This window comes from Crinia signifera, chromosome 4 (genome assembly GCF_055691185.1).
Source record: "Crinia signifera chromosome 4, ASM5569118v1, whole genome shotgun sequence".
Classification (NCBI taxonomy): Eukaryota; Metazoa; Chordata; class Amphibia; order Anura; family Myobatrachidae; genus Crinia; species Crinia signifera.
In genome coordinates, this window is record NC_139220.1 from 100,425,863 (window position 1) to 100,497,951 (window position 72,089).

The 72,089-nt window shown below is 43.5% G+C and overlaps 1 protein-coding gene across 3 annotated transcripts; it reads left to right on the plus strand.

Moving 5' to 3' along the window:
* The first annotated feature begins 17,091 nt into the window (after positions 1 to 17,091).
* On the plus strand, positions 17,092 to 47,792 carry LOC146074198 (uncharacterized). Of its 3 annotated transcripts, XM_083182047.1 has the most exons (11): positions 22,277 to 23,007; positions 23,794 to 23,840; positions 26,623 to 26,663; positions 26,846 to 26,914; positions 28,178 to 28,252; positions 28,375 to 28,428; positions 31,952 to 31,993; positions 35,261 to 35,344; positions 35,971 to 36,036; positions 40,310 to 40,585; positions 47,650 to 47,792. In XM_083182047.1, exons 3-10 carry the CDS (start codon positions 26,658 to 26,660, stop codon positions 40,577 to 40,579), a joined length of 666 nt encoding a protein of 221 aa, XP_083038173.1. In that variant the 5' UTR covers positions 22,277 to 23,007; positions 23,794 to 23,840; positions 26,623 to 26,657; the 3' UTR covers positions 40,580 to 40,585; positions 47,650 to 47,792. The 3 variants fall into 3 exon arrangements, with proteins under 3 accessions (XP_083038172.1, XP_083038173.1, XP_083038174.1); XM_083182046.1 differs by lacking the exons at positions 22,277 to 23,007; positions 23,794 to 23,840 and adding an exon at positions 17,092 to 17,184; XM_083182048.1 differs by lacking the exon at positions 23,794 to 23,840.
* The last annotated feature ends 24,297 nt before the right edge of the window (positions 47,793 to 72,089 follow it).

Genomic DNA, 72,089 nt, shown 5'->3' on the forward strand with positions numbered 1-72,089 from the left:
ATAATAACCACACTGTCAAGCTATGGTGGAATGTGTAGTTTCACAACAGGTGGAGGTGCATAATTTGGCCATGGATGATGTCATTTCTGCATAGTGATCTATGTATGTGCATTTAGTGGCCTAATGAATGAGATGAGACACTGAAATGACTCCTAATGGAGACATTAATGTGTGTGGGACACATATGGCTAAAAAACATAAGATCACCCACACTAGGAAATGTAACGTAGTCATGATGTTCACTAGCACAGTGGTGCACATATCTCATGGTGATATTTGTATTTTTAAACTTGTAGGTGGACAGACTTCAAAACGACACTGAAGAGGAAGATGACTGACCGGTACAACCACAGCATGTCCACCGGGAGGGGGCCTATGCCAGACACCTTGGAATATACCCCCCTGGAGCAGGAGGCCTTGGATGTAATTGATGTGGCCGAGGTCAGGGGGATATCCAATATGGATAGTGAGCTCCCGGTGGAGGTCTTTGCTGCTGCTTTTGATGGTAAGTCACAGTAATGCATTTTATTTTGAAAGATATTTTTTAGTGCGTATGTGATGGTGACATTGTTTTCAATTATTATCCTAGAAGAAGCAGAAACACAGGATGAACCAGCAGCATCTTCCTCTGCAGAGCCACAGGTGGAGCAAGTGGTCCAGCCTCCACCAACACGACACCCCCAGCCACAGGACACATGGGATGCCAGGTGAAAGGTGATACTGGAGAGGATGGACCAGCGAGCGGAGGAGTCTGCGGTCTGTCAGCAGAAGGTGTTGGACATTCTCGGAGATTGGAGGTCCACAAAGAGCCAGCAGTGTGAGGCCAGAATGTCATTCTTGCGGAGCTGCTGACCACCGCCAGGTCCCTAAGGGACAATCCCCCATCTGCTGGCCCACCCCAAGCTGCTCCCCAACCTTCCACCTCTGCTGACCCTCCTGTGTCCACTAGGGGAAGACGCTGCAAGCCATCTGAGCCAAAGGCCCCTGTCCCCAAGGCCCCATCTAAAAAGGGGAAAAAAGGGCCCAAATAATGAGACCTGGTTCACTTCCTCTGTGGTTGGACCCCAAATGTTTAAATTGCACTGGACATCCACTTCCTGAGTTGGCCATCGATCCATTTTCGTGCCATGGGCATTAAAGTTCTTATTTTGACCTCTACAAATGCAGGATAAATTTTTGGTGGTGTGTATCTTGCTTAATATTCACCCTGGTTGTTGCAGTACGTATTCTGGTGTCCCCATTTCTTTCACCATTGCATTTGCAGGGTAACACATGTTTGGAGATATGCATTTTATTTGTTTATTTGATTTATGACATTAAAGTGTCAAATAAGCTGTGATGCTGAACAGCAAATAAATGTATTTTACCAATTAAAACACAATTGTTGTATGTGTAATTTCTTGTGTGAAACAAATACTACATTTATGTGTACTTACTGACCAGGGTATTTTTGAGCATTTCTTGAAGTGTGGTAGAAGTTTCCCATGTGTAACCCTCTCCATGGCCGTTCACATGTTCCTATCCAACTTTTCCCTGCTAATTAGTTTGTGTCCGCACATGTGCAGAGCAACTTAATAGGTGAGAAAGCAGTTTGTGTGCAGGTGAGGTAGCTCCTACATTAGTAGGTAAAAGCAGGTCCAGAACAATGCTTTCCTCATGGAGTGGGTGAGGTAGACAAACAAGGGTCAAAAGGGACATTTGTGTAGGAATGCATATGTGTCCTCCCTAAAAAAAGATGTGTGAATCGGCCAAACATGATAAAATTGCTTGTGGACAAACATGTTTAACTTTGTACATATATATGATTTTACAGTGTCATAAGCAGATGTAGGAATCCTTTGTTAGAGAGATGTGAGTGCAATAATGTGATTGGTGGCATCTTACATCTAGAGTGTAGTAAAATCCAATTCATAGCAGATCAGATAGTGGTACAGGTCTGTATTTTGGGTACTATACAAAGATTGTGTGCAAAATAGTGGGCATGGGCTTAAAACATTGCTGAAACATCCTTTGTAGGTGTTAGATGTGGTTTATGTTATTGTATCATAAATACAAAACCTATGTTTGTATTAGAGTGAACACGTTGACACATGTCGACTTGTGTAGATTGAGTGTGCTACTGTGTAAAGTCTATGAAAGCACGTAGTGAATGTGTATAACTGTTTAACAAATACCTACCTTAGCATATATAAGCAGGTCTTAAAAAGATTCTTACCTTAAATTAAACAAACCTTTAAATGTAAAGAAGTATAGAAAGATAAGCTTCCAATGTGTTTGAGTGCTGTGTGTAGGCTTGCAGGTAGTGAAATCATGGTTTGGACTTAATAGACTGCAGCATTGCTTATTACATTCAGGTGTATGTGTTTGAGTAGTAATCAGCGTAAATTAGCAAACCCAGGCGCACGCTGGCATGCGGTATCTGTAGGGGTGGTCTGAGGTGGCGGTTGGCGGCCGCCTGTTTTGTGTCTGAAATGAACGGTGCTTTAGCCTATCGTGCGGTAGTAGCACCGTTCATTTTTGGTGCACACCCCCGTGTACGCCCATATTTACGCCCATTTTCCCTCATTATTTCGGCCGCTCCCCTCATCACGCCCCTATGCCGCCCCCAATGCCCGTACTCTCGCGTACAGGTTTTTTCGCACGGAGAGACCCGTCCGTAAGCGTTGTGGAGTGTTCGCGCCTGCGCATTGGAGATGGTACGCATGCGCAGATCATTAAAAACCCCGGAACGTACGCGTACGGGCCGGCCGCACCAACCAGAATAAGGCCCTCAGTGTGAAAGCTTCCACCTTTTTTATAATTGCCAGTTGCGACCAGGGTTGATGCCCCAGCATTTTAACCCGGATAGACCCTCTGACAAAGAGATATGATCTGGGTTAAGCCGGCTTGCCTTGACAAATTACCAGGTGCAAATTTTCTGCTGTACTGTACATACTCTTAATTAATAAAACTTTAAACCCTCTATTCAACCTTTACCTACCATTTGCCACATCACACCACACAGCTAAAGAAAATCTTACTGTATATAAGCCTCAGTCTTATTAATCTGTGACATGTTACAGTTCTGGTATATAGTTGTTTTCATCCCTGAATACATTTGACCTTTTAAAATCTGATGCTGCACTGAAATTATCCCTAATCAACTGGCAAATGAGCAGTTTCTATTACCTGGACTTTCAGCAGGTTTTGTCAAAGACATTGAACCTCACCTCCTCAAACTTTTGTATTTGTTCAGCTTCCATAAATTGGCTCATACTAGGATTTCTTCTTACTGTGCCTTTTCAATTGCACACTACTATTATGTGTTACACTGTACCTATAGTGGCTAATACAGAGTGGTCAGTGCTGTCAAGAGATTGGCCAGGCCCTTTTAAAATTTTGGGTGCGTGGCCTAATTGCGGGAGGCATGGCCATGCTCCCTTAGGAAAAAAGTTTTGGTGCAGCCGTGAAGCCCCTCAGCCATAGTCAGTTCTGGCTCACTGACATCACTGGGATTGCCTTAATTCTCGAGGGTGGGGGGAGGCATCCATGGATGCTACATGGATAGAAGAGAATGCGAACTACACTGGAGGTAGTGCTGTAAGTTAAAAAAAAATCACATGACTGCATTGGGATTCTACTTGAGTAATGGACTGAACCTACAGGCTCAAGAGAGGTAAGTATGTATGGTGTATGCAATAAAATTCTACTTCTTTCAGTGTGTGTGTGTGTGTGTGTGTGTATTTGGGTATTGGTTCTGTTGTGGGTCTACAAGTACCAGCAAGCACATTAAGCCCCACATGCTGGGACTTGTGGTTCCCTAAGTCCCTGTATGTGGAGGAGGCTTGCTGGGATTTGTTTTTCTACAACAAAACCCAACAATTTACTATTAATACTTTTTTCAAATATATTTATTATCAACCTTACACCCACAACCCAGGGGTGCCAGGGATAGCCCTCTGCGTCAGTCCTGGCTGGGTAAATAAAGGTGTTTCCCCCAGGCCAGTCATGGTGCTAATGTGATGGCCTGGGGAACTCCTATAAAGAGTCTCCCCTGGCTATGGCATTACACCACTGGCTGCCAGAGCCCAATGCTATTTATAAAATATGGGGGCCCTACTCTTTTTTATACCATATTTTTAAACTAGGACCAGTTCAAGAGCCCAATGCTTGTTTTTGAAAAACGTGGGGATCCCATATTTTTTGTCCTCTGTATTTTTAGAAAAAGGCCTGGCTCAAAAAGCCCAGGGCTGGTTATACACAGGAGCATTGCCCGCATCTGACTGATTCATGGGATGCTTCAGGCCTTCTTAGTAAATTTCCCCCATAGTGTGGTCTATACCATAGATTGGGCACACTAAGCAATATGGGCCAAATACCATTTAGATCTGGAATGTAAGGAATAGCTCCATAAGCAAAAAATACAGTACAGATGAAGCGAAGCCCATCTATGCTGCTCTCGGCAAGCCATGGCATGAATGATGTGCGCATACATGTGAGATGCTCATGCACTGTATTCGCGGCAATGGACACGGAAGTGTGTGAGATGCTCGCGCGTCTCCCTCCCGGTGAACAGATGGAATGGTATGGCGCACCAACGGGAGGTATGAAGCTGGCTCCATGTGATGTACAGATAGAGCGGGTCTCGCTCTTGCAGGGGATGGCGGAAGATTCGCCATCCGCCACCAGCTGCCGTAAGGGGACGCGCGCACACGAGATGCGCGAGTGACGCCTTACAACGGGGCTCCTCCCGGGTCCCCGCCGCCTCACCGACGGTCGCCCCGGGTTCCCGCTGCCTCGCCGCACCCCCCTCCCCCCTAACCCTGCCCGTCTCCCTGAAGCGGAGACGGACAGGGTTCCCATCCCCCCGCCGACGGGAAACTGAGACGTGCGTGCGTGTGAGATGCATGCGCGTCGCAGTCAGATGGGGTGCCTCTTCGCCAGATGCTGGCGCTGGCACAGCGCCAGCAAAGAAGAGGCCAGCTCCATCTGTACCTTATCATTCATTTGACTTGCATGCTGTGTTGTATGTCTATATTATCATATAATACTGCCTATCCAAGTAGATTTACTGATTGACATAGAATCAAAGCGGCAAAGGTTACAATATCCGGTTACAATATATTTTAGTTGAATAGACATAATGGGCATGATTCAGACCTGTCCGCTAGGCTGTGTATGTTCGCAGACTAGGAAATAAGTAAGTACCGCTGCTGTCCAGCTGAACGCCCGCCCCCCTCCGGCCATTCACTCCTGTGGTCTGTGCATGCGCATACTCGCGTATGTGCAGACCCCGAACATCGAGGGAGGTATTGAATTCTGGCCCGAATGGGGCCCAATGTTTCAATCGGAATTGCTTGTGAGCAACGTGACAGCTGCTGCTGTTGATACGGACAGGACAATTTGAACTCAACAGTGTTATTTAAGTTCAGTGAGAAGAGTTGCTTAAGAGCTTAAAAATGAGACTTCTAGAATCAAAAACAAAAATTAATCCTGCAGCTCCTTAGTGATTACTTTGTGATGATTAAATATCCTGCTTGCCATACTGTATGAGCAAGGTATTAAGTCAGTCAGTGCCAACAAAGTGCTATCTGCTTTTTGTGTTACAGCACAGCACATTTACACGCTCTGTGGTTGATTGAGAAACACTGGCCCATTTCCTAGTTGTATATTGGCTCTTATTCTGGTTGACTCGCAAAACTGAAAATTTTGCACCTTTGCTAGTCCACCAAACGCACAGCCAGATGTCCTCACACCTGCTCCCTCCTCACACGTTGAGTTTTCCATATAGCTGCGAATGGATGTTTAGCATGATGGTTGCCTCTCTGGTGTCTCACAACTAGGAGCACCCTGTCAGCTGCTCCCCCTCCCCTCCCCCCACGCGTCATGGGTACATTTTCATGGGAACGCTCAGCATTTTAATGGGAATGCCCATGAAACGCTGGGAGTTCCCATGGGCATGACCCCTCACCGCCACCCTGACCCCCTGCATAAATGCACATGCGCAGAAGCTCAAGATCACCCCCCTCCCTGCGCGAACACGCAGGGTATCGAGTAAACCAGAATAGGGGCCAATATGTACTGTCTGAAGACTGCTAGAAGTAACAGAGTTGCCCTCTGATATTACAAGTAGGGTTACCACCTAGGACCTTTAATTCCGGACACATGTTAATTACACAGGTTCTGTGGCAGTTTAAAATCAGAAGTGGAGTCTTGAAGTCAGCCAGCCACAGAACCTGTGTAATTAATATGTGTCCGGAATTAAAGGGACTAGGTGGTAACCCTAATTACAAGTATTACTCCAGGATTAGCAGATATATTAATTAGAAATGTCAAAATTTCAAAAATGTATTTATTAATTGATAAAAAGAATCACCACACGTTAACTTTTATCATGAGAGTATAAGTCATAAATGACACATTAAAAGAGTCAATCCTCAAAATAATGATCTGTGCCTTTATAAATAAATGGCAAGGGGGGGGGGGGGGGCAATGCGAGGAATATGTGTGTCCCTAGAGGTGGTGCACCAGTGGTGCACAGCTGGAGGCACCACTGGCGCAAATCTGCTCATCAGTGGCATGCCTGCAAATATTCCAGGAGAGCCCACTCCTGCTGCAGAAAATTTCTGGGCATACCACTGAAGAGGTTAATCCAGGCGCAATTAAGGAACAGTAGTCACTTCATTATCTAGGTCTGGGGTAGCCAACCCTAGTCCTCGAGAGCTACCAACAGTGCATGTTTTGCAGGTCTCCTCACAGAATCACAAGTGAACTAATTAGCTCCATCTGTGTATCTTTTAAAATGTACCAGTGATTAATGAGTGTAGCTGTGCAGCAGCTAGGTTGTCTGGAAAATGTGAACTGTTGGTAGCTCTCGAGGGCTAGGGTTGGCTACCACAGATCTAGGGTAATTTAACCTTATGTCCTCCATACAATGATCCCTCTCCTTTTTTTCCTTTTATGTATTGTAACTAATAAAACTTTCATCCTTTTCTATTTAATTGGTTCTCCCTAAATCACGCTCTTTTACTACAAAACCAAAGAAAATCTTATTCCATTAATCTGTGTCTGAGACATTACGTTTCCGAATTCAATCTACAGTATTTGACCTTTTGCAATATGGTTTGTACCCAAAATGCTTCACTGAAATTATCCCTACTTAGCTGACAAATGACCTGATTCAAATTCCTGGACCTTTCAGCAGCTTCTGTCAGACATCCACCTTCACATCATCAAAATTAGCATTTGTTCAGCTTCCATGACTTGGCTCTTTCCTGGATTTCTTTCTACTTTACCAATTGCATACTGCAACATGTCAGTATACTGGTCTACAGAAACTTGTATGAAACAGCTCTAATTATACCCAGAAAGTTGGTTCAGGTACGTTTCTAAAAACTAAAAAGAAGCACGGTCTCACTTCAATGGGCCTGGCCTTGCAGAAAAAGATTACATTTCACCAATACAATAGTGAATCTTGCACCTTATTATGTCCCACACAGTTTTTCCCCTTCCACCATATTATGGCCCACACAGTAATGCCCCTGACACCATATTATGCCCCACACAGTAATTCCCCACACATTAATGCCCCTAATGCCATATTATGCCCCACACAGTATTTCTCCTTCCACCATATTATGCCCCTCACATTAATGCCTCACACAGTAATTGCTCTAACAGCATATTATGCCCTACACCAGGGGTGGCCAAACCGGCCCACGAGATCTACCAACAGTCCACATTTTCCAAATCACCTAGCTGGTGCACAGCTGTAGTCATTACTAACTGTCACATTTTCAAACATGCTGCATTCATTCCTACTTTAGATCCACACACAGGTTGCCTGACTTAAGCTGGCCATACATCTACAGATCGATTGTCAGATTGGGCTATTTGGAACAAAACCTGGTAGTATCTGAATGGCAGTTTGGCAGTTTTCCAGCATTTTAAAGCAAATGGTCAACTGTCATTTGCTCTCATCCATTACCAGGATTTTGTTCCAACCAGCCCAATCTGACAATCGATCTGTAGATGTATGGCTGGCCTAATATGAAATGATGGTAGATCTTGAGGATAGGTTTGGCCAACTCTGCCCTACACAGAATTTCCCCTTCCACCATATTATGCATCATACATTAATGCCTCACACAGTAATGTCCCTGACACCATATTATTTATTTATTAACATATAAGTATATAGCGCAGAAATAGTTTCTTGTGATTTACAATTTGAAACAGCGATAAAATAAACTGGGTAGCTACAGACAGTCAAAATGGTTGTAATGCCCTGTTCCACAAAGATACTGTAGGTGCATTATGATACACCACATTGGAAATGGTCTTGGTGGGCTCTATGATACAGTGACTCAATGTAGGCCAGGAGTCAGGAGGTTGGTAAAGTGTGAATGAGAAAAAAAGCGAGGATATGTTTTTACTGAACAGTGGGGATGTCATTGGATAGTAAAGGTTTATGTCTGCGGTTCTTGAATTTGGTAAGCTTGCCTGAAGAGGTATGTTTTCAGGGAACAATTGAAGGTTTGGAGACTGGAGGAGAGTCTTATTGTGTGTGGGAGGGCATTCCACGGAGTGGGTTCAGTACAGAAAAAAATCATGCAATCACATAAAAATGTCCCCAACAAGTTATGGTGCACACTACCTGCTCATTGTCAGGGGTTTCCTGTTGTCACTAATGCCTCCTCCAGCTGGAAAATCTAAGTCTGACTGACATTTCCGTGGACCACTATTCATGCCTGTTACTTTTAGCCTGCCTCTAGTAAATGTGCCTCCCAAAGTGTCTGCCACCTCCTCTATCATCTTTAACAAGTGACTCCTCTAAAGTGGTGGCCATTTTGTGAAGGACATTTTCAACAGTTCACTGCCAGACCATATTGAATGCTGTTTGAAGCAGACAGCAGCTGCAGCTCCCTGTGTGATTCATGGCTCGCCCAATCCTAAAAAGCAGCCCATAGTGGGTGCATACACATGAGCCTATAAACACATGTCAAATGACACCCACATATGCCTTCAGAGGATGAGAAGAAGGGGCACTATTTCTGATTTCAGCAAGGGCCAAGAACTGCGGAAATGTAATTATATGCCTGTTAGTTGTAATATCCTTTACACCTGCAATAGGACAGGCACAAACACTGTATACAGTATGCTGCTGATAATAATGAAATGTCATAAACCAAGTACAGCATCCTCAGGCTTTCGTAAGTCCACGAGTGTCGCCTATTTGCTTGTGTAACTATTTCTAAAGAAGGGTACCAGGAGTGTTTATTGTTTAACTGAAGAGAAGAGTTCATCTGGCTCAGAGCCGGCCCTAGCCTAAATGACGCCCTAGGCAAGATTTTGACTGGTGCCCCCTAGCACCACCACTAATTCCGCCTCTGACCCTGCTCCCCTTTCCCAGCACCATCAACCCTCATCATAGCAGTCATCATTTTGGTGCTCCTACCCGCAATATTTTAAATAGAAACAGCGCACACTTTCGGTGCGCAGCCCAAACAGGGGTGTGTTCTTGCTGGTAAGGGGCATGGTCACACAATACTACCCCCAATTCACATTATGCCACACAGTAGTGCAACTTTATTCACATTATATCATGTGATGGTGTCCCTTATTCACGTTACATGACACAGTTGTACCACTTTACCTTATATACATTACTCCTCACATTATTCACATTATACCCTTAGAAAAAAATCCTGAAAAAATATTGTATTTTAAGCACCTCCATGGCCACACTGCAACCCAGCACAAAGCAGTGTGTCCTGAGCAGAGCTGCAGCTGCTGCTGTCACTTAAGGGAAGGGAGCCTGGGGCCCCCACTGGGCCCTTCCATCAGACTTTGGCCTGGGTAATTTGCACCCCCTACCCCTTTCTCTCAGCACCCCTGATAATACCACACAGTAATGCCCCTTACACATGACACACATTATTAATGTCCTTATAAACATAATGCCCCTTACACATTATGCCAACCCCTTCATACACATAATGACACACATAATGTCCCTTACACATATGTTGCACATTATTAATGACTTTATACACATGAAACAAATAATGCCTGTTACACATGTCGCTCATTATTAATGCATTTATACATTACACACATAATGCCCCTTACACATATGTTGCACATTATTAATGCCCTTATACACATGACACACATAATGCCCCTTACACATATGTTGCACATTATTAATGCCCTTATACACATAACACACATAATGCCTGTTACACATGTCGCACATTATTAATGCCCTTATACACATGACACACATAATGCCCCTTACACATTTGTTGCACATTATTAATGCCCTTATACACATGACACACATAATGCATGTTACACATATGTCACACATTATTAATGCCCTTATACACATGACACACATAATGCCCCTTACACATATGTTGCACATTATTAATGCCCTTATACACATGACACACATAATGCATGTTACACATATGTCGCACATTAATAATGCCCTTATACACATGACACACATAATGCCCCTTACATATATGTCGCACATTATTAATGCCCTTATACACGACACACATAATAATGCCCGTTACACATATGTCGCGCATTATTAATGCCCTTATACACATGACACACATAATGCCCCTTACACATATGTCGCACATTATTAATGCCCTTATACACATGACACACATAATGCCCCTTACACATATGTCGCACATTATTAATGCCCTTATACACATGACACACATAATGCCCGTTACACATATGTCGCACATTATTAATGTCCTTATACACATGACACACATAATGCCCGTTACACATATGTCGCACATTATTAATGTCCTTATACACATGACACACATAAGGCCCATTACACATATGTCGCACATTATTAATGCCCTTATACACATGACACACATAATGCCCCTTACACATATGTCGCACATTATTAATGCCCTTATACACATGACACACATAATGCCCCTTACACATATGTCGCACATTATTAATGCCCTTATACACATGACACACATAATGCCCCTTACACATATGTCGCACATTATTAATGCCCTTATACACATGACACACATAATGCATGTTACACATATGTCGCACATTATTAATGCATTTATACATGACACACATAATGCCCATTACACATATGTTGCACATTATTAATGCCCTTATACACATGACACACATAATGCCCCTTACACATATGTCGCACATTATTAATGCCCTTATACACATGACACACATAATGCCCCTTACACATATGTCGCACATTATTAATGCATTTATACATGACACACATAATGCCCATTACACATATGTTGCACATTATTAATGCCCTTATACACATGACACACATAATGCCCCTTACACATATGTTGCACATTATTACATTATTAATGCCCTTATACACATGACACACATAATGCATGTTACACATATGTCGCACATTATTAATGCCCTTATACACATGACACACATAATGCCCCTTACACATATGTTGCACATTATTAATACCCTTATACACATGACACACATAATGCCTGTTACACATATGTCGCACATTATTAATGCATTTAAACATGACACACATAATGCCTGTTACACATATGTCGCACATTATTAATGCATTTACACATGACACACATAATGCCCCTTACACATATGCCGAACACTATTGCACAACCAACCCACCCGCAGACAGCACTCGCACAGCCGCTAACACTGTGACCTCTGCCTCTGCTTGGATACAGATGTTTCCTCATACATCTTGCCTCAATAGGCCATGCAGCTCCTGGCCAGTTCTGCTAACGCTGGGTGCCTTTTTTGCTGAAAATTCATCTTATTTGCATTGTTATGTGACCAGGACACACAAGGAGCTTCCGATGATTAAAATGATATGCGGCATGAATATATTCTGTGTGTGACTGTGGCTGTACCTGCATACGGAATGCTATGTTACAGTGATTTCCATGAATACACTATTTCATATGCAGATACAGCCTCACACACAGAATATAGGCATGCTGCATATCATTTTAATCAGCAGAAGCTGCTGATGCCCCTTGGCATTCCAAATGCCCTAGGCAATTGCCTAGTTTGCCTATGCCTAAGGCCGGCTCTGATCTGGCTCTATCTGTACGACAGATTTTTAGGGGCACGCTTTGTAAATATATAAATGTTAAGTTAATTATTTAAACTATAACTTTTATTGATATATTAAGCTAAAATAAACGTGCGTCAAAAGTAAATGACAAAATTGGGAAAATACATATAGCATAACAAGAAAAAAAGAGAGGAACTAGTAATCGCACAGGAAATAAGAGTCAAATAGATGGGTTGCCCCTCATATACTCATTTAATAATACAATGTATATTGGTATACTTCAGTGAGGGTGTGCTACCACTGGACACTGTTTTAGCAGAATTTATGGACAGAAAGGCATGTCACTTTGTGGTGCACCTTGAGAATTTTAATTAAAATGTAACCTTTATTGATATCTGGTTAAAATGTAGCGAAGTAAAAGACACAAAACATAAAAACATACACAAGTTTTTTTTTAAAAAGGATAAAAGTATCCTTGCAACGTGGGACCCCACACCCCTTATAACAATTCTTCACTAGAATAGTGATATGTATGCTGTCTAATCACATATGCAATATATGCATCAATTCTGGTATGTGGCGGAGTAGTGAACTAATGGATTCCCTATAGTTTACTCGGGATCGATCCCTACCTGTCAGTCAGGTCAGATGTGGATTTTAATAATCTCTCAGAGAGGAATCTGGCACGTTTGAGAGTATCAGCAGCGTAAGTATATCAGCTCCGTGATTATCAGTATATCAACAGTGTAAGTATATCAGCTCTGTGATTATCGCCTGTATACTAGCGGTGCCCGGCTTATACCTGCTGGGTATTATGTGTACAAGGTAGTCAGGTTATAGCACCTATTACAAATATCTTGTGCATGCAGGCCGTATCTCCGATTCCCGTGTGCACTGGAGTTTGGGGCGCTCCACGAAGACACGCCGTCTCACACTGTGCACAAACGAGAAGCAGTGGTGATACGCTAGCATGCGCTCTGTCGCGCCTCACAGCCAATGGGCTTATAGTTCACGGACTACTCGCTAACACACCTTTTAAGCTAGACAGATCAAAATTTTGTACATTTCAATGGGGAAGGGGGGTGGGGATAGCCCACGAAGTGTACGGTCCATATATTATAACAATAATAGAGCTTTAAGAGAGGAGGAAGCCTGTGTGCAGCCTCCTCTGTACGGGCCCCCTCCTCTCTCCTGGCCGCACTAGAGGGTCCAGACTCTACTGCGCATGTGCATAAATGGTATATTGCACCCATTATAAATTTGCCACTCTCATCATTGGTTTTGTATCTGTATCACCTTCTGGTTTTGGATCTGTATTTGGTTTTGCCCAAACCGTCATTGTTGACTATAAACATTGCGGCATATTACAAGTGTACACAGCACCCCACATATTACCCCAAGTGCATTACACAAAATCAGAGCTGCTGGGAAACATTCTCTACCAGCCTAGAGCCAAACAGTTAATTGCTGTAGGCATGCTAATTGCTGGATGGCTGATAGGAGGAGAGACACCACAAGGAAGTTATGATTTTTTTTTACATAAGTAGAAGTGCCAGTTCATTGCTTTGCCTTTACGACAGCCTTGCTCAGGGGGACAGTGGGAGGAGTGGGAGCAGTGGAGGTGGGAGGTCACAGATGCTGCAGGAAACATCTGGGGGCACCACTCCTAGATGATTTAACAAAAATATTTAGCTGCAAATAGGCAGGTATTTACAAAGGATTGTATAAAATACTGGCACAAATGAGCATCAAAATATAAAGTTGAACATGTTGCAACGTATACAGGGGTTTTTAAACCTACTGTACAAATGCAGTGTCTTTGCTTTCTGTTAAACATAAGTACTTCTTTTCCAAAGGGCTCAAACTATTGAGGCCAGGGATGGCCAAACTTTGGCCATCCAGCTGTTATGAAACTACACATCCCAGCATGTTTTGCCATAGTTCTAGCTTTCCCTAATAGCAAAACTGTGGCAAGGCATGATGGGACTTGTAATTTCACAACAGCTGGGGAGCCGTAGTTTGGACATGCCTGATTTAGGCCATTAGCCCAGTGATTCCCAAACTGGGGTGCCTTGGGACAATTTCAGGGGTGCTTCAGGTTGGTTGTCTAGGACCAATTCAATTTATTTATGGTCAATGTCAGGTGTCCTCAAACTATTTTGCTCTGGGACCCCATACAATAAAATAATTACAGGACCCCAGCAAGTTTTCAGCAGACAGCAAATATGGCAGCATTGGGGAGGCACAAAATATTGTGAGGAGTCTAAAATAACAGACAATTAAACAGATTCTCCTTGAATCACTGACCACCTAACTGAACCTAAGGATGGCATAAAAACGCAATCTACTTAATTTTAAAGATGAGCTGGTTCGGATCCTAGAGATATGAACCCCTGAACTTACCTTATCCGAGGCCGGATCCAAGGAGTTCGCCGGGTCCCGCCATCTTCCCGCGTCCAAAACAAGGCTGAAATGTCATCATCCTGCGTCAGATACGGATCTCTATAACAGTTCCGGCTCCGGCGCCATCTTCATTCGGCAAGTGGAAGTCAGACAGCATGGATGTGTCTGTACATGGGGGCTGCAAGGGGGGGGGACACACACTAAAGGAGGCTAAAGGGGCTGCTGGAGGGGGGACAAAGTAAAGGGGGAACTACTGAATGGCCAGGGTCAAATCACTAAGGGGGATCTACTGAGCAGCAAGGTACACCTACTAAGGGGGAAATACTGAGCAGCCAGGGAACAACTACTCTGGGAGAACTACTGTGGAATAAACTAAGGGGGAACTTTTAAGGGTACTATTTTGTGCACTACTAGGTGGGCTGCTATATGGGACTACTGTGGGGGACAAGTAGCTCTCTGAAAAAAAAAGATTTTTATTTTTACTGCAGGGCTGCCCAGTGTCCCCTATCAGTCCAGCTGTGCTGCCCAGTGTCCCATATTAGTCCAGGGGTGCCCGCATGCGTGCTGTATAATACCAGGGGTGCCCCCATGTGTCCTGTATCAGTCCTGGGGTGCCCGCATGTGTGCCGTATAATTCCAGGGGTGCCCAGTGTCCCGTATCAGTCCAGGGGTGTCCAACATGTGTGCCAAATAATTCCAGGGGTGCCCAGTGTCCCGTATCAGTCCATTTTTTAATTGAAATTAAAAAAAGGGTGTTGGGGTTTTTTTTTTTTTTTTCAAAAAATTCTGACACTCTAGGGTACCTTTATTTAAAAACATTAGGTAACCACTGCCTTAAGTGGCATACACAGGATGAGATGTGTGCTAAGTGCAGCCGGGGAGGTGGTTGCGAACAGTGTGATGCTGTGCAATGTATTGCAGCAGTGTGGTTGGGAGCAGTGCAGTGAGACTGGTATTGTGGGGATGCAGCTGGTGTGCTGCCAGCATGACCTCTGACCATGTTACATGTACATGATGCAGAGCTGCACAGCTGGGGGCCGGGAGCAGCTGGGCAGCATCTGAACAAGTGCTCAGATGCTGCCCAGCATTAGACTGCGCAGTCTAATCCCGAAATGCAGGAAATGGAAACTCCAATCCTGGGATTTAACTCCTTACAATTTTAAGGGCCAAATCACAGGATCCCATCGATCACTATCCCGGGATTTGTCAGGATTGTGCTTAATTTCTAAGTGATCTGGAGAGATAGGCTAAGAAAATAGGCAACAATTGCACCAAGGTAATGCCCCATTAGACTTTTTGCAAATAATATATAAACCTATTTTCAGGTATGCTAGCATTCTGATAGTTTAGAAGGGTACATTTATTCTGATCTGTAACTACAGATATACAGTGAAATGTCCACTTCTAGTTTCAGGGAATGATGTTACTTCTACATGTTTATAAATGAATAACTGTATTGCAAGGTAGCTGATGTGTACATTTGTAATCTGTAATGAAAATGTACTAATTCTGTGGTATGTTCTTTAGAATTTTTTTTTTTTTTTTATTATGATATTTATATATACATACCCTCCAACAGTACCGAATTTGCCGGTACAGTACCGTTTTTTAACGGTCTGTACCGGCAAATTCAACCTGTACCGAATGTACCGGTTTTTAAGAATTGACAGCCGGGAAGAGAGCGCTGTCTGTGCGCGCTGTCCGGCTGCATGTAGTAGTCCGTAGCAGCATCGATCCAATTAGTTACATTATAGTAAGCAGCAGCCTGATGACCGTGCCGAGTCTGGACGGCCGCGAGCCAATAGGAGCTCGCGGTCCGGCAGCCAATCAGAAGCAGCTGCTGGATCACAAGCTCCTATTGGCTTGTGACCTTCCAGCGGCAGGAGCAGTGGCGACCTCTCCCCCAGCAGCAGCGCGCACCTCCTCGCTGAAAGGTATGCACGGCAGTGTGGCTGATGGCTGCAGCTCCCCTACACTGACTGGCTAAACTGCCGTCAATCACTTCTGCAAGGTCGCTGATTGCCCGTGCCGCCGCGTCCTTGCAGTCCCTCCCCGCAGGCGGCTGTGTGTGTGAGAGCAGCAGCAGCAGCCGGAGAGTCTCCCTGTACTGCAGCATCGAGTAGGGACTGCACCCTGATTAGAGAGGATAATTCTAAATCAGCAAACTGTTCATCAAAAGGATCAGAAAGGGGGTGTGGCCACGCCCCTTCACCCGTGACCACGCCTCTTTTCTGAAGTTGTACCGATTTCTGCATTTGAAATGTTGGAGGGTATGTATATAGTATAGTGCTCCCTGTATACATACAGTTCTGGATTATATAACTGTTATATACTGTAAGCTTCAATTTCAGCAGATAAGGAGGATTTGCAAGTCCTTGTACAGTATGTAATTCACCCATTATAAATGCAGGAAAGAGACATTTACTAGGTGACGACGGATATATCTGCAGTGACACATTTAGAAGCAAATAATATAATCCAATAATGACAATTATCTATTTTATGCCAAGTTGTTACCACTGAAAGCAGGAGGAGCCATCACTCTGCACAAACACTGGGAGAGTATAAAATGGGTGTAGTGATATGGCCATCCACAGATATTTGCTTTGGTATTCATCTTACCCTGTAACCAACAAGCTCAGTCATGAAGATCACCATAGCTTTCCTGCTCTTGGGCGCCTGCCTTGGTAAGACTTAAAGTATACTCTAAGAATATGAATTTTGTGTCAAGATACAATTTCATAACATTTCATATACAAGTGTTATTACCATTTATAGTGGATGTGTTATAGTACAGTAAGTAATTATGGAAAACACAACTGCATAGAACAATAGATTCACTTTGATCACAGTGTTATGATCCCATTCATTGCTGTCTTCCTATAATATTCACATAAATTAGCAGGTCACTGTCTCCCAAAAGATCAGCACATTCCTAGCTTGAAACACTCTGTGCTTCTAGATATAGTTGCATGTGTGATAACTCCATATATAGTAAGGATGACATGTCTTAAAATGCATATAGGTACCCAGGAGATTATAGGCATATGATGCCATACTGAATATTCTTATTATAAGATACTGAAGGTTGTGTTATAGACTTGTATACATTTCATGCTGTGTATAGATAAATGCCTTCACAGAAGGTAACTGAGACTCTCATGGAAAGCAGGACTTTTATTATGGATGAATGGTATACTAATTTCATGCAAAATACTTATATGTTATAATGCCTTCACGGAGGGCAGTGGAAACTTTCATAGAAAAGAAACATTTAAGTTATAATTCTGCAAGTGAAAGGAGAATACAGACTATAAGGGAACACCCCTTACAGCCAGCCAAGTGGACCATTCCAAACAGTCTGCTCTATGGCAGAATCTGGTGGACTGTACCATTCTCCCTGCACTAGAGGGGGGAGTTTTTCCCCGATTTTGTGAACAGTCAAGAACTAGTTAATAAAGTTGGGGAGTCAAAGAGAGGAAAAAAAGAGAGCAGGAGCTGTTAAACGGTTTTGGTAGTTCCCTGAGGGAGATGGCAGAGCTACACAGCAGGCAAGATGGAGAGCAGTGCTGACAGGGAAAGTCTGAGGAAAAGTGGAGAAGCAGATCTGCGCAGCATAGTAGAAGAGGAAAGCAGTGCTGAAGGATAATACTTACCAGAGGGGAGTGGTGAGCAAATCCATCCCCCGAGTCCCATATTAGATAGAAAAAGGAGGCAGTTCCCTGAGGTAATCTGCAGGAGTGGAGCTTCAGCCAGGCAGGGAGTGCACGCAGTTCCTGGATGGGAGGTTCAGGAGGCTGGTCTCTTAGTCATAAGAGGCGGCAACAGAGCTGAGTAAATGCTGAGACTTGCATGACAAAACGAGTGGGGAGTGGTGAGTGCTGCCCAGCCCCCTCAGTATATCCTATAGCTACACAGAGAAGTCCAGTCTGAGGGAGACTGACAGATAGTAAAAACGTCTTTCAGCAGCAGCATTACAGAGAGGGACACAGTGCCAGTGTAATAAGGATTAAGTGCACATTAAACATTGCTCAGATCTTCAGCAGAGGTTGAGACCAGTAACCCAGCACATAAAGAGACACTAGCTATTTAGTGCAAGCAGTAAAGTAATTATAATACAGTCCAACAGTGGAAAGCTACAGGGAAGTTACATCTGCTGCAGCAGAGAGAAAAGGAAAGACATCAGTTACACTGCAGTGACAGGGATCCTTACCTAACCCATGACATACCTAGTTTCCAAGAGAAGACTATAATAATTTCAACTACAGGACATTCAGAAGCTTTATATACAAGGCAGCTTAATAAGGAGCTATACCAGTTTATCTAAAGCTATACTCAAGAAAGTACTGTATTTTAGGAGTTAAAACTTCCATCTAATAGTAAATATTTGACAGACGCCTAAAGTATTTATTTTTATTTCTTCTATTTCTGTGGATTACAAATACTTTCTAAAGGAAAGCTACCTCTGCCATTATTGAACGACTCACCTTACAGGACTCAGGTGAGGACGTTAGTGACTCAGTGGTAACAGGATTTGGTCAGTGAGTAAACTCTGCAGAAGATACAAAGTGCTTAATTGTATCCTACAAAGACTAGTGTACACTTGGGGGATTTATACATTTTTGCGTAAAAATACTAAAGTGATTTTTATATTTAAACCTATGCATGTTATGTTGATGTGATACATTGTAATTGTATTGAACTGTTTGAATTGTATTAGCTCCGTATATATATTTCATTAGTACCTCAAATAACTTGTTTATTTTGTAACAAGCAGGTGGGATTAGTTATGTCATAACCTCTCCAGTCTTAGAGAGAGAGTGGGAGTATCGAATTGAGGACAGATCCTTGCTGTTCCAGAACAATAAAATCTTCCAATTATTTTGTGATTACTTGAATTGTATCTATTGCATACTATATTGCACTTGAAATGAAATAATAAATTGTTGAATACTGACAAGAGTTGTGTACGAGCCTAAGAAGGGAAACCTGCAAAGAAAGGAAAATCATATACTTACCCGTGATAGATTTCACATTTGGCGTGTCACGAACAGGATACGTACATTAAAAGCGGAGAAAACCTAACTCAGCGTCACTCAAAATGTCTCAAGACAATAGTCAAGAAAAGATGCTTGGCAACGAGGACCAAGGAAATGCAAGGGATAGAATAAGTACAATGGCACGTAAACCGGCAGTGATAACTATGCCCTATTACTTGGGGGCGCCATGGCTTCCCACTTATACTGGAGATATGAGGACGACTGAAACCAATGCGTTCCGCGACTTCAGGGAACAAATCGAGACCATGTTCCAAGTATATAGGTTAGATGAAGACCAACAAGTGGAGATCCTTTTGGCTCAGCTGAAGGGGTTTGCAAAAAGGGAAGTGAAGTCGTGGCCGGAAAGCCAAAAGAAATCGGCAAAGGACATACTGAACAAATTGGCAAAAGTGTTCGATGAGAAGACTCTATCAGAACTTAAAACACAGTTTTATTCCAGAAAACAGCAACCGCATGAAACGCTTCGAGAATATGCTGTAGTATTACAGGAGGCATTACGAGATATAAAGTTGTGTGCCCCAAGAGAACCGATTGAAGAAGATGAGACGTTAACCAATCAATTCCTCGATGGAATCTACGACGCGAATATGAAAGGACAAGTAAAAATGTTGCATCGACAAGAATCACCTATAAGCTTTGCAGACTTCAAGGACTTGATAACAAGGGTGTTAGGTGATAAGCCCAAAAAAGGAACTACCCTCGGATCCGTTGAAACCATTTTTCAGCAAGTTCAATCTGCTGCCTTTAAAGACCCCATCAAAGAAATGAAAGAACAAATTGCTGAATTGACACAAGGCATGACTGATCTTTGTCGAGAATTGAGAACACTGAAAGAGACGCAGACACCACAGAGACCCTGGCAGATGGAGAGAGATCCTTGTTACGGAGATGATGGGAGAAACGCTTTATGGAGCTCTAGACGACTTCCTAGAGATACATTCGATGAACAAGGAAGACCCATCTGCAGGCATTACCAAAGGAGCAGGCATATTGAGCGAAATTGCCGCAGTACGGAACATTTAAACAGAACTCCCGAGGTCCGGGACCAACCGTCGGGGGAATCTTCAGTAGAAGGTCCCACATCGCAAGAATGGATACCAAAATTCATTGGGTGTTGCCCTACCATTGAAATCAAAGTGAAAGGAGTCAGCATACCAGCATTGTTGGATACCGGGTCACAAGTGACTACGATTCGATGGGATGAGTTCATTAAGCATTGGAGGAAAGAAAGTATCATAGCCACACCACCGGCCGAGTTGAATTTGTTAGCCAGTAATGGACAATGTATCGAGTGTTGCGGATACTTTGAAGCTGAGATCGAAATAGGACAAGCTCATCTCCTCAATCAAGGATGTTTAATTACGGCTGTTAAAGACCAATGGTTACCGCCCATAATTATTGGAATGAATGTCCTAAGAAATTGCCCGGAAGAACTAATCTCGACACTGACGCAAGAACTGTTCAACCGACCTCAGACTGTGTGACGTTTAATGCAATACACCGTCTATGACCGAAGAAGCCAGGCAGGGAAGAGAGTGCTGGCTACACAAGTACAAGGAACTGTCAAGTGGTTTAATGTCCGGAAGAGGTATGGCTTCATCAACAGGAATGACACAAAAGATGACGTCTTTGTCCATCAGACGGCCATAAAGAGAAACAACCCACAGAAATTTCTGCGCAGTGTTGGAGAGGGTGAGACGGTTGAATTTGATGTGGTAGAAGGAGAGAAGGGTGCTGAGGCAGCCAACGTGACGGGCCCTGGCTGTGTACCAGTTAAAGGAAGCCGGTTTGCTCCCAACAGACGTCAGTTCCGCAGATGGTCTTACCAGCCAAAAGTAGAGGATGCTGCTGAATCTGGTGGAGAAGGCATAAGTACAGACCAAGCAAGTGAAGGGGAGAGAGTGGAAGAAGTGTTCCCTCAGCAGAGACCCATGCAGTGCAGAAGTCCACCGCCATTCTTCCACAGACAACCTTTTGGTAGGGGAAACGGAGCAGCAAATCAGGAGCTTGACACCCTCCCCAAGGGGACGGAAGTGATACAGACCGATGGGGTGAACGAACACGAGCATCAGCATGAACTGGCCGAGAAAGCAGTGGAAGAAAGGGTGGAGACAGCCCAACACCCACAAGGGACAAGTTATGGCCAGAACGCAAATGCTGCATCGTTCCGAGTGGGAGACAGAGTTTGGAAGCTGGATGACAATCGGAGTAACGACTTAGATCCCTTCTGGGAATCTGAACCCTACGTAATTGTTCACCTTTCGGCTACAGACACTGGGGTGTATGGAATAAGAAGAGATGGAGATGACCACCAAGTTCTTAAGATGGTACACAGAAACCAACTTGAGCCATGCCAGGACTGTACAGAAGAAGACGCAATACCACAAGTCCCCTACCATCCTATGGAAGACCCACTATATCTTCAGCGCCTTAGGGAAATACTCCTCGCAGAGAAAAGAAGAGAGGCCGAGGAACGTGGCCTATTCCTCCACAAAGATGGTGCAGAGGAGATGTCCAGCAGACTCATTAGAAGTACCCAAGGGGTGAAACCCCTCAGATTCAGAGACAGATCATAAATGCTTAAAGTAAAGAAAAGTTTATGAAAAAACTGTAAATACTCTTGATTCTAAGGCATGTAATGTGTTGCAGTGTTCGATGTGTATGTATATATATATATATATATATGTAGTATGTACGATGTTTTAAAATGTATAAAGTACATTGCCTGAGGACATGCAATGCTTTACCAGGGAAAAATGTGATAACTCCATATATAGTAAGGATGACATGTCTTAAAATGCATATAGGTACCCAGGAGATTATAGGCATATGATGCCATACTGAATATTCTTATTATAAGATACTGAAGGTTGTGTTATAGACTTGTATACATTTCATGCTGTGTATAGATAAATGCCTTCACAGAAGGTAACTGAGACTCTCATGGAAAGCAGGACTTTTATTATGGATGAATGGTATACTAATTTCATGCAAAATACTTATATGTTATAATGCCTTCACGGAGGGCAGTGGAAACTTTCATAGAAAAGAAACATTTAAGTTATAATTCTGCAAGTGAAAGGAGAATACAGACTATAAGGGAACACCCCTTACAGCCAGCCAAGTGGACCATTCCAAACAGTCTGCTCTATGGCAGAATCTGGTGGACTGTACCATTCTCCCTGCACTAGAGGGGGGAGTTTTTCCCCGATTTTGTGAACAGTCAAGAACTAGTTAATAAAGTTGGGGAGTCAAAGAGAGGAAAAAAAGAGAGCAGGAGCTGTTAAACGGTTTTGGTAGTTCCCTGAGGGAGATGGCAGAGCTACACAGCAGGCAAGATGGAGAGCAGTGCTGACAGGGAAAGTCTGAGGAAAAGTGGAGAAGCAGATCTGCGCAGCATAGTAGAAGAGGAAAGCAGTGCTGAAGGATAATACTTACCAGAGGGGAGTGGTGAGCAAATCCATCCCCCGAGTCCCATATTAGATAGAAAAAGGAGGCAGTTCCCTGAGGTAATCTGCAGGAGTGGAGCTTCAGCCAGGCAGGGAGTGCACGCAGTTCCTGGATGGGAGGTTCAGGAGGCTGGTCTCTTAGTCATAAGAGGCGGCAACAGAGCTGAGTAAATGCTGAGACTTGCATGACAAAACGAGTGGGGAGTGGTGAGTGCTGCCCAGCCCCCTCAGTATATCCTATAGCTACACAGAGAAGTCCAGTCTGAGGGAGACTGACAGATAGTAAAAACGTCTTTCAGCAGCAGCATTACAGAGAGGGACACAGTGCCAGTGTAATAAGGGTTAAGTGCACATTAAACATTGCTCAGATCTTCAGCAGAGGTTGAGACCAGTAACCCAGCACATAAAGAGACACTAGCTATTTAGTGCAAGCAGTAAAGTAATTATAATACAGTCCAACAGTGGAAAGCTACAGGGAAGTTACATCTGCTGCAGCAGAGAGAAAAGGAAAGACATCAGTTACACTGCAGTGACAGGGATCCTTACCTAACCCATGACATACCTAGTTTCCAAGAGAAGACTATAATAATTTCAACTACAGGACATTCAGAAGCTTTATATACAAGGCAGCTTAATAAGGAGCTATACCAGTTTATCTAAAGCTATACTCAAGAAAGTACTGTATTTTAGGAGTTAAAACTTCCATCTAATAGTAAATATTTGACAGACGCCTAAAGTATTTATTTTTATTTCTTCTATTTCTGTGGATTACAAATACTTTCTAAAGGAAAGCTACCTCTGCCATTATTGAACGACTCACCTTACAGGACTCAGGTGAGGACGTTAGTGACTCAGTGGTAACAGGATTTGGTCAGTGAGTAAACTCTGCAGAAGATACAAAGTGCTTAATTGTATCCTACAAAGACTAGTGTACACTTGGGGGATTTATACATTTTTGCGTAAAAATACTAAAGTGATTTTTATATTTAAACCTATGCATGTTATGTTGATGTGATACATTGTAATTGTATTGAACTGTTTGAATTGTATTAGCTCCGTATATATATTTCATTAGTACCTCAAATAACTTGTTTATTTTGTAGCAAGCAGGTGGGATTAGTTATGTCATAACCTCTCCAGTCTTAGGGCCTTATTTTGGTTCATTCTTTCTGACAAAATCCTTCTTAGATGGACAAAACCATGTGCACTGCAGGGGGGGCAGATGTACCATGTGCAGAGAGAATTAGATTTGGGTGAGTAATTTTGTTTCTGTGCAGGGTAAATACTGGCTGCTTTATTTTTACACTGCAATATAGATCTCACTTTGAAGTAAAACCCCACCCAAATCGAATTCTCTCTGCACATGTTACATCTGCCCCACCTGCAGTGCACATGGTTTTGTCCATCTAAGAAGGATTTTGTCAGAAAGAATGAACCAAAATAAGGCCCTTAGAGAGAGAGTGGGAGTATCGAATTGAGGACAGATCCTTGCTGTTCCAGAACAATAAAATCTTCCAATTATTTTGTGATTACTTGAATTGTATCTATTGCATACTATATTGCACTTGAAATGAAATAATAAATTGTTGAATACTGACAAGAGTTGTGTACGAGCCTAAGAAGGGAAACCTGCAAAGAAAGGAAAATCATATACTTACCCGTGATAGATTTCACACATGTTTGCCATCAGAACTTGTAGAAATAGTGAAGCATGTACTGAAAAAGGCATATCGGGCCAGATGCACTAAGCTTCAAAAGTGATAAAATGGAGAGTGATCAACAACCAACCTATCAGCTTGACTGACATTTTTCAAAGGCAGTCTGTGACATGGCAGGTAGGAGCTGATTGGCTGGCTGTTGATTATTCTCCATTTTATCACTTTTGAAACTTAGTGCATCTGGCCCATTGACAGGTGTATGAACAGTTGAACAGTTGAAAGACTCTCAGGAACTATTCAATTTCTTTCAGATATATGTCCCAGAAACAAAGACTTTTACAGCAGTTAATAGCCACTTGGTTCATCTAGTCCAGGAATGTCCAAACTATGTCCCTCCAGCTGTTGTGAATCTACAATTCCCATCATGCATTGCCAGGCATGCTGGGATGTGTAGCTTCACAGTTTGGACATGCCTGATCTAGTCAGTCCTTTTTCTATGCCAAGTTTATTATAGAAATAATGTAATAAAAAAAATAATAAAGAATATTGTTTTGACAGTTATTAATATTTATAATATTAATATATTTAAAAGTTATTCATATTTATAATATAAACTACCCCAAAAGTTAAACTGAATATAAGTCTGAGTATTTTCCATTTAAAAATGAAGCAAGAATTAAAGATCAAGGCTATAATACATATAGCGGGTGTTCAATTACCCCCAATGTTTCACTGTTTTTTTTTTTTCATGCTATCCACTTATATACCTGGATTAAAAATCACATTTTCTCCAGAAAACATAGAAATTCAGTGGAACTTATGTCTTTTCAGCAGCAGCAGGCCCGTTTTCTCCGGAATACGGGGCTGTTTTCTGTGTTTTTGCTTCAGCGGATCTCTCTGGGCGAGATGTGCTAAGGGGGAAATGTGGTAAAACCCCTGTTTTACTGCATTTTCCTATGTACTATTACCCTGCCGCACTGATATCGCCGGGCAGGGTATCGCCACCTTTGGGTGGCGATACCCTATAGAAGCCTATGGGCTTCTTTTCGCTGCCCACCGCCTCCGCCGCAACCCCACCGACCCCCCCCCCCCCCTTGGCCTACCTTCTTACAGGTCCTCCTGGACCCCGGAAGGTAAGCCCTTCCTCCCCCTAGTAACGCAGCCAAACGTCCTTCAGCCACGCTGAGCTGTCCCGGCTGCAGAAGAGAAGCAGGCGGCTGGGAGGTGATAGAGACTCCCCGCAGACCACAGTACAGGTATCGTGGGGGGCCTCCGTCATCGCACCGCGATGCCAGCCGCATATGTTAGTACATATGCGCTTGCATCGCGGCGGGGGCATGGCGAAGGGCGGCGATGTATATTAATACATCCCACCCTCAGTAAGCCGATCAGGAGGCGGAGCCTCCAGCGTGCAAAAAGAAATTGGCCCACTTGGCCATTGGCCCCTCTGGCATTTGCCAGAAGTGCCAGATGGCCAGTCCGGCCCTGGCCCCCGTCCAACCAATTACCTGCAATCAGTGAACATAGGCAATTGGATACCACCTATTGAGCAGATACAGTATGTAGTGCTGCTGATAGTCATCATCATTATTGCTTTTCAATTTTGTTGCTGTTATATTAGCAAGTTCTCCCTGTTAATGTACATGTTCAGCCTACCCATACCCGCAAAAGGAGTAACAAGTCAATAGCTTGGAAAAAAACGTTCTAACCATGCATGTGTAAGCAAGTTTGTGCAGTTTTTAAATAATATAATATACATAGAAAGAGAATATAAATGAGCACCTTTGTGAATATATTGGTATTCTAAGTGTCAACAAGGTATTCTATCCAACATCCTCTTCATATTGATGGCTTTAACAGAGCTGGAGATTAAGATTGAATCCAAAAAGTGCTCTGAACCTTGTCAAATACACCTTACAGAGACTAATAGTATAACTAACATGTGTCTGATCTTGCAGTTTCCACCAACGCACAAGGCAAGGGCAAAAGACAAATGACGGTAAATGGCTATAGACCTATTTTCAGGCTTTTTTGTAAATTTGCATGTCTTAGAGTAATAGTTGCCAATTAAGTTTTGCATAAATGAAAGATCTAATTAAACAACTGTTTATGCCACTGACCATAAGAAGTTCAGTCCAAAAATGTAACTTGGTTTTCCCCTGACTTTTTGCTCTCCTGCAGGAATCAGAAGCACTTTCTCATGGTCGTATAATGTCGGTAATAGTGCTGACAAAAGTGAATACATTGAAGGTAACGTGTAGCATGCAAAATTGCGTTTTGTATAGACTGGTCATGGACAGCAACCTTCTCCTTCTGTACATATGTCTAATGTTTACATAAAGAGAGCATGTTTGATGTGGAGAATTGAAATCAATGGTCTAGGCTTTTGCTATCTGAGATGGGTTTATTAACATGACAACGTTTCCAGCATTGTCTAACCTAGAACTTCTATCATGCCTTGAGTACTTTTTAATACATAATCCATCGTCTACTCTTCCCTGTAAGACATTATTTAATGAATCGACAGTATGAATACAGACCAGCTGTTGTAGCTAAAGGAAAGAAAATAAATTCTGTAATAGAATATGTTACTTTATGATCGGATAATCCATCACTTATTTAAATTTTAATTATTTGATTATCATTGATCGCTATTGTTACAAAAGCACAATGCAAGGGTACACTGTCTACTGGCACTGACATTTCATGTACTCCTGTTTGTGGCTAAGAGCCGGATAATGAGATGTATGTTAACCCAATGGTTTAGTACATCTCCAATGATTGGACCAGTTTAGTGTATGTGCAGATTGAGCCTGCACACAGTGGTACTGAGAGGAGGGGCAGATAATAATTAAGTGGCTTGTTGAAGGGACCAGCATGGGCATGAGTCCCCACTCCCATCTCACCCTCCTCTTTGACCCTGCCTCTAGCATGTGCTGGGCTGCAGTAGGGGCAGGGAGACTGTCTTCTCTGCCTGCAAGGGGGTTGGCAATCTCACTGATCCCTCTCCCTGAATCTGAGGGCTCAATTTGTTGAGGGTAATTTTAAAAGGGGGCATGGCCAAGCCTCTGTGATTAGGTCACGCCCTTGATTTTTACCAGGGCCCTGCCTGCACAATCATACACACCTCCTCCAAGCGCCCAGGTGGGGATGGGGAGTGTGTGGCACCCGGCAGCAGTCTACAAAACTGGAGCTTCTAGTCCCCATTTTGCAGGCATTCCAAGGTCAGGGCCTGCATCTTCTGAAGCAGTGTGAACAGCACGGCGATCCTGAATAACCTGATAGCCAATATTCACATGAGCGATCCGATGCTACATCTTTGGATTTGGCATCGGATCACATATAATTGCGATAGTTATATTTATACGACACCTGCATTCGTATAAGTTAGCAGTAGTAGCTGCTATGTCAGGAACACTAGCTAGCAACCTGGCGAATGACATGTCAAAAATAATAGTACAAATTTTACCATTGCATGTGCTTATTATATCTCCATGTATTTTTTCTCTGTAGAACTGCCAGCAGTGTAATGATGTTGAAAGGTACTGTTTGCAAAAAGCCATAATGGAAGATCTCTGCATCTCTATGGTAAACCTGTTTAACTTTCTATCATACTGTATCATGACAAATATTTAACAAATGCATTTATTACATTTAAATATATAAAAACTATGCTGCCATTATTTATTAATATAACATTTACGTTTTAGAGAATGTTGTCATATGACATGGGATGCACTGCCTGGGAACTTCTTGGAAATGTGGTAAGATTTTATATTTTAGCTTATTATTTTTTAATAAGACTTGTAAGAATTGTCTTCAGCTATGAATATTCTGTACTTGATCCAATTGGCCGGATGTAATGTAGTACAAGTCCCGAGGCCGTGTGGGATGCTGGCCAACCTAGGAGGTTTTTGTTTTTTTAAAGGAGCAGTCATGGTAAATGACTGCCCCTTTAAAAAAACATCTGAGTCCGACCAGCATTTTGCATGGCAGTCAGACTGACACAGCAATGAGTCCAGCCCAGTGAGTCCAGATGAATTTGAAAACATTTTTATAAAGAACACTCAATATAATAATGTAACAGTCATTTACATAAAACTACCCAATCAGGTACTTGCCATACATGCCTACTTTTCAGTGCTTCTATCTGAGGGCGGTGCTTATACAATAAAGGAATTAAGCCCTGTCCCCTCCCTGAACTTCCGTAAAAGTCAGTATTCATCACTGTGGCCTACGGTGGCGGGTGGGGTGGGGGAGATTCCAGGAGTCTGTGGAAGATGCGGGGTGCTTGCCCACCTTTCGGGAAGGCAGACCCGATTTTCTGGAGCCTCCCGGTCATTCCGGAAGGCAGGAAAGTATGGTACTTGCTCTCATATCTCATACAGCTTCTTTTTTGGTAGGTCTTTGTGGGACTTTTGCTCATAAGCCTTTAAACAAATAATAGCAATTCTGCAAATCACCAGATTTTAACATACTGTAGTGAGACTAATCTCTGAATCAATCTCTGGAAAGATGCACAAAGATAAATAAATACATTTATTCATTGGTGAAATAAATGTACACAGATTTTGCACAAGATCAAACATCAGAATTTGTGAAAATACTCAGGGGAATGTTTACTAAATGTCATTTCTCATTTACTTTTCGATCCATTTACAGTATATCGATTTTGGGCTTCCAGTGATAGAACACACATTTACTCACATTTAGAAATTAATATAAAAAAAATAATCAGTAATTGTGTGTTTTAGCCTAACATCGATTTTAATTGAGCTGAAATTGATAGAAATCGCTAAAAATGGACCAAAATTTACCTTTTATAGTAACTATACCCTAATCTCTATATTCCCTGTCACATGACATACTCCACATACAGTATGTTCATTCATTTTGTCAGAAGCTGAATACATACTGGTAAGTTTTTGTAAGGGATTCAATTCCCAGAGCCTCCAATGAAAATCCACACAAATATACAAATTCAACACAAATACGAATTCATATCCTATGAAAATCAACACTTTTTCATCACTAAAGTGCAAACTCACACAGTATTAGCTGCTTTCTGGCTACAAAGGTAAAGGTTGGCTAACTTTTGGGTTGCAATGTCTGTGTGAGATGTCACAGCTGCCACGGACTTCCCTCAATGGTCTGCATTGTTCAGTCCGCACCCCTGCAATGGTACATCAGCACCCACCATCGCTGGTAGCGATGCAACTACAGTTAAAGTGCTTGCATGCAGTGGCGTGTGCATATATGCGTAGATCATTGAAAATAACAGATTAGGGGCCAGATTCTCTAAGCTTTAAAAGTGATGAAATGGAGAGTGATAAACAGCCAGCCAATCAGCTCCTACCTGCCATGTCACAGACTGTGTTTGAAAAATGTGAGGTAGGATCTGATTGGTTGGTTAGTTATCACTCTCCATTTTATCACTTTTGAAGCTTAGAGAATCTAGCTCTAGGGCTTTTGAGATCTGCGGACCTTGTTGATTCAGGCCCATAGTGTCTTGGCCAGTACTTAAATTCATAACCTTAGCACTGTGAGGCAGTAAAGCTAACAAAGACAACAACCACACCACATACTGTGTTAACTAAAAAAATACACTGAGACATGGATGGGGGGGGGGGGGGGGGGGGGGGGAGAGTATCTTTATTTGTTATCCAAATTGAAATGAATAAAATTAAAAAAATGGTGAGAACAATAGATGGCCACACATGACACTCAAGGTAGTCAACCCCCCTCCCAATGACACAAATGAAGACCAGCCACAAAGCTCTTCCCCCTTTAGCATAATATAACCCAAGGAACCTGTATTATTATCTTCTCTTTTGGCAGGGGGAAATGACCCACCCTCTACATTTAATTCCCTGTCATGCATACAAAGTCACTGTTTTCAGTCTTAACTATTTGCTCGAAGTTTTGCAAATGATTAATGACTGAATCATAGCCTGCAGGTGAGTGTGTCTGGAAAAGGCTCTGATAATACATTACATTATAAAACAAATGTGTGAATAATGTTTTGAAAGTCGTCAGAAAAATGTATTTCAATATTATATATGTTATGATAATCTCACTGGAGTGTCGGTTAACTGATACAATACCAACCCTCACTTTATTTTTACCCCTAATCTCTAGATGGTACCTGCAGTGCTAGGCTTCACCTCTAACAGCCACATTAGAAATTGCGAATTAGATCCACCCTAACTTCGGTGCCGTCAGGGAACAAGGCACTAGTGGGGACTTAGGGAAGACAAGAGGAACACTGACTAAGACTCAACTTGAATCTCAGAAGCTTGGTATACCAGACAGGCGCTGTTGCAATAATAATTGCACAACATAAACAGATGTGACCCCTTTAATATCAAACAGAAATATAAGTGACCTTGTCACAAAACATAATAATAACAATACATCCCTCAATAATTCCCTATCGCAGCACAGATAGATTATATCATACAAGAGTGGCTTGCATAGTAATTTAATAGCACTGAAAGTGCAACAGTGCACAGGATGGAATAGAGTAAATGCCAAAGCCACAACAGTAGCTATGCACAGGATGATAAGTAATGCATAATATAAAACTGACTGGAAATAGAGGGAGAATCTCTCCCACTACTCAGCATAGGAAGTAGGCAGGGAATAGGCTCAGACTGCTTTCTGACTGCATACAGACTTAGAACCATGGATGGAAGCAGGCTGCATGCATCAGGCCTAGGACATAGGCAGTGACACAGGATTCAGATTGCACACACTGATCAGGCTACTGGAAGCTAGAAGCTGTAAACTAGAAGCTATAACTGGCATTAGGATCGAGGTCTGCTGTATCAAGGGAGCAAGAGCCAACAGGAGTGCTGGAAAGGCATAAGCCTCCTGAAGCACAGATTAACTGCACCTGAGCTGCCCAGACCAAGGTAATGAGCTAATTAAGGAACAACCTTGTGCACAGAGCAAAACACAGGACTGAGTTACAGTAGCACAGACTCACCACAGGCGACCACAACCGAATCCCATACAAGAAATTAAGAACCCACTAATGCTCACAAACATACAACATAAACATACAGTATAAACAGCAATGAGCCACAGCAGTGGCTCATAACAATATAATTACAATGTAGTATATTTTCAGCAAATTATAGATTCCATTTTTAAGTAAGAATCACCATGTTTTGCTATATAGGGTCTTTTTTACTTGTCAAAGCAAAACTAATATGTAAAGTATTTCAACAGTTGCATTGTTTAAAGTTATACCTTACAAAAAAATCTGTTAACATTTTTTTTCAGAAATTTCAGTTTCAAGTTTCAATTTTCATTAATGCAGTGGAGGTAAGCTGTTCTGTTCTGTAATTGTTCACTGTTTTTAATAAAAGCATCAGTTTCAATATTTATGCATACTGTGAGAAAAAAATAGTTAGATAATAAATTTGGCATGATTTTACATACGGGTTATTCAGATTAGTTCGGTCCCCTGTGAGCTCGCATGGGGGACCAATGTTTTGCTTCTGCGCATGTGCAGACACATATCTGTGCATGTGCAGATGCAGGGTATATGCGGCCATGGTGAACAGAGTGTCCGCCGGGCGCATGCACCCAAGACTGTGGTCGGGGGGCATAGGGCAGGGGGCCGGAGGATTCACCCATGGGATTGCCCAGCATTTCATAGGGCAGCGGGCCAGGGGAATCACCCATGGGATTGCCCAGCATTTCATGGGCGTTCCCATGTAAAAGCTGGGCTTTCCCATGGTAATGTGGCCATGATGCGGGTGTGGGGTCGGGCAGCTGACATTAGTTCCTGTGGAGTGTGCATGCAAATCTATGTGACCTGAGAGTCACTTAGATATGCGTACTCATTCCACATCATTCGATGGTTGGCAACCATCAAATAAAGTGGGTATATCCACTACACTACGAATCGATGTTTATGTTAAACATCCATTCGCAGGCCGTGTTAACAGTCCCGGGGTCCGAGTAGGGGTGGCCTGACCGGCATTTGGCGAGCGGTGTCTGGGGGACTCACAAGGCTGCGAATTTGCAGCCTTGCGAGTGAACTAGAATAAGGGCTACATTCTATATGGGATTATACAAAATAAACAGATTTATTTTAAATACACAGACAGACTTTTCTCATGTTAATGTTTCGATGTACTGTTCACAGCTATATTGTTAGCTGCACATATTACTCCAGTTACAATAAAAGCTGGAATTGGTTCAGAACAATAAGGAAACATGCAAAATACACATTAACAATTCCTGGTTTATTCACCCTTTGTGACGCAAGTCTGCGAAGACTTCATATTTCCAGAAGTTTTTTGCATTTGTTCTAGACCAGGCTTGGCCAACCTGTGGCTCTCCAGATGTTGTGAAACTACAAATCCCATCATACCTTGCCACAGTTTTGCTATAAGGGAGTGTTAAAACTGTGGCAAGGCATGCTGGGATTTGTAGTTTCACAACATCTGGAGAGCCACAGGTTGGCCTGTCCTGTTCTAGACCAAGGGCAAGGGCAAACAGATACACAAGAGAGAGAAAACTGGTAGCCCAATTCTGATGGGTTGTTAGAATGCCATTGACAGCAGAGAAGTGAGCTTGGAGTTATCAGAAAAAACATCTATCAAGTGTCTTCATTTTCATTGCAATTTTCTGAGTACAGTCACATAAGGTCCAACAATACTCTTGTAAACTCTTCCTTTCATGCATCAATTAATAACTTCACAGTTACAGTACAGTGAAGTTATCATCTTCACTGCCAGAAGTAAAGTGTGCCTGTTTGCAATGTTATTTTATACAGAAATATTTTTCGGAATTTCCGCTTTCACATAATGGGCCAGACGCACCAAGCTTCAAAAAGGTATAAAATGGTGATCCAATCAGCTCCTAACTGTATTTTTTTTAAAACATGGCCTATAGCATGGCAGTTATGAGCTGATTGGTTTTATCAACCTCTGGGGCATATTTATTAAACTAGATGAAATGATAAAGTGGCTGGTACTTTATCACCAGCCAATGAGCTGTTAACTCAAGTTACAGGTAAGGTTTGAAAATGACAGGAGCAGATTGGCTAGTGATAAAGTACCAGCCACTTTATCACTTCACCAAGCTTAATAAATCTGCCCCTATGTTTTATCACTTCTTGAAGATTTGTACATCTGGCCAAATTAATGGCTTATTATCAGGGCTACATAACACTCCCAGAGTCCCATCTGTCTACTGCTGTTGACACTTTATAATTGAATTTTTACTATACCACTGGGTCTCTGAATGGAGAGATAAGAGGAACAGCGTGATTGCATGAGATTGGAGAGGATCAATCCTCAAGTCTAGGGGTGGTCTTGTAAGACACCTTGTGATTATGTTGTCCAATTATGACTAGGGTTGTGCAGTTAGGAACAAAGAGGCTCCTGTTCCAGCCCACAAGTCCCACAAACCATCTTCCCTCTCTCCCTCTCATGTGGGTATGTTAGCTGGGTTTTTGTCATTAGCCATTTATCAGTGGGAAGGAACAGCAGGTCCCGCTTTGGTTAAGTTGATTAATGCTATGGTTTAAGGGGGAAGATTATAGCCATTATTTCTCTGCTACCATACTTTAATTTAATTGAAATACTCTTAATAAATAGCTAGCAAGCTTTTGTAGAGCCAAATCTACACCTGAGTCTTAATTTACAGTATTGTTTTATTAGTAATGTGTTAGTCATACGATGTATGAGCAGGGCACCCCTCAAATGATTGAAGGTTGTTGCAATGACAATTTTGACTATATGGTCAAAATCGAAAGGAATATTTAACCGTGTGCCCACAGCTTAAGCCTCACTTATTTGAGGCTAAGCACAAGAGGCTTTCGGAGGCTCTGAATGAAGGAGCTTCTTACATGGGTTAAAGGACAAGGACAATACACTAGGACAATTTTTCCCAATTTTATCTGATTTCGGAACAATAAATTAAACTGAAACAAGCAAATTGCAAGTGTTTCAGCTTCTATCTGATGCGCAATCCCGTGTGATCAGTACCTCTAGATTACAAGGGCAGCACTATAGATGTATCGGACCCGCAGTTCGTTCTTGGATCGCATGCAATATATCATATACAAAAGGGACACTTGCAATATATTGCAGGCGATCCTGCCACCTGGCAGCCAGGCGGTTCCCTGGCAGGGTACCTCGAGTTATTCACAAACTTGAGGATTTTGCCAGTAGGTAGATGGCATATACAGTAGGTTGCTCAAGAACAAGTAGCTTCCTCTGTGCCAGCTTAGTCACAAATTTTAAATTACAATACTTTATTCAAATGTCATTACTGCAAGCAATACTTAGAGAAACATATGACATTGAACAGGGGGGTGGGGGTCACAGTTCAGATCTATGCAAATGACTGTGAATGGGTAGCAGATATAAGTGCAAAATGCAATTACATTTCATATATATATATATATATATATATATATATATATATATATATATATATATATATATATTCTGAGTAAGACCTGAATAATTAAATAAGGTTCATCGGGTTGCAACTGTATTTATGTTATTTTTAACATTACCTACTTTAACAATTCGGAAGCTTGAATAAATGAATGTGATTTTTGTTTTTCAGAGTGGACAATATGATTCATTCATTAATATGGTGATAAACAACGGATTGATAGAACACATTGTGCAAATGACGTGTGGTATGATGGTAAGTCTAGATATTAACTAATAACTGTATAATGTTTCAGCTCAGTATTGTCAATACTTATGTCAGTATTGCTAATTCTGAAATGCTGGAACACAAAAGGTGCATGTATATGTCTTTATGTGCATGAGTGTATCAGGGTTGCCTACCCTCCCGGATTGGCAGGAAAATCGGATCCCCCTCCCGGCCCCCCGGAAAGGTGGGCAATCCTCCCGGAATCTGGCACACCCTCCACATCTCCCCGGCAGCTGCCCGGTCGCCTTGTTGAATTACTGCGATCCGTGGCTTTTCGCGAGGAGAGGTGGGGCTAAATAGGCAAATAGCTGAATTTAGCTCCTCCCCTCCTTGAGGCCCCGCAAATCAATGGGAATTCCAGTGCTGGGGGCAGGGGTAGATGACGTCTTCATCCGCCCCTGCACCCCAGATGTGATGCGGTCAGTCTCCTCTCTGGGCTTCTCCCGGAGAGGAGAATTTAAAAGTAGGCAAGAATGGAGTGTATGTCACTACTGGTCACTATAAGATTCATTTTGGAATACAGCAATGAAAAAAACATGCCAAAATCAATGCTGTAGTTATGTAAATTATATATTGTTAGTATAATATATACTGTGTTATGTTTATTTTTGCAGAGTGCACCATTAAAGGCATCCAATGTCGATTTTGCAGAGATTTTGGTTGGAGTGAACAGCATTGTGGTAGGAAAAAACATTTTATTTAAGATGATGAAAGGGCACCTTTCTCTTTTATTACAAATTCCCTAATAACACTTTGTAAGCTTTTCCAGGTTATTTGTAATATTTAACTGTTTATCTCAGTAACAATTTAAAGGCTAAATTAACCTTTTTGGAGTTGAATCTAAGAATATGCAAAATTACCTTAAGGTGTCTATACATGTTTGGGCTCTGTTAGTATCCCCGCCAACCCCTGACTCCGTTGCCTCAGACTGGGGTTGACGGACCTGTGCAGAGCTAGTCTTCACCTTTAACCGCCCTGGCTGTAAGGGCGAATTAGGTCCGCCCAGACTCCGTTGCAGTCAGGTCTTATGTTTTGACAACGCGTCCGTCAAGGCCGGAAGATAGCAAGGGGACAAGCTAACTAAAACCCTGCAAGAGACGGGGAAATCCCAGAAGCCCCAGGGGAGTAACAATACTCAAGAGATGACACACAAATGAAATAGGACACACTGGTGATTAGGATGGAATAGCACACAGTGTGGGCGCAACAATGCACAGGGTTGACCAATAAAGAAATTTAATAAGCTCAATAGAGGATACAGCAGGGTAACCCCTGACTTAGTTGCAGGCAGACTGGAGAACGCTGAGAGAACCTGAAGGCACAGGACCAGACAGGACTGACAGGCAGGATATCCAGGAACCAGGAATGACTCTGGAGATCAGGCACAGCTAAGACCAGGAGACGAAACGCTTCCACAAACAGGCGAGCTGGAACAAGGCAGGAACCAGGTGCTATGACTGACAAGCATGCACACACACAGCATAGGACTATGAGTTAAGACTATGAGACTATAACTGGCAGGGCTGAGCAGGTGAGGATGCCTTATAAAGGCCTCAGGTGATTAGGGCAGCTGTGCAGCATCCAGGCCAGCAGGCTGATGAAAACACTTGTGCATACTTAATACAAATGAATAGGCTGGAATAGCACAGGCTGACCACTGGAGGCCACCAGAGAGTCAATTCCCAAAACAAGCAGAAATTAACCCGTGACAGGCAAGACAGATAGGAGTCATAACTGATGACTCCTAACAATACATTTATTGGGTTTGAACCTTAAAACACACTTTATGCTAGCTTAACTAAAGTAAATCACACTGACGCCATAAAGACTCGGACACCAGATTAGATTTAAAGGTCATATATATTTCTTACGTGGTATGACCCCTCTTCGCAAAAGGCTGCCAATAAACGCCCCATCTTATTCAAAATTAATATGTTGATGACTGAGACGTCCCATCTGACTAAGGCACAACCTAATGATGGGAAGTCTCACCAACCCTTATTTGGCCGGTGTGGACACTCCCATGGAGCAGTGCCCAAATTGTCCCCCTGCAAAGGCTTAAAGTTGTTCTGGAGAGGTGACGGCACTCCTGTCCCTTGTCACCTACTCCCCACTCCCATTAAAATATGTTAGAGGATGCACAGTGCCCCCAGCAAACTAGAACTTTGCACTTACCCTCCCATACTTTGCTGTATAGGCAGACATGCATCTCACAAAAAAGGGGGTATGGTCACACAATTGTACTCATGATTCAAATTATGCCACACAGTAGCAAAATCTAATTCACATTACGTCGCACAAGTTCCCCTGATTCATATTAGATCACATAATAGTGTTCTTATTCACATTACCCTACACAGCAGTGCCCCTTATACACATTACATACCCTCCAACATCTGAACATCTGAAGGGCAGAAATCGGTTTAAAATTCGGAGAAGGGGCATGGCCATAGCCACAGCTAAAGAGGGTGTTGCCATGCCCACTTTCCTATACTTTTAGTGGACATTTGGAGACCCAGAAACCCGGTGCAAAACCTGGTACAAAGCCTTTTTTGGCCATAAAAAAAATGGCACTGTACTGGCCAAAAAGTTACAGTTGGATTGTTTATATCACACAGGCAGAGCTGGATTTAAGGGAGGCACCAAGAATTGTCACTTAATTATATTATCTGCCCCATCCATGGCTGCCGAATGATGAGGTCTGCCTGCTGCTGCCTGCCCACTCAGCACAAGGATAAAGGGCTGGCTGTTAGTCAGCCCTCCCCTGTGTGTCCTGTCAACTGTTCTGTCTCACCATGATTGGATGGATGGGGGTTGCCAATGTTCCAGTGCAAATCGTCACAGTGCAAATGCCTAGGTGTGTGTGATACTCACCGAAGGCATTCCCACAGGGGGTTGCACATGCAAATGCGCAGACCCCCACCATCGAAAATGTGGCCGAATTCAGACCTGACCAAGCGGGTCTGTATCAGCCCTTATATCGTTATGTCATATACTGCAAATAAGACCTATGCAGGTCCACAAAGTACAGTCTGGCAATCAAATGTATCCTTCCAAACAATTGCTAATAGCTGATTTGGCAGAGATTCAAATGTATAGGGCAATGTTTTACATAGTGTGTCAAAAGAGAAGCATCGGTAATTGATCACTCCTAATCATCTAACATACAGAGCGATAGGCATCATTGCTTAGACAGTGATACATTGCAGAGAGTTAAAGTACCAGCTCCTAACTGCCATGTTACAGGCAATCTTTGCAAAATGACATGAGCTGGTTGTTTTATCACTATGCAATCACTATCTATGCATCTCGCCCACTGTAATAATCAATCATAAGTCGTAAATGGAGCACCACTTTGTACTAGATGAGATGACAGTATTCTGGGTTAATAAATTCTGGAGCTATTTTGTACTTACCATTAAATGAGGGCAGTGTAGATGTATCTATAATGGGTGCACCCATTAAATCATACCACCTCTCCGTCGGTCCAGCAATGGCAAGAAGAGTGGCAAAAATCATTGGGAAAATGGGTGCCGCTACCAATTTCTAGTGATTCGCGCATGCACATTAGAGGTGTCTTCAGGAACGCAGCATGGGCGCCATGTTCCTAAAGACCTGCACATAGCGATGCCAATCCCAGGGCATTTTAATCCCAGAATTGGCCTCCCTAATGAAAAAAGAAAAACGACCCTGTCCCCCAAACTGGCCACCACGCGCATGTCACTGTAAAAGCATGAGCACTAGAACAAACAGACCATACTGCTCCCAGTGCCGCTCCCAGCAGAGAATAGGGAGCCTAGTTGAGGAGGCTACACACAGGCCTCCTCCTCTCTTAAGATGCCCCTAAAGTTAATATAGGGGTTAAGGTAGAATATTAGGGATATGTTATTAGTTTTGGTGTAGTGTATTGGGTTACAATATGAGGGTTAGTTTAGGGATTTCAATTAGGATATTAAGGACATTATGGGTTTGTTTTAGAGTACTAGGAATTATACAGTGCTATGAATTGTTTGAGGGAGGTGGGACCCAAATAGTTATCTTGCGTAGGGTTGAAACTCGGCTCTGGTGTGACCTGCACAAAATCTTATGTAAAATTATTCAAAATGATTGGAATAAAGTGCATATACAGATGGGGCCGGGCTCATCTTTGCTGGCGAATCGCCAGCAGCCCGGCTCGCCATCTGACTGAGACGCGCGTGCATCGCAAGCGCACGCACGTCTCAGTGTCCGTGCGCCGGGGCAACGGGACCCTATCCGTCTCCGCTTCAGGGAGACTGACAGGGTTAGGGGAGGGGTGCGGGGAGGCGGTGGGGACCCCGGGTGACCGCCGACAAGCCGGCGGGGACCCGGGGGAAGCCGTCGGAAGGGGACGTGTGCGCGTGTCCCCTTTCGCAAATACAGATGGCGGGTGGCAGGGGATGGCGGATGGCGTCGCCATCGCCATCCACTACAAAGAAGAGCCCGGCTCCATCTGTACATCCCCGGTACTGTTTCAGATACTTTCATGTGAAATGTGAATATAATGCAATCACAGTCAGAACATACAAAGACCAATGTATCACAGAGTGGAGTAAATTGTCTGGCATAACATACATCACGTGACACAGATGTGTTGTACATACATTAGGCTCTGTATACTCTTCATTGTATGATAGTTGATTAGATGTGATCCTTGACTGTTCACTCTCTTATGACACACTGTGAGAAACAATATCCTATACCTGTACATTGAAATCTGTGCTAAATATTGCCTGGAAAGATACATTTGTAGGCACAGACTGTACTTTTGGGATTTTCGCTTCCACAATTGTGAATGGTAGTATAAATTATAATGTTTTTGATGCAGAGGAGAAATAATATTTTCAAAATTGTATTGCAGTCATACATAACTTTTGTACTTATGTAATTAACTCAACAAGTGTATGTTTTAAATTATGTTTTTGATCTTTATAGGATGGAGCCCTCGATGGAGTACTTTCTTCTCTTTGTGGGGTTGTTAGTGGGCTAAATACTCTTTTAAGTGGTGTTGTTGGTGGTGCTCTGGGTGCTGTTGGTGGCATCACCAATGCTCTTGGTGATGTAGTTGGTGGTGTTACTGATTTACTTGGTGGAAATGGTGGTCTTCTTGGTGGTTTGGTTGGTGGTGAAAATGGTGGTCTTCTTGGTGGTCTTCTCGGTGGAAGTAAGGGCAAAGGAGGACTTCTTAGTGGCGTTTTTGGATAAAAACAGGTAAGATTTTATATTATCCATTAAATATATATATATATATATAATATTCATAATTTTTGGACTATATGTTTGGGTAAATGAATATTAGCTACAGATACTGTACAAACGAAATTGAAAGCTCTTTGCTAAAAAAAAAGAATCTTAAAAACAACACTAATCACTGACCTTGCCCATAAGATTTCTTACATTTGATAATAGCCCGAATTGTCTGCTCTCTCCCTTGCTGTATAGTTCTCCCCCTTTGTCACACTGCCCATATAATAACTTTGTATAATACCTAAGCTTATCTCAGTTTTGTTTTCACCAGGAGCTGCAAGGTAGATCATACAGGGTCTTCTCTTACATCAAAATAAATTAAAAAGAATTATAAGCTTACATGTGGCACAGGAGTAGGACAACAGAGGGAAAGTGGAGATATCAGTTTTCTCTGTGATAAATTACAATTGATTACCATTGTGTAGCTCTGATTTATTGGAACTATTTAACAGAACAGCTGAAAGAGATTGTACTGATGTTGCACTTTGTGAAGTCATTCAGAGAAAGACTTCCTGCTACACATTCCTGTACAGGTTGAGTATCCCGTATCCAAAATGCTCGGGACCAGGAGAATTTTGGATAACGGATTATTCCGTATTTCGGAATATTTTAAAATTTCAATTATGTATTTTGAAGTATCTTGCATGTATGCTGTATAAACACAATAAATACACACAAATATATTTTATTACCACGTAAAATTCACAAATATATTTTATTTGTTCAAAAAACAAGGTTTCAAAACATGAAACAAAATTTGTGTACTATCTCAGATATTAAATTTGAATGCCAAGCAATCATTTTCTTGTACATATATAGTGCCAGTTACATATCATGTCCTCAGTAGTGCTGTTAAAAATGACCCCAGTGAGTTTTTAGCAAAAAAAAATATTTTTTTTTCACTTTCTGGAATGTATGGTTTTCGGAATAATTCGGATAACGGATACTCGGATACGGGATACTCAACCTGTACCTACATTCCAGCTATCAGAGAGGACTCAGTCTCCATTGCTCCCTCTATGGAAATACTGAAACCCATTGAGGTAAATTTACTAAGATGGGAGTTCTATTGAAGATAAATCTTAGCAAATTTACCCCATAGTCTGCATCGGAGGCAGTCAGCAGTTGGGACTAAGCTTCTAAAGCAAAACTTTTCTGAGCTTAGTGAATTGAACAGTCCCCTTTAAAAGAAAAGTGCCTAATTCAGGAGGTCACTGATATCTTCTGCATTCAGATTATGGGACGGATATAGTAATTTATTTTTACAAAAATAGGTTTTCTCAAACGTTTTGCATTATTTTAGTATCATCTGAATATATTAAAGAGCTTTTGGAGCAGCTTTTGTGAAAAAAATGCTCCAAATCCATTTATTCACATTCTTTAAGCAACCAGATCGCAATTCCTTTATTGTGAAATGCATTCTGCTCGACCGAATTAATTTAGAAAAAAATATATTACAGTGAGTCCTGTAAAAAATTCAACTTCATCTGGCATAATCTTAGAGCTCAATGTGATCCGCAGGTTCCTGCACGGCATTATTATTATTATTATTGTTATTATTATTTCTAGATATCTACAATCATGCTTTTGTTTCTGTATATATATATATATATATATATATATATATATATATATATCCAACAATCTGATGAGGAGGGCGGCACTCCAAAACACAACTCAGACAGCTGATAGCTTGTATAACGTTTCAGTTATATTAACTGTTATCAAATACACAATTCACAAACAAATAACATACCTTTATACCCCAACCCAAGTGTACAGCTCTCACCTCCGTGACGAGATCTCCCGCTCAGCGTGCCTGAACTGCTGCGTGCTACGTCATCCTGCTGAGACAGTGTAGGATGCTGCCCAGTTACTATAGTGACCAAATGCCGCTATTCGTATCTACAGATAGAAATGCATTTACAGTTGTACTACTGCTCACGCAATAATAAATGTGCCAATGTTGGTCACTGCAGTTGATATTAAACAAGCATATATATACTACTTCTAGGATTCTCTTAATTATGCTGCATTAATACATCTTTTTAAAAAAAGGGAATTTTGACATATTGACAACATTTATATTTACAAACAATATTTTAATAATACAAGTGTATTCTTATATCTTCAGCTGTCTGTCCAAGCACATAATTGCGGCTGACATATATTTATGAAAAACATGAATATGCAATATTTTCGATTAAGCCCTGTGGGGCCAGGGTCCCCAATCGAAAGATCCACTGTGCCTCACACCTCAAAAGTTTTTAGACCTATCACCCCCCCTAATAGAATAGAATAGAATAGGGGATGTGGTCAATCATCCTATAACGTATGGAATGTACTGCATGACCCATCTCCAAAAAATGCCGTGCTACCGGCTGTTCACTATGGCCAGTTTGAATGGCAGCTCTTATGCTGGAATGATGGGCTGCCATTCGTTCTTTAAATTTTCGGTCTGTTTTCCCCACATATGATTTGCCACATGGGCATATCAATTGATACACTACTACATGGGTGGAATTGCATGTTAATTGGTGCCGAATATTGATTGTTTTTACCGGTTAACGGATGTGGGAACTGACTGCCAGGCAATAGGAACTGGCAGGTAACGCAGCTACATTTTAAACAACCTAGTTTTTTACTCTGTGTTAGAAAAAAAAATGACTCTGTTTTTGATGGATATTCTGATATATGTTTTAACAAGCCAGTTCCGTAAGTTTTTATCTCCACGGTAACATGGCATTAATTGTGTATTATTTAGGGGAAGCTGTGGATCACTGCAAATTATTGGCCAATGTTTTTTGGTGATGTCATTCACTTCTGAGGACTTGATATTATAATTGCTCACACAGGGGAACTTTTTAGTGTTACTGATTTTTTTTTTTTTTAACAAAACAGACCTGTCCATGGCTAAAACTTTTTCTTTGGTTTTTAATAATTGAGGGCGGGAATTACCTCTAATGAAGAATTTCTCTATGAGTTGATCGATTTGTAAGCTTGCCATCTCTGGATTGCTGTTAATTCTTTTTATGCGAATCATCTGGGAGAACGGGAGTCCTCTCACCAGGCCTTTGGGATGGCAGCTACAGGCAGCTAACAATGTATTTCTATCTGTTGGTTTTGTGTAAACTGATGTTACAATATTACCATTCTCAATAGTCACTTTTACATCTAAAACATTTATAGAAATTTGTCTCAAGCAAAAAGTAAATTTAATCGGACTATCCGTTTGGTTATGGTCCTCTAAAAGCTTGACCAAATATTCTTCAGGACCCTTCCAAATAACACATAAATCGTTGATGTATTGACCAAACATCAATACATCATAAGCAACCAGTGGTGATTTGAAAAACAGGTCTTTAATTGCAAACATTACCACATTGGCATACACGGGGCGGCACTAGACCCCATTGCACACCCCTGTACTTGTAAATAAAACTGTTTACCATATATGAAGAAATTGTTAGCCAAATAAGTTCTAACATTTGTAAGATCACATCTACAATATCTGTTGAATAGGAACTTTTTACTGATAAAAACCTTTTGACTGCCATTAAATCAAAATAGTGGGGGATGGAGGTATACAGATTTACCACATCGATACCTGCTAACCATGCCCCTTCTGGTTCCTTTGATTCTGCAGCTAGCTTATTAAAAAAAAACTAGTAGTATCTAACAGAAAAGTTCTTTCACATTGGATCAGTGGGTGAAAGATAGAATCCAAAAAGAACACCACTGGTTGGAATAGAGACCCGCGGGCCGCTATGATTGGTCTGCCCGGGGGAGTCGTCAGGCGCTTGTATATTTTCGGGATGGTATAAAAACCGTCAGCTTGCTGTTTGAAATGGCCGTAGGGTCAGCTGCTTCTAACACCTGTAATGTACTAGAATGTACATCTTGTGAATACTAATTTTTTCCTGAAAAACCTGTGTGCTAGTCCGTTCGTTTCTTCTTCAATGCATAACGTGGAAGGGGTGAATGTGAATACAGTATATCTATATCTATCTATCTATCTCTATATCTATCTATCTATCTATATATATTTATATTCACACTCACCACTTCCACGTTATGCATTGAAGAAGAAATGAACGGACTAGCACACAGGTTTTGCAGGAAAAAATTTGTAATTAAAAATCAAGGAACCCGACAAATAGGGGTTCCCTGATTTTTAACAACCAGCCCCAGGCTCCAGGTCTGGGTCTGGTTCCCAAAATACGGGGGACAAAATGAGTAGGGGTCCCCCGTATTTTAACCCCTTCCCGACATTGCCTTTTAAGGTAATTTTTTTTTTTTTTTTCCTCCTTGTGTTCAAATAAGCGTAACTTTTTTAATTTTCCGGCTATATAGACACATGAGGGCTTTTTTTTTGCGGGACAAGTTGTACTTTCTAATGGTACCATTTACTATACCGTATAATATTCTGGGGAATCAGGAAATAATTCAATGTGGGGTAAAAAAAAAAAAAAACGCAATTCCACAATTTTGCGCTGGTTACGGTTTTTTTGGAGTTCATAGTTCGTTTAAAATGATGGGTTATCTTTATTCTATGGGTCGTTACGATTCCGGTAATACCAAACTTATATAGTTTTCGTTACATTTTACCACTAAAAAAAAAAATAGAAAATGTTACGGTTTTTCGAATTTGCGTCGCGTCGCCATGTTCTGCGGCTTATAACTTTTTTATTTTTCCACCTACGGACCTGGGTGAGGGCTCATTTTTTGCGGGCTGAAGTGTACTTTTTAATTAATACCATTATGGGATATGGGCGACTTTCTGATCTCTTTTAGTTATTTTTTTTTGGGTACGCGATGCGACCAAAAAGCGTAGTTTTGGCGTTGGGGATTATTTTCCGTTTACGCCTTTAACCGTGCGGGATAACTAATGTTATATTTTAATAGATCGGACTTTTAGGAACGCGGCGATACCAAATATGTTTATTTTTTTTATTATTTATTTATTTTTATTTGGGAAATGGGGAAAGGGGGGTGATTTGAACTTTTAATATTTTATTATTTTTTTTTTATTTTTAAACTTTATTTTTTTTTTTTTTTTACTTTTACTACAAGGCCCCCTAGTGTACTTGACCACTAGGGGGCGCGATCGCCTGTACTAGGTTCAGCCATAGAGCTCTATGGCTGAACGTAGTGATTTTTTGCACTTCCTATTACATCCTGCCTGAGGCAGGATGTAATAGGTATGAATACACGGACAGCACAGGGGTCTACATTAGACCCCTGGCTACCATGGCAACCGATCGGCACCCTCCGATCGCGCTGCGGGGGGCCCCGATCGGCGCCGGAGGGGGGCGCCCCCCCCTCCGATCAGCTATTTAAGCACTGCGGGCGCTTTGCCCGCGGTGCTTAAAGGGTTAAACGGCCGCGATCGGCGAACTCGCCGCTCGTGGCCGTGAGAGCAGGGACATGGCTGTAATATACAGCCATTACCTGCTCTCTATCAAGCCAGCTCACTCCGTGAGCTGGCTTGATTCACCCCCAACCGACATATGGCGTAAATGTACGTCATATGTCGGGAAGGGGTTAAGAACCAGCCCCAGGCCAAACCAGCCAGCAGGGTAATGCCCAGCCGGGGGGAGACTTTTTATACAAGTTCCCCCTGGCCAAAGCATTAACCCTCTGACCAGTCAGCCAGGCCATGGGCCCTGGGGGAGTGGGGACCCCCCAAATAAATGGGTCCCCCCCCTACAGGACTTACCTGACCAGGCTGAAGCCTGGTGCTGTCCCCGGTGGCCCTGTGCGGTGGCCACCGGGCTGATTCAGTGTAAAAAAAATAGATTTAAAAACTATTGTTTTAAACTGTGGAACTATGAGTCCCAGCAAGCCTCTTCCACAAGCTGGGACTTGGAGAACCACAAGTCCCAGCCTGCGGGTCATTAAAGGGCCCGCTGGGTCTTGTAGTTCCACAGTTAAAAAAATAGTTAAATAAATACACAGTGACACTCCAGAAAAATAAAACTTTAATACATACATAACACACACATACTGATACTTACCTAGCTTGATCCCGTAGGTAGGTCCCTGGGTATTTTCGTGGCTGTTTCACACCAATTAGCAGCCGTATTATCAATACGGCTGCTTAGTAAATCAGGAATCACCATTCTTTTGAATGGTGATTTCTGCCGTATTATTTCGATGGTGTAAACATTCGTATTTGTAAATATGAATACGAATATTTGTATTTTTGGCATAGTAAATGCCAAAAATACGAATACACCCAAAAAAATCGTATTTTCCTAGGAAAATTTCCCCCATTATGACTACAGAAAGTTGCATTGCAACTTTTTTCATATATTTCTTTTTTTATTATTAACATTACTCTACACCAGTATTTCTACATTCTGCTAGGCTGACCATGGCAAATGTAAGCATTTCACAGTCATTGGTTTCATCATTGCAAAGGTCTGCTACTTGACAAAATTTACCATCTCAATCAGCAAAACCAAGCACTGTGTGATCATTTTACTAAAGCTTCTAAAAGTGAAAATCATTTCTCTTTTGAATCCTAGAAAGAGATAGATGGAATCGCTTTGGTTGCTATGGGCAAAACATCCCCACTTTTTACTTTTAGAAGCTTGAGTAAATTTTGCCCCTTTGCCTGGAATGTAGCACAGCAGCACAAAGCAAAGCACATGACATCACCAAAGAAAATTGAACGCTGCACCTTGATTGTTTTGTGTTTTTTTTAAATTAGACCATATTAATAGTTCAGTACAATAGTCTGTTATATCAACACACTACCCATCAACCAAAAGGAATAACAAAAAAAAGTTTCTACTGCTGAGGTTATGTGACCAATAAAATTGTTTGGTGATCTAATGAAAACCGGTCATGTAGCAAAGCATCTAAATTCTGAAATTTCCAAATGGAGAAAAAAAAAAAAAAACATTAGATACTGAAACTGTCACCTTAGTGCTGTTAAAGGTTACAATATATTTAAGTTACAATATCAATAGGATGTACAGTATGTGTAGGATGCTGTATTAATTTTCTGCTTTAATTTACAGTTCCCTCATGATTCCGTGCTCGCAGGACAAGAAAGTGACACATTCTACATCTCTTCATATTCATTTCTTTCTCAATTATTGTGTAACACTTGTCTCAGTTTTACATTTTCACTCTGCTGTACCACTTTGTTGACAATAAATAGCAAGCATTACATTTACAAGTGTGATCATTAATTTAAAGTGTATGCATTTATGTTTGACAATTGAGTTCATTGGCGTACGTAGCCCATTACATTAGGGTGTGCTCTGCCTGGAAGAAAAAAAGAAACAATATACTGTAGAAGAAAAAAAAATAAACAGCAGTGGCCAAACCTGACCAGTGGTGCACGTAGGGGGGGTTTCTGAGTACCTAAACCCCCCCCCCCCCCTCCAAGAGTCTAAGGGCTCTAGTCCTTCCAAGGGTACAAGATTTTTAAAAATCGGAACCGGAGATATCTGACTTCAAAGCAGTTGTCCCCATCCAAGCGTTAATTGCTCTTCTTAGTCAGATATTTCAGGTTCTGTCTGACTTATACGGCCTACACACATGCCGATATTAAGGCATTTTCTAAGCGATTTTGCTTAGTTTTGCAAAGTCGCTTAGCAAATGCCCTCACATCGGTGTATGTGTGGGGGCTGTATCGGCATCCGTGCGCGTCCCCGCGCGTCTTTATCGGTGGCCGAGATTGATGGACAGTGTCCATCAATCTCGGCATCGGCAGTGTTCTCCCACCGGAGAACACTGGCGCTGTCCGCTCGCTTAGCACACAGAACTGACAGCTCGCTCTGTGTGTGGGCTGTCAGCTCTGTGTGCTGAGCAGAACGGCCCGACATAGCACAGCTATGTCGCCCTACACACATTGGCATGTGTGTAGGGCCCATTAGAGTTTTTCTGAGGGTATATTCCAAAAGCTTGGACACTCCCCCTTTGAGGGACACTAGTAGTTTGTCTCTACTTTTCCCAGAACCAGAGATATCAGCCTTCCAGCAGCTGGTTACTGCTCCAGCTCCACACACCTGGTATATAGATTTATATACTCGTTGGCAGATTGCTCTGATATCTGATCCCCTAGACCCCAATGCCATTTGGTAGGTGGGATTCTCTAGTTTTTAATTCCATTAAAATCTAAGAAATCTATTTCCGGGAACTGGAGATATCTGCAGTCAAGCAAGCTGTCTTCCCACCAGAAAATTATGAATAATAAGCCCACTCCACTATACACCCCTCCTCTGCATATTAAACATCCTGTACAACCCTGGAAGATATGTGTCAGGGCCCCTTCATTCAGCCCAATGCCCCCTTCTCCCACCCCATCTCCCACCATCTGTGCAGTAGAGGGGTAATTAGTGGAAATTACTGATCCAGACCCTACATGCAGAGCGCTTAATATAATACCCCCTACCACCCGGGGGACATCAAAGCTTCCCCCACCCCTACCGCTGGAGGATCGGTAGGGTCCCCAATACATTGCTATACCCAGGGGTCTACACTGCTGTTGACGCCCCTGTATGTATATCTATATATATATAGATATATATATATATATATATATATATCTATATATATATCTATATCTATATCTATATATATATGTAATTATTATTTATATACATTTCGTCTATCTATAATACTTTAAATGACCCGGCATATACTGGGTCACCTAAGTGTCCATCTCCGTACATTGCTATGCCCCTCTGGAAACCCCCTTCTGAAAATCCTGCGTTTGCCCTTGCTGACTAGCCAACCTGTACAGAGATGTGGCCGGTGTATCACAAGCAGGACAGGAAACTGCTCACACACAGTAGTACTGTAATTGTGATCCCACCTCACTGCAGCACACAAAGCTGTGGCCGGCAAGTAACCTGACCGGATGCCACGTAAAGAAGGGGGCAGTACTCGGCAATCACTGTAGCAGGTGATTGTGTGGAGGGTGCTGGACATTAGAGTGTGTCTGGGCTCAGAAGGCACTCTCCTGCGCACACCTATGACTTGGTGCAAAGCAATCAAAGATCAAATGTGCAATGTAAGGGGCATATAAATACATGTTTTTTTTACATATAGGAATAAAGCTGTGTACACACAGGGGCGATTTCAGCACATATCGCTGGCAACATGGTCGCTGAGCATCAGTGTGCAGCCCTTGATGGTCGCTGGTCGCAGGAGCTTGCTCCTGAGATCAGCTGTTTCCCTGCCTCTTCCCCCTGCAGTCTCCTGTTCATCAGCGACCATCTCTGGTCGCTGATGAACAGGAGATACAGAGCAATATATTGCTGAGCAATATATTGCTGAGCAATATATCTCCCCCATGTGTACACAGCTTTAGACTGCATTTTTTTACTTTACAAAACACGCATAAGCATTATTATTGCATAATATTGAGTTGATCTAGGACACGCCCTCTCCCAACTATAAAACTGGTCTATGTGATTTATAATTCTATGCTCTCTTCCGTCTCCCACAGTGGACAATGGTTTTGCATAGGGAGAAATGTGCTCCTATTATGTCTGTTTTGATTATATAAAAAAATACCTAAATATGCTAAATAAGTAATATCTGTGAGCATTTGCCATGTACTGTACTTTCTGTAGTAATAGTTGCCTGTAGTTCAGCTCTTCCATTTTGTAGGGTGAGCTAGTGAATGTACTGTCTATAACAATGTTTCCCAACCTGTGCCCTTAAGACTCAATAACATTTGAGGGTTTATTGATATCCACGTTTCAGCACAGATGGCTAAATCAAAATAGGTTTAGGTGGTGGGCTGCAGGGATTAGGGTTAGGCACTATAGTGGAAGGTTAGGGTAAGGCTGCAGGAGGGAAATTTAGGGTTAGGCTATGGAGAGGGAGGGGGAGGTGTTTTGGCAACCCCACCTACATTTTTTAACTAGGGACAGCACGTGCCAAAGTGGCCTTGTAAATGATTGCCACTTTTATAATACAGGCAGACTCAAACAAAATATTGTGTGAACCTGTGCTCCAGTTCCTGGCAAAAGTTGGTAAAAAAGTTGGTATGGTCATGCAGTAGGAAAGCATCACATCTCCTGCCACGAATGCTTATGGATTCAAACTGTTTACAAGGATGCAGTTTCAGATCTTAACTGGCACAATCAGTGAGCACATGGGGTTGCACAAGCCAGCTGCCACAATACCTACTGTACCAAGAGGTTAGGAAATCTCCATCCTCTAATAGAGATCCTGGCCTCTACCCTCCCCTGCAATGGTGGAGACACACCACTATTTGGAGAAATGGAGACTATTGTTACCCTCAAATGGCATCAGACTGTCAATCACTGACAGTCTGATGCCATTCTGCCTCCGCTATCATCATAGACTCGTACTGCATAATCTGAGAATTCATCGATGCATGCAGATAAAAGATACACAATAAATAATGAACAATGAATAATAAAAATCTGTAAAAATGAATATATTCTACAGGTAGAGGGGCTTCTAGCTAATTTCCCTAGTACCGGTACACACAGGGCTATTTTTCAGCAGGCTCCAGCAGGAAATGAGGCCCTTATTCTAGTTCACTCTTTCTGACAAAATCTTTCTCAGATGGATAAAACCATGTGCACTGCAGGGGGGCAGATTTAAAATGTGCAGAGAGAATTAGATTTGGGTGAATCATTTTGTTTCTGTGCAGGGTAAATACTGGCTGCTTTATTTTTACACTGCGATATAGATCTCACTTTGTAGTAAAACCCCACCCAAATCTAATTATCTCTGCACAAGTAACACCTGCCTCACCTGCAGTGCACATGGTTTTGTCCATCTAAGAAAGATTTTGTCAGAAAGAGTGAACTAGAATAAGGGCCTCAGTTCCTGCTGGAGCCTGCTGAAAAATAGCCCTGGGTACACATAACCCAATGGGGAAGGTGTGGGGTAGGGGTGACAAACATAGACTGACATAGACTAACACAGTCCTTCTGGTACCGATGGGTATGTATCAATATACATGTGCCACAAACAGCGGCTCCTGTGGTCAATTGAATAAGTATTTTGTATTTCCAATCAGGTGGACAAAGTCTCTTTACCTTTATGGCTGGGGTGAGTGTCTGCTGGCAGACTCTCGCTGGTGCTGTCACTGTGCGGACAGCGCTGAGCGAGTCCAGGAATTCACATCAACTAGTTTGCCCCCGGGAACAGGCTTCTTCAGGATGCTTGTGAATCCTGACTGTCTCTCCCCTTTGTCTCTTTATAGTGGTGGTTGTTGGGCTGCCCCATCTGGGCCAGTTCCGGCTGTCAGTGGCCGGCTGCGTCACTTCCACCCTTACTGATGTATGGTAGCGCTGCTTTATGTTAGATGAATTCCGCCCTTGTGTTATCTCACTTCCGGTAGGAGGATGTTGTGAGCAGGCAGGGTTTTTTCTCCGTGTTCAGTTACTGCCCTTTATGCGCTCCAACGCTGCGTTGGGTTGCCGCCCCTTTTGCGTTCCACAGCACTCTGTATATACTTCCTCATTCCTGCTGTCACTGCTTTGTGAGTGACGTGAATGGTATTCCTGCCCACAGTTCTGTTATTGTTTGGGGACATATTCCTTAAATGTCTTATAAATGTGCAGTAATCTTTTTCTATTAGATGAAGTGTAGAACGTGAGTATGTGCACATATAATAGATCACATATAACATATAACATGAAGGTGGGGGCGAGGGACTGGAATTACTGCTGCTGTTGTTAATATGCGCTGGTGGTGTATTTTATTACATTGACATATGTGACATGTTTTTGCAGTAGGTAATGATATCTCTATTGTGTTGCTGTTAAATATTGATAAGCAGAAGACATCACGTTCATACTGCGCTAATAATTATGTGTTTATGCATATGCATTTTTACTCATTAGGTTGCTGATGGACATTTATATATATATAGGTTTGTTATCTATATAATAAGTTGAAGAGTGTGTGTGTGTGTGTGTGTGTGTGCGTGTCTGTTGCATTGCGGGCACACCGTGGCACTCAGACACGCCAAATTTGGCAACAAGGTACCTCTGGACCTGGTGGTGTGCACCGTTTTTTTAGAAATTTCACTTATAAATGTAATAAAACACCAAGGTTCACGTTGCCTTAATTAATGATCTGGGAAAAAATCGACGATCTGGGAAACTGAAGACAAAGGAACAACACCCCACCTGAGTTCATTGCAGTCATTAGTATGAATGCAAACACATTCTAGCATTATGGTGAAGGCTTTCAACAATTGGGAATAATTGGGGAAATACATAGACCACACATCACACACACACACGTACACATTGTACACACACACACACACACATCACACACACAGCACACCATATACGCACACACAGCACACTACACACACACACACATATACTGTATATGTAGCACACCACACACACACTTACACATTGGCCAGATACACACAACACACACATACATAACACACCACAAGCAGTACAACACACACCCGTATACACTACAACCAGTGCTATTTTTGTAGGAAAATAGGTTCAGGAACTGTGGGCGGGGGCAGAAAGTGGGCAGAGATGTGAGAGGAGCTACAAAAGGGGCGGGGCATTACATAAAAAAAAGGAGAGAGAAAAAAAAAGAAAAACATAATTCCTCACTCCGTCACGCTTATTATACATATGCACCACACTGTAACGCTTATTATACATATGCCCCACACTGTAACACTTATTATACATATGCCCCACACTTTAACGCTTATTATACATATGCCCCACACTGTAACGCTTATTATACATATGCCACTCACAGAGATGCCCGTTATACATTTGCCACTCACACAGATGCCCGTTATACATTTGCCACTCACAGAGATGCCCGTTATACATTTGACACTCACAGAGATGCCCGTTTTACATTTGCCACTCACAGAGATGCCCGTTATACATATGCCACTCACAGAGATGTCCGTTATACATATGCCATAAACACACAGAGATGGCCGCTATACATAAGGCCCACACCAAGATGCCAGTTATACATAAGACCCACACAGGGATGCCCGTTATACATATGCCACTCAGAGATGCCCGTTATACATATGCCACTCACAGAGATGCCCGTTATACATATGCCACTCACAGAGATGCCCGTTATACATATGCCCCACACGCCAAGCCCATTATACATTTGCCCCACACCATGATGCCCATTATACATATGCCCCACACCGTGATGCCCATTATACATATGCCCCGCTCCGTAACAGTTATTATACATATGCCACACACAGAGATGCCCATTATACATATCCCACTCACAGAGATGCCCGTTATACATATGCCACACACACAGAGATGGCCGCTATACATAAGGCCCACACCAAGATGCCAGTTATACATAAGACCCACACAGGGATGCCCGTTATACATATGCCACTCAGAGATGCCCGTTATACATATGCCACTCAGAGATGCCCGTTATACATATGCCACTCACAGAGATGCCCGTTATACATATGCCCCACACCGTCAAGCCCATTATACATATGCCCCACACCGTGATGCCCATTATACATATGCCCCACACCGTGATGCCCATTATACATATGCCCCGCTCTGTAACAGTTATTATACATATGCCACACACAGAGATGCCCATTATACATATGCCACACAGAGATGCCCATTATACATATGCCCCACACCGTGATGCCCATTATACATATGCCCCACACCGTGATGCCCATTATACATATGCCCTGCTCCGTAACAGTTATTATACATATGCCACACACAGAGATGCCCATTATACATATGCCACACAGAGATGCCCATTATACATATGCCACACACAGAGATGCCCGTTATACATATGCCACACACAGATGCCCGTTATACATATGCCACACACAGATGCCCATTATTCATAAGGCCCACACAGATATGCCCATGTAGCCCACACAGATATGCCCAAACATATGGCCCACACCAAGATGTTTCAGACAGCAACAGCAGTGTTAAAGATAACATTGCATCAATCAGTGAAGTTCAGTAAATTACTGTACCAGGCAATTGAGGCTGCCGCTCGGCTTGAGGGATCACATGGGGCTGGAGAGTAAGCTCCCTTAGGCAGGCAGGCAGAGGGAGAGTGGATCCTGGGGGCACTTCAGACAGGCGGGCGGGCGAGAGGAGCAAGAGAGGCGGGCGGGCTCCCGGCGGGAGAGAGCAACAAGAGAGGCGGGCAGGCGCCGGGCGGGAGAGAGCAACCAGAGGCGGGCGGGCGTGACAGCGTGTCTCGGCGGGTGGAGGGCGCAGGAGTCACCATGGACGCGCACTGACACTGACGTCAGGCGCATCCATGGAGTAGGAGGCCAAGGGGCGGTGGCAGGAAGTACATCTTCCTTGCCACTGCGGAAACAGAGCTTATCATTGTGCGTGCAGCCTGTGCCCGGCGTTGAACTTCCGGAACGCCGTTCCTGGTGAGGTCATTTTTCAATTGAACTTCAGGAACGGCGTTCAGGACCGTTCCGCCACAAAAATAGCCCTGACTACAACACACCCAAAAACAGTACAACACACACAAACACACAACACACACACACACTTATACCCCTTTTATACCAAAAAACCCAGATCCGACATGGCATTTGGAACACAGATCCAAGCCAAGTCGGATCCGGGATTTGCACCGTTTACACTGTGGTGCCTACCTGCAGTGTAGACAGAGGTGGCGCTTGAAGATGACATCATCTCCAAGCACTGGGACCGCGATCACCCCTGCCAGGATCGCCGATCATCGCCCTGGGGGCAAGCCCAGCACCAAAGTAAGCTGCTGATCTGCCCCCAGCCCCCGTGCACCCCCCGTCTGCGGGGTGAATGGATGCCGCACACACACATCTCCTCCCTGACTCCGCTGCTGTCTGCAGAGTACAGCAGACAGCAGCGGAGGCTGTGTGTGACCCCTGTCCAACCTCCATACTGACCACAGGATACTGCAGTCTGGAAGTTGGGCTTCCCCCATTGATGTAAACAGGAGCTGGGTCAGATGAATGTGACAGGTAGCAGGTGGGATGAATGTGACATGTAGTGTGACATAAAGGTGCATGTCCCTGCGTCACCCCACCATCTCTGTCCCTGCATCACCCAGCCATCTCTGTCCTTGCATCACCCCGCCATCTCTGTCCCTGCATCAACCCGCCATCTCTGCCCCGTATCACCTTACCGTCTCTGTCCATGCGATACCCCGCCATGTGGCATAATGTGAATTTTGGCTCAATCCAGGTGGCATAATGTGAATTTTGCCTCAATCCGGGTGGCATAATGTGAATTTTTGCTCAATCTGTGTGGCATAATGTGAATTTTGGCACAATCCAGGAGGCATGATGTGAATATGAGCTTATTCCAGGTGGCATGATGTGAATTTTGCCTCAATCCATGTTGTATAACGTGAATTTTGGCTCAATTTATGTAGCATAATGGGAATTTTGGCTCTTTCCGGGCGGTATAATGTGAATTTTTTTGCTCATTCTGTGTCGCATAAGGGGAATTTTGGCTCTTTACGCATGGCATAATAATTAAGGGGCAAATGTAAGGGGGTCTACTACTGTTTTGCATAATGTGTACAAGGGGCATACAGCATGGTACACTACACTCAAGGACATTCCCCCTTTTGAGTGGCAGCACCCTCTTTTTCTGGAGTGTGCACATAACTTAAGCCTTTAATTTCCCATTCCTTAACATACCCCCACTTCCAAATTTCCACTTCAACCATTGCACACACATATTTATACGTAGAGCACCTCACACACATTGGACCAGAACTGGCCAAAAGGTAGATCCTGATCTACCAGTAGATCTCGGGGCATCCGTTGGTAGATCCCGGACAAATTAACAAAATACACGTGAACTTGAACATCTGAGGTTTCAGAACGCCAGCTCCCAGTAGTGCTGCATGGCCCTGATGTCATGAAATTACCGGAACGCTGTGAAGAGCCTTCTGCAGCTGCTATATATCAGTCTGGCCCCACAGCCACAGATTGTAATACTGGGCTTACCGCTTTTTACCAGCACATAGGTTCCTCACAGTGCCAAGTACATCCTGAGCAACTCCTGGATGTAGTGTGTGGCGTGTAGTTGTATTATATGGGTGGTACAGAGGCTGCTGTGTGATGCTGTTGGAGTACAGCCGCCTCCTGCTCCATTAATATGATACCCGAGTACGTGGTTCCATGCTTATGTCCTGGTTATATAGGTCCTATAACAATGACAATTTCTCTTCCACAGCAGGCATAGTGTAATGTACTATCTGGCAAGTTGTCTTTAATAAACTCCCCAATCATTTATTTATGTTTTTCAATAAAACAATCGCTTGTATTCTTGTGCAGTTTATATAGTATATGACAAGTTTACTGCATTGAAATGATTTTGCAAGTGCTCGCAGACCTAAGACACCTCATTGGTGTCTGAGGTTTGCGGGCGCCCTGTATGGGAAGCGAGCGAGCAGCTGACATCCCCACCTGCGCTGTAGATGCGCTACAGATGGGAACCCCATGTATAGTCATGGGAACGCCCATGAAATGCTGGGTGTTCCCATTGGCGCCACTGCCCCCCGCCCACACTACTAGGTGTGAACGAGATGGCAAACAAGTGGCACCATATGCGCATTATGGTATAAGTGCATGTGCAGTCGGTCACCATGCAGGGGAGCATGGTGATTACAGTAAGGGCCTATGTGTGTAAGAGCGCTCAGCAAAACAAAACCGGTTGTGGGAAACATAAGAAAGCCATAGTGCCTGTGATCCTGATTCAGAGGTGGATGCTATGTATGTATGTATGTTATGGTAATTGCTGATTTTTATGTATTCATATCTGCAAAAATATGCAGTCACCATCTCTACTGGCAGCAATGCCATGTGCAATCGTGAACGCCATCGTACAGTTAGGTTTACACTTCCGCAGTAAGGATTTTTCAGCACTTTCATGCATGCGGAATAGCAAAACAAAATTTCTCAACTGAGCAAATAAAAACAAACAAAAAACAAGGTTGTCCCGGGCAATGTCGGGCGAGTCAGCTAGTTATTCATATGTGTATGCCTACTCACTTCTATGTGTATATATATATATATATATATATATATATATATATATATATATATATATATATATATATAAAATATATATATATATGCAAAAGAGGGGGGGTTTAACGGAGTGCCCCCTTTTCGCATTTTTGTACACCCCTGGCTCTCACTAACAGCAGAACCATATTGGAGGAGCAGCTGCTGAATTAGAAAAAGCGCACTTCGGAGGTTAACCATTTATATATATATATATATAACAGGGAACGTCACTCCAGGTCTTGTGCAAACAAAAACGAAGTTTTACTCGTGCCTACGGCGTTTCGGGGCAAGCCCGTCTTCAGGACATACTGAAGACGGGCTTGGCCCGAAACGCCGTAGGCACGAGTAAAACTTAAGGGCCCCATACATCAGCAATTAATTGTGACAATTTTCAGATATGGAGATGATTGCCACAATTAATTTTAGATGTGTGGGCTCCCCCTTTTGGCAATCCCAATCAAAATCGCCAATCGATTGCTTAATCAGGTTTTTAAAGGGGGGGCAGGTTAGGTGTGTGCGGGGGGGGGGGGGGGGGGCGCCGAAAAAACGTGCGGCGCGGGGGGGGGGGGGCGACGAAAAATAGTTAGTTACGCCCCTGAGATGATAGATGTGTGGTTTGCATTGAGTCTGATGATAATGCTGTTGCATTGAAACATTGCTGTTCACTAAATAAAGAAAACTGGTTGTTCACGAAAGCCTGGAGTGCCGCGTCCATCCCTGTCTAATACTGTATATATATATATATATATATATATATATATATATATATATATATATAGACATTGTGGGCTAACATGTTTTTATTAATAGTTTGCCAACGGGTGCTGGGGCTGCAGCTAATTCGGACCGAGGGAGCTGGAGGAGGACCCGTGATTGCGGCTGCAGCAGGTGGCAATGTATCTTTTCTCTCCCCCTGCCCCGTATTCTCATGCCGGGCGGAACAGGGGGAGGCAGCAGGCGGAGTTCAGGTATGCTCCGTGAGGAGCAGGGGACGGGAGCCGTTAAGGCAGCCGGACCAGCTCCGTGAGTACCAGTGTAGAGAAGGGGGAGGGAGCTGGATGGCGGCGGTAGACTGCTCCATAGTAAGCGCCCTGCTCACTATGGAGCAGTCTACCGCCGCCATCCAGCTCCCTCCCCCTTCTCTACACTGGTACTCACGGAGCCGGTCCTCACGGAGCAGGGGGAGGCAGGAAGGGGGTGGTCCGGGCTGAAAGTGGTTAATCTTTCAGCCCGGCCGTGCGTACACACAGAGTGATGATGGATGGAAACCATCCATCATCGCTAGACATGCTGGTAAAACCAACCGACGTGGGACCTCGTTAGCGATGATGCAGGAGCGCGCATCATCGCTAATCTATCATCTTTGGGCCATACACACGGATTCAGTATTGAATCCCGGCGGTCGGGATCCCGGCGTTCAGAATCCCAACGCCGGAATCCCGAAAGCCGAAATGCGGACAAGGGGGGGACGTGGATCGCCCCCCCCTTGCGGCACACTAATTTATTCTCCCTCCAGGGGTGTTGTGGACACCCCAGGAGGGAGAATGTGTCGGCATTTCGGCGGTCGGGATTCCGGCGTCGGGATTCTGAACCCCGGGATCCCGACCGCCGGGATTTTAACTGCATCCCATACACACTAGGCGATTTTCAGATGAAAATCGGCAAGTGTGTATGGGCCTTATCTTAGACCAGTGGTTCCCAACCCTGGTCCTCAAGTACCCCCAACAGTGCACGTTTTCCAGGTCACCCGGCAGGTGCACTCATTATTCAGGCACATTTGAAAAGATCCACAGATGGAACTTATTATAGCACTTGTGATTCTGTGTGGAGACCTGCAAAACATGCACTGTTGGGGGTACTTGAGGACCAGGATTGGTGACCACTGTCTTAGACAATGGCTCATGCAGTAGGCATTTCCAATGCAATTGCTTAGTAGAAAATTAGAAGCCTTTTTATTGCCACACCAGGTCTTCTCCAGGGGTCTACCACCTGGGTACTGCCCTGGCCCTTCACTGCTTGACTTCCAAGTTCAGGGGGGTTTGGGTAGTCCAGTGCAGTATGGTGGTATTTTTTCAGGGCTATGTTGACATTTAAATGTCAACTTGGTGCCGGACTGAAGAAGCTTTCATAGGCAAAACAAGTGTCTATAGCAGCGTTACCTCACCGGGATAGTGCAATACATGGGAACCGCCATGTCCCCACCTCTCCACCACAATGACATCAGCACCCGGAGGCGGTGAGTCAGGTGACCAATTGCGGCTAATGCTCCAGAACCTGGAGTTTACATTTTTATGCACAGGCCAATAGATATCCTCTAATCTATCACAGACAAAAGAGCAAAGTTGACATTTGGATCTCTGTCATTAGCAGGAACAGTACAGGGGATTTTTTCAATTGCCAGTTTTCAGCTCAGTCTCAAAGTAACATTTGACTATATGAGTCACCTATAACAGTACTCTGTAACAATTTAGTTGCTTGTCATTTACCCTGTGACTGAGCGTGGGCATCCATACTGCAATTTGACCAACCCATTGTTGTCTTAAATTATACACTAAATGGTTGGTACCCAAAGTAAATAACCTAGATTTGGGCTGATAATAACCTTTAATTAAGAACTACTAACTACAGTCTATCTCGTTCCATGTGCCTACCTTATAATTGGAGCCTGGTGTTTTGCAAAAAATCTGTGTCATTTTAAGAAGTAAATCATTTATTACAGCACTCAGCAACAATTGGATTGCCTTTCACTTGTTTTTGGAAACCAATGTGAACTGTAATATTGTGACTCCACAAACTAACTTGCTTTCATTAATAGGCACTACAGAGACTACCCACAGTGAACAATGAACTCACGGCGAATCTTAACCCCTGCAGCGGACGAGCGTCCGCGGCAGGGTGCCGTGGGACAGTGGCAGGCAGGGAGATTAAAGTCTCCCTGCCTGCCCCAGAACGTGTGTGGAGGGGAGGAGAGCTCCCCGGGACCCAGGCAGCACAAGCTGCCCCCCCCACCAGAGCCAGCAGGGGACCGGGTATATTCACTGCTCCCGATCGTGCATATGTAATGATCGGGTGCAGTGAATATATGAATATCTAATGAGCGGCTCTTGGCTCCGGCCCCCTGCTGGCAGTTAGGTGTAAAAAAATATATATATTTTTTTTTTACATTAAATATATATTCATGTGCTATAAGCACATGAATAAACATAGCATGCCCCTTCTCAGAATAAAATTCCTGATTTTTTTACACCAAATTTAAAACAAAAAAAACTTTGGTACTTATGTAATATCTGGGCTCCCGTTTTTCTTATGAGACTGTGTCCCCTCGCGGGGCTCGCTGCGCTCGCCACGCTTCGGGCACGGTGGCTCGCTGCGCTCGCCACACTATATAAAATCAACTCCATGCGGATTTGGATAGTAGGGGTATGAAAAAATGGGGTGCATTTAACATGGGAGCCCAGATAATACATAAGTACCAAAACTTTTATTTTAAAAGTTCACATTCCACTTCTCCATGAAATTGCTTCACGGAGAGACACGGGAAAAATCACTTAGAAAGACGGCGAAAAGTGCACGTTGAATAGGGTTGTTTGCTTTTTGAGACCAAAATTCTCCGTCCAACGCAAAAAAACCCAGAAATTTGCCATAAAACACGGCAAATTTTCCTCATTGAATACTGCCCTTAGAAGGAACCTGCATAAAGCGGCTGTCAAATACCAAGTTGACATCGAAATGTCTTTAAATAACAGCTGGAGGGCCGAAGGTTCCCCACCCCTGAAGTAACGGGAGCAGAAAGGTATTGGCAAAATCCCGCTGCTTCCCCTTGCACCCAGTCATGTACGAAGCCATGACACCAGCCGCAGTGGTCATGGCACCCCAGAACGCACCAAGGAGCCTGAGCTCTTAACTGTTGTGGATCCCTCTGTCAGTCCCCCAACCACTCAGTTTGGTTAAGTAGAAGCTGGAGGGGGGATCTCCGTGCACCTTGCAGCTCCCTGCCTGTCTCTTCCATTACTGTCAGCAAGTAGGCAAGTATGATTTTTACAGCACTCTATTTGCTATGTAAGACATTGTGTGTTGAGCTGCTTTAATCTGAGCCTTTATGACATGAATATACAAGAAAATGTGCCCTTTAGGATTAGAGCCTGCCAAGTGTCTATATGATTGTATTACTTATAATTATAGCACAGCAGGTCTGTCAGCATAGAAAATCTTTTTTTTTGACAGACCGTAACATTAATCCCTCAGTTTATATCCACTAATGTAGCCGTTGCTATAATCCCTTCATAACTGTGTAGCTATATCATTTTTTCAGTGTTTGTTCTACAGGTGTTGAAATAGTCTGGTAACTACTTTACAGAACACAGCTGCTTGTCAGCCACACTTCACCAATGCCTCAATGAGCCAATGAGATTTTCTCTTGTGTTTGCTTTGCTTCTTATCCTGCACAAATATTTACTTTTATAGCTGACTTTTATAGTTCTGTTATAGTTCTTGTTTTAGGAAAGTTACATAATTAACATGGAAGCATAATAAAACATTAGATTTTATTTCCTGGGCTTTATATAAAGAAACTTAAGAGTACAATGGGCACAATTCATGTTCGCTCAGAATAGGGTGAATTTGACAATGTTCCGATGTTTGAGTGTTTGCGCATGCGTAAGGGTATATTCGGCAACAAATGGCCTAGGCGAGTTACAAACTTGCTGGGCCGTTCGTTGCGGGGAGGGAGGACTGGGGGTGGACAGCGGTGGGAATGAGGCTCACCCAGGGGAACGCTCAGCATTTTATGGGCTTCCCCATGAATATGCTGGGCATTCCCATGGGTACATGGACGGGCAGATGCCTGTTGGGCGGGCAGCTTATGCACAGGACAAAAGACACCTGCCCCATCTTCGTCCAGTTGCACGCAAATAAAAGTCAGTGTCCACTGACTTCTATTTGCAAAGGCAGGTGAAATCATTTGATGGTCAGTGACCATCGAATGATTTCTCCTGCAGCGGAGACATGCAAGGGGATGTGTTCTCATTACACATTCGGTACACAATGCTCTGCTCCTGGACTTCCCTCTTAATGTATGAGTGCCGCCACCTGTGTGGAACTAGGAAATGGACGAGAAGGGTGTTTCAACTCAGATGACAGCACTCATACATTAAGAGGAAAGTCCAGGAGCAGAGCATTGTGTACCAAATGCAATGGGTCATGTTGGAGGGTATGAATCAGCAGGCAGGGCTGGACTGGGACTATAAATAGGCCCTGGCATTTAAAGCACACAGGCCCACGTTACATCTCAGCATCTGAGACTTGGCATAGACTCCTCCCATTGCTACTCGTCTCCTTCCCTTGCTATTCCTGACTCCTCCGACATCATTGCAGCCCCCTCCATACTTTTAACAAAAAGTGTGCGTGTGGCAGGCGTGCAGGGCCACCATCAGGGGGTGCTGCGGGCACAGCTTTCCTGGGCCCGGACTACCGCACCCCTGCTGAGATGCCCCCGCTGACTCGTTCTACGCAACCCCCCTCCTCTGCCCGCATAATGTGTAGCCCCTGTAGCAGCTCCTGTGCACGTGCGCACAGTCCACTGCCGGCTCCACCTCCTGACTCCCTCCCTTCCTGTGATCAGAGAAGCTGGAGGGCGCCATCCCTTGGCCCAGAGCTGCCGAACCCGTAGCCACCAGCCCAGAGCCCCCACGCCACCCCCCCCCCCTGCCGGGAGCCGACACTCCCTCATCTGGAGCCCACCACTGTATTTTTCTGACGACACCCGGACGCCTAGGGTGCAGGGATCTGGCGGGGCACCACCAAGTCTGCCTATCGAAAAAATCAAGTTTGCCTATGCCTTGTTGTACTTAATGCAGGTGGCTGCTGTGGAACTTCCAAGACCTCACCGCCATACTTTTCCTTGAGGCATGTTTTCCTACTTTACTGTACTTCTCCTTGTACTCTATTGTGGGTGGCAAAGGGAAACCTCCAAGAAAAGCAGGGGACTTGCCCACCTTCCTGGGGGTTCGGAGGACCATTCAATTTTGGGAAGCCTCCCTGCTATTCCGGTATGTTAGGCAAGTATGCCTTAAGGGGTTGGAAAGTGGGTAATGGTGGCAGTATGGGGCAGTAGGTTGAAGTTTTGCCCAGGGTGCTGAGAAGCATCACACTGGGCCTCCAGAGATCCTGTTTTCATCAATGAGCCACAACACCATCGACATTATTATTAGTTATTTATTAAGTTTCTTATATATCGCACACATATTCTGCAGCACTTTACATAGAAAATTTGAACATTCATATCAGTCCTTGCCCCATTGAAGCTTACACTCTATATTGCCTACCACATGTATACACACACAGACATTCTAGGGCTAAATTGTTGGGAACCAAATAACCTAGCAGTGTATTTTTGGATTGTGGGAGAAAACCGGAGTACCAGGAGAAACCCACGCAAGCATGGGGAGAATATACAAACTCTGCACATTTAGGGCCATTGTGGCAATTGAACCCATTAGCTCAGTCCTGTGAGGCAGCAATGCTAACCATTACACCATCGACACCCCTTCCCCACCTCCTAATGGCATTAGACTGTCAATCACTGTCAGTTTGCTTCCAATCTGCATCCAACATGGCACAGTACGGGTCCGATGCATGTGCAAGTACTGAGCATCGGTACATTGCGGCATTTACTGCTAATCTGTCAGGACCTTAATCACTGACCACAACATTGAATAACTTTATTCTGATTAATGCAGGTTGAGTATCCCTTATCCAATATGCTCGGGACCAGAAGAATTTTGGATAATGGATTATTCCGTATTTTGGAATATATTTATGGTTGAATGAGGTATCTTGAATCTATGTTGTAGAAGCACATCAAACACCCAAAATAGGTTTTAAACCATAAAAAAGGGTTGTGCACAATCTCAGACACTGAATTTGAATGCCCAGCAATCATGTCCTTGTACCATACTTTTGAAAACTAGTTTCAGGGAGTTTATAGTTGGTAGCAGAATTTTGCACATCGCCCCATTGAGGTGATGTGTCATGCTCCACTCATAGGGCATGTCTAGTTGACTGTGAAAAGAGATTGTGAATGTGGCCCCTAGAAGCGTGAGTGGGTACTGCTACATCTGAGAGGTATCTTTTAAAATGACTTATATCCAATGTAGATGAGCCCCAAAGCAGTTAGTAAGAGCTACTATACTTGCTGAAGTGCTGGGAAATGGCGCTGATGATTCACTGTAAATGTATCCGTCTCTAATTCCTTTTTTCCCCAAAAAGGTAACAGTGTAATGTGGGCTAGGTGAAATGAGGGAGATTGCTAGACTAAGGAGAGAGAGAGGTAGAGAGGGAGATTGCTGCTATTTCAGGGAGTCTCCTGCAGAATGCAGGAGGGTAGGTAACTGTGCCTTGTACATATTTAGTGCCAGTTACTTGTTATTTCCCCAGTAGTGCCAGTAGTAGTTAAAGATGTAGCCAGTAGGTTTTTAGAAACACAGGAGTAGATTTATTAAGCTCGGTGAAGTGATAAAGTGTCTGGTATTTATCATCGGCCAACCAGCCTGTCATTTTTCAAACCAAGCCTGTAACTTCACAGTTAGGAGCTGATCGGCCAGTGATAAAATCCAGACACTTTATCACTTCGCCGAGCTTAATAAATCTACCCCACAGTTTGGTAACCACTGTGTTAAGGGAAATAATATTACTGTGGTGTTGAAAGTAAAACATAAATGTTGCTATTTGCTGCCATCTAATGGCAATTTATAATACTTTGCAAGTATTGTAGTTAGTGTATATTGCTAATATAAAATTGTGGGACCACTCAGGAAGCTGAATGCCATTTTGTTTTTCGAAATCAGATATTATCTTAGCCCGCCAATAGGTGCCTACAGATTTAATATTTATGCCCTATAGGCATGCCCACAGAATACCACCACAAATCGCACTGACAGCACTTTTTTATGTACTGTTTGTTGCTAAGTAGCAGGATACAATAGTTTTTAACTTGTAATACACGTCCTGCTCAATGCATAGTGTCATATTGTAAGTGCACTCAACATAGCTGTATCATCTAACATGCAGTAACAGGGTGTCTGTAACAGGGTCACCTCATCACAGCACTTTTCAGAAGCCTCAGTTACTAATTTTTTCCACACTGCTCCTTAAGTTGAATTACTGAAATAAATGAACTTTTGCATGATATTCACATTTTTCGAATATCACCTGTACTCATCCCTTTAATCCCTCTGAGTCACTCTGAGGGGTAGATGTATTAACTAGTGCCAGTGGTGTAGCTAGGTACTATGGTTCCCAGAGCAAGGGCATGCACGGCGTAATGCCCATTGCACATTTTAGCGAACTTTGTAATACCCATTACACATAAAGCCACATGCTGTAATGCCAATTACACATAAGGCCACATGCCATAATGCCAATTACACATAAGGCCACACATGATGCCCATTACATACTATATAACAAACCGTAATGGCCATTACATACTATACATTACACTACATACTATACATTACATTACATACTATATAACAAACCGTAATGCCCATTACACATCTGCCTCATAAGTGCTACTTACCTACATGCTCATTGCTAGGAACTTCATGCTCGATGCCAGGGGCTTCATGATGGATGCCAAGGGGCTTCATGCTCGATGCCAAGGGGGACTAATATTGCTCGTTGCCAAGGGGGACTAATATTGCTCGTTGCCAAGGGGGACTAATATTGCTTGTTGCCAAGGGGGACCCCCTCCCTGCCCGCTCCCTGCTCTGCCGGGGTGAGCTGCCCCTGTCCACAGCTATTTTCACTTAAGCCTCCCACTGGACCATTAGCCAATAGGTGCTTGCGGTCCAGCAGACATCAATGCTGCTTCTGATTGGCTGCTGGACCTAGCGGTCCAGCGGAAGACTTAATAGCGGCGGACATGGCAGCTGAGCGAAGCCGGGCAGAGCAGGGAGTGGGCAGGGGAGGGAGCTGGGGAGCGGGGTGCACAGCTCCACCCTCCCTACACCCCTGACTAGCGCTAACTGCATATGCTTCATTTAACGCTGGTTATGTGGGGGGTGTTAACTTTTTTTCATTTATTAATAGTGCACTTAACGTGCACTAGGGATAGCCCATCGCTTAACGCTCAGCATGGCTTTCCTCTTCAATCACCCTCCTGTTTACTGATCGGGCGATGTATGATTGGCTGTCAGGCCGCTTCACCAGATCCGGGCTAGCGTTGTCCTATTCTCACAGCAGGGACACTGATAGCCCTGCTGCTGGCTCTGGGCTGCACTCGAGATCTTGCGATAATAGCAAGATCTTGTGCATGCCCAGTGAGCTGGCCAGGCATGCGTGGCCCTCACAGAGGCACCGATAAGGAGAACCATTATGTTCTCAGTCCATGGCTCTCCTTATCGGCAAGGGGATTCTTAATACATTAAGATGATAGGGGTGCCCACTTCTCCACATTATGGCAAGAGAAGCAGGACTGAATATTTCCTAAACCCTAAAAACATGTTCATACACATCTTCCCCAGTGACTGCTGCTAGAGACCAGCTGGACAACAATACAGTATAACACAGTATACCTCTATCAGCACTGCTAGAGCACTTTGCATTGGTCAGTCTACTACGGGCACGCCTATAGGGCATACTTTATAATATTTTATTTGAAAACAGCAATCATCTCATAGATGGTCCTGTATTGGAGCAAATGACAATCAGCAATTTGCTCACAAACCCAGGGAAATGGTCAAAAACTTCCAGTCAAATTTTTAAGTTAAACAGATTCAACTATAGCACCTTGTCTGAATGAGCAAATTACTGAATTACAGATTACATTTGCTCCAACTATTTTATACCATAGAACAGTGGTTCCCAACCTTTTTTTTTCTCCTGTACCCCTTGTTTAGGCTTTTTATTGAAGAGTACCCCCTCCTCTCATTTTGAAATTTAGACATTACTTATGAGTGGAGTGGAAGTGAGCGGTATGCGTATCCTTATGCATGTCCTTATATTAAGGAGTAGCGGACAGGAATCGTGCCCTTCCATGTCTTGCTGCTGTTTGTGTACTGTCTCCAGGGTACCCACTTACATCTGTAGGATTAATGCCGCTGCTTCTTCCACCCGTGTCAGTGCAGGGCAGATGATTGCTGATGTCTGAGGGCAGCATTGGTAGCTCCCCGTGGATTGCTGGTCAGGCAAAAGCACCAGGAGACGCTGATGACGCTGAAGACAGAACCGTAACTGACACAACATGGTTCTTCTCCATGGCAATGGGTCTTCTTCTGCCATCAAAATACTTTTTTTTCCATCTTCCGCCAATATTATTTTCAAGTACCCCCAACTGGTCTGCAGAGTACCCCCAGGGGTACGTGTACCCCAGGTTGGGAACCACTGCCATAGAAGCAACTGGTTGGATGGTTGGAGTAAAGCTGGTCTGATCGATGTATGGCCAGCATTGGTCTATTGCAGTGGTTCCCAGCCTCGGTCCTCAAGTAACCCCAACAGTTTACTTTTTCAGGTGCACCTTTGAATTTATTACTCATTGACAAATTTTAAAGGTCCACAGGTGGAGCTTATTATTTTACTTGTGATTCTGTGTGGAGACCTGGGAAACATGAACTGTTTGGGGTACTTGAGGACCAATGTTTGGAACCACTGGTCTAGTGTATGGCCAGCATAAGCGTTTTGCCTTGCTCAGAACTGCAAGTAAACATATAATTGGTATCTGCCCATCTGTTGTAAATAGGATTGGCTGCATTGGCAAAGATAAGTAAATTACATGGGAAGGACAGGTGTACAGTACTTAATAATGATAACTACAGTATCAGCATGTAATTTTTTTAAATTATTTAAAGAGACATTTCTTAAAAAATACAATGCATTGTCTAAATATTGTTTCTAACGTACCCCAAACAGTTCATGTTGGTACTCTTACACCCCGCAGGACCCACATCCTGCATGGCTCATCCAGGTCACACCAGAAAGACTGACATATTAACCTCAAATGAGACATAAGTCTGGTCAAGACTTATGGCAAAAAAGAGCCCGTTGGCATCCCCATTCCACTGAGGCTCATTACAAGGTGACTGACTTCACAACCATCCAGGTTAAAATCTGATTCTGAACTATTATTGTATATATTATTAATAAACACCATTTCTTTACAATTACAGTTTTCATATTGACCTTCTTACACACTTGAATACTTTGTTATACCTTCACCCACAACAATATTAACTAGGTGAGCGCTTGACGAAAACTTGCAATTTATCCCGACTTTGAGTGTGGACAACTCAGTTGAGCTGCCCCCACATACCAAGTGATTAGAGCACTGTAACCAATGACCACTTTCTACTGGTCCTGTATTGGAGCAAATGACAATCAGCAATTTGCTCAAAAACCCAGGGACATGGTCAAAAACATTCAGTCAAGTTGTTTAAATCAAACAGATAGTCTGAATGACAGTGTCCATTTCCAGATTTTAAGAGCAAATTACTGAATTACAGATTACATTTGTTCCATTTATTTTATACCATCGAACCAACTGGTTGGATGGTTGGAGTAAAGCTGGTCTGATTGATGTATGGCCAGCATTGGTCTATTGCAGTGGTTACGTTTTTCAGGTGCACCTTTGAATCTATTACTCATTGACAAATTTTAAAGGTCCACAGGTGGAGCTTATTATTTTACTTGTGATTCTGTGTGGAGAACTGGGAAACATGAACTGTTTGGGGTACTTGAGGACCAATTTTTGGAACCACTGGTCTAGTGTATGGCCAGCATAAGCGTTTTGCCTTGCTCAGAACTGCACGTAAACATATAATTAGTATCTGCCCATCTGTTGTAAATAGGATTGGCTGCAGGGCCGGATTTGTGAGGCACGGGCCTAGGGGCGGCACCTGTCATGGGCGGCAGCTGCCGGGCACCTGCTGTCATCCTGCTGACACTTTTACAGAGCCGCCGCTCGCAGCCGCTCCCCAGTGCAGGGAGGAGCTTTATGCATCCCAACAGCTGTGCCTGCACTGCCTGTGTGCTCAGCGCTGCTGCTACTGTCGGCTGCCGCTGTACCTCTCCCACTCCCACTCTGTGGCTGTGCAGCAGCGCCGGCAGCCTGAAGCTACAGTCCCGTCCCTCCCTCCTTCCGAGCAGTTCATGCCTGCTCACACACTGACAGCCTGAAACTCCGGACAGGCTGTGAAAAACTGTTACCTGCTAGTGTGTATTCTCCCTGCAGTGCACTCAGGTTAAGCCCTCCCTCCTCTCTTCATGGTGCTGCACAGAGAGGAATGTGTCGGGAGCAGACACTTTAAGGCCGGTTTCACACAGTCCGGCTCCTGCCGGACGGGAAATTACCGCACGGCTTAAAAGCCGTGCCGCCCCTACAGTGTGTGATGGACAGCTCTGTGTCCATTCACACTGGACGGTCATGGCGCGGCTGCCGGGTAGCAACCGGATCTTGCCTCTGCAGCATGCGGCTGCCGTGCCGTGGCCGTCCCGTTCTGCTCATTCAGTGTGGTGTGGAAGGCAATGGGCGCCTTCACACACCACGGAAATTGCCGGATACTTCCGCCCGCCCCCATGTGACGAGTAGGGCGGGCGTACACCCCGTCAGACTGGACATGCCAGTCAAACTGTTTGGACCCACCCCCATGTGATGAGGGGGCGGGGCCACATGATCTCCAAACCGGACCATGTGAAAGGTCCTGAAATCCGGCTAAAACCGGACAAAGTGGGTCCGGCTTTTTTCCGTCCGGTCAAAACCGGAGTGTATGAAACCAGCCTCACTATTTGCATCCCTATTCCCTTCTATTAACAGTAGTTGCCACTAAACTGTCATGCTAAAAGTGTGTGCTAAATATCCTAAAGGAGAAGCGTGCTGGTTTTGAACTCACACACCTTGAGGCGTTGAGGTCAGACACTGACAATAAGTGGCTGGAAAAATTAGCTACTGACATAGAGACCTATAAAAAAGATCTAATCAACTTCAAAAGGGACAAATTACACACGGTGCAAAGAGATTACGCCGAGAATAGGGTGTACCCCTGGGTATTCAACCCAGAAGGTAGGAGAAAACCTTACAGACGCCGTGCACAACGCGTCACTGGGGACACCGAAACTTCCAGCGGGGGATATTCGTCTCCTAGCGACGCTGACTCCAATCGTCCATCCTCCAGTGGTAAACCCCCTTTAGGGGTTGGAACCCGCGCAAAGCGGGGGCCAGGTGCCAAAGACAGACACGCCGAGGCGGCCAAAACCGTAGGCTCTGGAAGAGGGAGAGCCAGGGGCAAAAAAACGAAATAATATTTAACCTCTCTAAACGGACACTGTCACAAGCTGAGATGACCATCCTCAGCAAGGGCCTATCATTTGTGCCCTCGTGCCCACTGGATAAATTTCAGTGGAAGATAGATACGTATAGATTGGGCCGCAATTTACGCCTCAAAGAACATTTTGCTGTCTCTACTAGCAACCTGACTACCATTGATGAACCTCACGATCCGTTCCGACCACAGACGACTTTTGATCCTCCGAATAATAACATTTCCCTAAAATGCTTCCTGCGAGTGGTGGAAGAACAAGGGAATACTGCAGCCATCTCCCCACCTACTAAACGTAGCAACTTCAGTGAAGAAGACATGCAGGTCTTGAAGAAACTCAGCGAGGATCAAACCATAACAATACGCCCCGCCGATAAGGGGGGCGGTATAGTTATACAGGACATTGAACAGTATCGCTCAATGATTTACCGCCAGCTGGACGATTCAACTGTCTATAGACGACCCTACCACAAAGTTTAATCTTGAATTGGACACTCTACTAAAACAGGCCATAAGCCTGGAGATCATCTCGGATAGCACCCGCAGAGCCTTGTTCCAGGAAAATCCGGTGGCCCCGGTGTTATACACCTTGCCCAAGTTGCACAAGGACCCGATCCAACCACCGGGGCGGCTAATTATAGCAGCTCGGGACTCTATCTATTATACCATCTCAAAATATCTTGACTCATTTTTCCAGCCAGTAGTGCAGTCCCAGGCAACTTATCTCAAGGACACGACCACCCTAATTACCAAACTGCAACAGTTACCTGCTCTACCCAATGATTGTTGGTTATGCACTCTAGATGTGGTCAGCCTGTACACCAGTATCCCCCATGATGCTGGTGTACAGGCGGCACGCAGGCTGCTGACCAACCATTCCTTGTACAAAGGCCCCAAGATTGAGTTCTTCATACAGTTATTAGAACTCACACTCAAAAGGAATTATATCCTTTTTGATAGTAAATGGTACATTCAACTGCAAGGGTGCGCAATGGGATCTTGTGTGGCGCCGGCGTTCGCCAATACATTCATGTTTGATGTGGAACATGAAATGTTTTTGTCGAACCCAGATGTCGCCACCAAGATCCCATTCTTC

Excerpts from the sequence above, each read along its gene's own strand:
- LOC146074198 (XM_083182046.1), top strand. The coding sequence starts at position 17,142 with ATGAAGATCACCATAGCTTTCCTGCTCTTGGGCGCCTGCCTTG. Across the intron at positions 26,915-28,177 it reads CAAAAGTGAATACATTGAAG|AACTGCCAGCAGTGTAATGA; the intron begins GTAACGTGTAGC and ends TTTTCTCTGTAG. Across the intron at positions 28,429-31,951 it reads GGGAACTTCTTGGAAATGTG|AAATTTCAGTTTCAAGTTTC; the intron begins GTAAGATTTTAT and ends ATTTTTTTTCAG.